This window comes from Brachyistius frenatus, unplaced genomic scaffold, assembly GCF_029030835.1.
Source record: "Brachyistius frenatus isolate BFR_SWC_R1_liver_20210118 unplaced genomic scaffold, ASM2903083v1 Contig_2, whole genome shotgun sequence".
Taxonomy (NCBI): Eukaryota; Metazoa; Chordata; class Actinopteri; family Embiotocidae; genus Brachyistius; species Brachyistius frenatus.
This window is the reverse complement of record NW_027210601.1, coordinates 256,351-326,672: the sequence shown is the minus strand read 5'-3', so window position 1 is coordinate 326,672 and position 70,322 is coordinate 256,351. Positions and strand designations below refer to the sequence as shown.

Sequence of the window (70,322 nt, the reverse complement as noted above, 5' to 3'; positions counted from 1 at the left end):
GGTCTCTCCAGAGATGCTCAATTGGGTTTAGGTCAGGGCTCTGGCTGGGCCAGTCAAGAATGGTCACAGAGTTGTTCTGAAGCCACTCCTTTGTTATTTTAGCTGTGTGCTTAGGGTCATTGTCTTGTTGGAAGGTGAACCTTCAGCCCAGTCTGAGGTCCAGAGCACTCTGGAAGAGGTTTTCTTCCAGGATATCTCTGTACTTGGCCGCATTCATCTTTCCTTCAATTACAACTAGTCGTCCTGTCCCTGCAGCTGAAAAACACCCCCATAGCATGATGCTGCCACCACCACGTTTCACTGTTGGGATTGTATTGGGCAGGTGATGAGCAGTGCCTGGTTTTCTCCACACATACCGCTTAGAATTAACGCCAAAAAGTTCAATCTTGGTCTCATCAGACCAGAGAATCTTATTTCTCATAGTCTGGGAGTCCTTCATGTGTTTTTTGGCAAACTCTATGCGGGCTTTCATATGTCTTGCACTGAGGAGAGGCTTCCGTCGGGCCACTCTGCCATAAAGCCCCGACTGGTGGAGGGCTGCAGTGATAGTTGACTTTGTGGAACTTTCTCCCATCTCCCTACTGCATCTCTGGAGCTCAGCCACAGTGATCTTTGGGTTCTTCTTTACCTCTCTCACCAAGGCTCTTCTCCCACGATTGCTCAGTTTGGCTGGACGGCCAGGTCTAGGAAGAGTTCTGGTCGTCCCAAACTTCTTTCATTTAAGGATTATGGAGGCCACTGTGCTCTTAGGAACCTTGAGTGCTGCAGAAATTATTTTGTAACCTCGGCCAGATCTGTGCCTTGCCACAATTCTGTCTCTGAGCTCCTTGGACAGTTCCTTCGACCTCATGATTCTCATTTGCTCTGACATGCACTGTGAGCTGAAAGGTCTTATATAGACAGGTGTGTGCCTTTCCTAATCAAGTCCAATCAGTTTAATTAAACACAGCTGGACTCCAATGAAGGAGTAGAACCATCTCAAGGAGGATCAGAAGAAATGGACAGCATGTGAGTTAAATATGAGTGTCACAGCAAAGGGTCTGAATACTTATGACCATGTGATATTTCAGTTTTTCTTTTTTAATAAATTTGCACAAATTTCTACATTTCTGTTTTTTTCTGTCAAGATGGGGTGCTGAGTGTACATTAATGAGAAATAAAATGAACTTTTTTGATTTTAGCAAATGGCTGCAATGAAACAAAGAGTGAAAAATTTAAAGGGGTCTGAATACTTTCCGTACCCACTGTACATTTGTATGCAATATGCAATATGTTTTATAAAATAAAGCTGCCTGTAACACTTTTTAAACAGTTTTAAACAGGAAAATGTTCCAGAAAAACTTCAGTTAAACCGGAGAAAAGACATTTTACTAAAGAATTTTGCATAATTCAATGCATAATTTTCAAAATAGTCAAACCGAACACACCTGTCCGTCCACTAGAGGACACCGTGTCAGTGTCACGTTCTGCCTCACGTAGGCGGGAAACGTTGCGTGCTTTAGGTTTTAGGCACCAAAAACAAAGTGGCAGATCGCGGTTTGGGTTAAAATGAGGCATTTTACTTACTTTGATGAAAGGAAATGTGTACAATTTGTGTTTTTTTTACATTCCTATCTCTAAAAAAATCTTTAAAAAATAGTTTTTAATCAAATTTATTATATCTTTATTCCTACAACTTAATTGCTGGCTCTGCTAGTCATTTTCTGTTCATCAACCAAAAGTTTTAGCTCTCTTATGAATAAATGAACATAAAACTACCCGATTCATAAAAGAGTTCAAAATAACTTTAATTCAACGATTAAAATTTTCTTCACAATAACCAAACCTGCAGGATTCTGCCTCCTTTAACGTTCACTTTTGATACTTCAAAGTACGTCAACTTAGTAATATAACTTTATATGAATAACAAACGTATTTATAATTTGTAGCATTGCTTCTTTTACTCAAGTAAGTAATCTGAGTACTTCTCCCCTCGCTGAAACTGTCCATTTATGTCTGACTCCCTTAGAATAACTTTTCCAGCTGCTGTTCCTGGAAAACTCTGCTTTTCTTCCAGACCACCAAATTGTCAGTAATCCCCTTTAAGTTGCCCAAAAGCCTGAGTTGAGTGAAAATTAAAAACACTGTCCTGAAGGAAACGCCCACAGACGCCACAAGGCCATCGGTGTCCTGTGAGTTATGGAGCGCCTCTGAGGGAGCGCAGTAAATTACACTGCTGCTTGCTTTGGCCGTCTCTCCTCCGCACGAGACGTAACAGCACGCATCCGTCATCCTTCTCCGTCCCCGACCGTGAAACCCCACGCCTCTAAAATAAGTTTTTCACCCACCGTTCAATGGAGCCATTTATCACGGAGCTCGCTTGAACTGCACGTGAACTGGAACCCCAGCAGCTGTTAAAGACAAAAACTAACATAGAGTGGGTTATTGTGAGTTTTAAGAAAACAACGACGAAGGAACGGGAACACATTGGGGACGGCGGGATGTCTCAGAAAGCAGGGAGCTTTGGGTTTAGACTTCCATGTCGACAAACGCGGGGGGCGCTTGGGGGGGGCAGCAACAAGAGACTCTCTTTCAGAGAAACAATAACAGAGCAAGTGTTTTTATTAACTTTCAGCTCAGGGTAAATTGTTTGAGTCCCCGTTTTATTCACTGTTTCTTGATAAAACAGTGAAACAGCATTATTCTATATCCCGAGAGGTCCAAAACCGACAATAATTTCCAGCTACAAGCCCACTGACTGCTACCGCAAACATACATCTGTAAAAACTGCTCACAAATATGCTGTTTCATTTTTTTCAAGGTTAAATAATTTCCCAAAACAGCTGCGCACGGTAATTTTAAGAAAACATGCCTCAAGTAGTCATAAATGGTTCATTTATAGTGGACTATTTTTAGGTGCGGGTTAACACACATTTCTGGGTGTGTAAAAAGGTTTGACTCAGAATCACAGACTGTATGTAAAAATGGATATAGCTTCTGGTTGTAAAAAATGAGGCCGATGCAGAAGTGCCTTAAACTGCAATACCACCGAGTGCCACTAGAGGTCGGCTCCAAAAAACCTCTGGCTCCATAGACTCCCATTCAACGTCTCTCATGAAATACAAAGTCAATACATTTTTTCCACTCATTATTTTGCTGTCGTTCGCTAAAGTCCCTCCTTATTATCTTTCCGGCTGTCTATTTGAAAATAATTCCATCATTAATTACATATTTGGGGGGCGAGGCCTTAAATAAGTGACGGAATAAACAAACATATTATATTTCAATACAACTTTCCAAACTCTCACATGAAGCATAAAAGGAAGCTAAAGTTTCTCAGTGAACGGTTTTATTTGGTGCTCGCTCACTTGCATGGTCTGCTGACCTGTATGACTGCAGTGCTGCTCAGTGTGGTAAACAAGACTCATTTCAGCTTCCTCGTCTATCTGGCAGTCGTCTTTGGGTTTCTGTAGGAATGTCATTGTTGTAGCTGCATTTCTATATTTAAAAAAAAGAGCCAGTCAAAATGTGGGACATCGTCTCAATATGTGGGACACGGGACAAAGGATTAAAAATGCTGTAAAGCGGGACGCCTGGTCACCCAACTACTAACAATTGTGTGAGGGAGGTTACGCAAGTCCACAGTTTATAGCTGGAGTCCATAGCTATCTGCAGACATGGACGTGAAAACAATGAATTGGCCTTGAATGTGGCACAAGTGGGAAAAAGTTGTCAAAATGGCTCATTATTTGTAGCTATAAAAGTGATATCTCGCTAGCATTTGCTAACATTTACCACCGTGAGCTACTAGTTTTTCCAGACCAAGCGACGCTGTAGAAGCAAAACCACTGCTTGCATTTATTTAAGCAAGAATGCCTTTTACAACTTTTGAATTCAAGTATAAATGGTATTTCTTTTTGCAAAGGGTTTATTTATTACTGTATTCTTTTCACTTAAAAAAAATTTTACTTTTAACATTTTTTTTTGTATGTGATTGTACGTTTCTTTCCCCAGCTCATTATTCTTGTTTGATCATCTCGTCTGCCAGATGTGTACGATTACACTGGACCGAGTTTTAGTTTTTTAACAAGCTTCCACGGCTTCCCTCATTTCCTCTTTTAGTTTTATTAATGCCTGATGTCTTAATTTGGCATGCAAGGTATTGCCTACTTGTGAAAATGAGTCCATATTTAGGAATCTAGAGATCCTAAAAAAACAGAACACAGCAGAATTTTGACGTTATTACAAAGAGTGTCCGCTTGAATCCCGTTTGTTTTGTCTTCCTCCAGGAGCTTTTCTACGAGGACAGACATTACCACGAGCACTGCTTTCGCTGTTTCCGCTGCGACCGCTCTCTGGCCGACGAGCCCTTCACCAGCCAGGAAGACGCACTGGTGTGCAGCGACTGCTACTGCAACGAGTTTTCCTCCAAGTGTGTTGCCTGCGACAAAACGGTCATGCCAGGTAGTGACAGCACAGACTCCTGATTTTCCACACCAACGCGTTGACAGTCCTTCTTGCTTAACAGATCCTTGACGAATCGCTCAAACAGTCTGGGCGGTTCAGGGTTGATAACAGAGAGTTCACAACCTATCTTTTCAGGCTAATGACTTTTTGTTATCCAGGGTGTGACAGCTTAGATGTGACAGAATGATTGTTTCCTTGCTCTGCTGAAAATATCTCCCAGCGGAGTTTTCGGTTCTGGAGTACAGCGGCGGTGTCGGATGACAGAAAATTACGCTGGCTTGTGGGTAGTGTGGGATATTTTAACTCGCCAGTTCTTCTCTGAACTGAGCAGTGATTTTCTTCACTTTCTGATCAGCCTGGAATGCCTTTCAAAGCTGCTGCCCTCTTACCCCGTTTCTTAAAAGTGCAGCCAAGTTCAAGTTCAAAACCCCGTCATGGCTCCGGGCTGCATTTCATGTCCCAAAAGTCGTAAAACAAGGCCAGTGATTAAAGGATCTGACGTTCAATTTCACAGGCATGACTGGCTCCCGGCTTTCAGGAACCTCTGCAAGTGAAGCGTGTTTCTCTTACATACGTAAGAATGAACTAAGCGGCACTCATGGGCCAGTGTTTGGACGCCGTGCAGCCGTATGCACCGCTGCTTCGTTTCGACTTGTCGCGTTGTTCAGATGCAAGATAAACTGTTGTTGTACAGTGTACAAACAGGTTTATCCGTCACACTGAATCACCACTTCTCGGTGTTCGTGTGAACACGATCAGATAACCCCCCCCCCCGGCTCGTAATTACGACACGAGACGGGCAGAGATCACAGGAAAACCCGGAGTGACACAGCAGCTTGAAAACGGCATGAAAAATATCGACAAACAATCGCGAAAGCAATCTCAGTTTCTGCCTTCCTCCTCCATTGTTTCTATCTGGCAGGATCGAGGATGTTGGAGTACGACGGCACCACGTGGCACGAGGACTGTTTCATGTGTCACGGCTGCGAGAAGCCGATCGGTGCCGAGGCCTTCATCCCAGACAAAAACAACTACTACTGCGTGCCGTGCTACGAGGGCAGGTTTGCTCCTCAGTGCAGCCACTGCAAAAAGGTGATACAGCCCCAACAAGCTGTAACTAACACTTGGTTTTTAAATTATGTTTAGATTAATCTTTTACTCTATTTAAGAATCAGAATATATCGAAAATCGTACATCATGTTTCCAAGAGTCCAAGGTGATGTTCAAAACCCCCAAATACTCAATTTACAATCAAATTAAATACACAAAAGCTGAATTGTTTACGCACTAAATTCGTGAGAAGGGAAAAGTGGTGTTTCACATCAGTTTTTGCCCTTCCTTTCTTTTTTCTCGTATTATTGCAAACAAAAATCTCATAAAGAAAAAAAAAAAAATAGGATCAACTGCTGCATATTTTTTTTTCTTTTTAAACGTAAAGGTCACTGTGAGCTCTAATCTTGTTTGGATTCATAATATATTGTCCTGTTCTGTTTTATTCAGACTGATTTTGAATTATACTTCGCAATACAGAGTCAGAAAGTTCAAGTCAAGTGTGCCACCTACAGAAAAACCAAACAAAGTCTGCAGAAAATGTCATCAGACACACCGAAGCAGCAACTTTTCTTTGGTGGCACAAATGGTGTCAGCATCAGAAAAATACTAAAACAGGATCCTAACCCGTCACATGTTGTACTGATCCAGTTTGTGTCCCGCAGGCTCTGACTAAAGGAGGGGTGACCTACAAGGACGAGATTTGGCACAAAGAGTGTTTTCTGTGCTCGGGCTGCAAAGCGCCTCTAGCTGGCCAACCCTTCACCTCGGAGGGCGAGACTCCGTACTGCGTCAAGTGTTTCAGCAGCCTGTACGCTAAAAAGTGTGCCGGCTGCAACACGGCCATCACGGGTTAGTAAAACATAACTTTATAAGCCATAAGCGTCTGAAACAATGTAAATGCAACATTCCTGGTTTAATTTAATTGTGGTTGTTCCTGTAGTTGCCGCCTGTCTGTCTGCTGTCAATAAAAGCCAAACCAATAATCTTTAACAAACAGGTTTAGGCAACTTGGTGACTCAGGTCTTAAAATCTTGAGCCTGTCTATGGTTTCTTCCTACTGTCCAAACAAACTATTTCACAATAAAAGCCCTGTCATGCGGTGCTGTTGATTTAGGTGATAATTCACTGTAGATTCATCACTGTAACTACATGCAAAAACAGGCAACCTGAAAAAAAAAAAAGCTTTAAAATAACTTCAGAAATATTAGAATCACATAAAAAACTTTTTACATATAATGACTGTAAGTGAACATACAGGAACAAGAAAATACAGCAACGCATATGCAACAAGGTTCACTATCAAACTTTGTTTCTTCATTGACAAAGATTCCTGTGAAATGAGTATTTGAATAAAAAAGCTTCTGACCACAACTATGAACTCGAATACCCGAAGGTACACAGAACTGGCCGTGTTTTCTCTGTTACTGCCAACTGCTGATGTTATCTTTACTTCAATTATTTCTGCACTGTTACGTAATGTTATGAAACTCTAATTTCCACCCCGATGAAAAATAAATTCCTTCATTAGTTGTTCCTGCGCTGTATGTTTGTGTCGCAGGGTTTGGAGATGGGAAGTACATTTCTTTTGAGGACCGGCAGTGGCACCAGCCGTGCTTCAAGTGTTCGCGCTGCTCCGTGTCGCTGGTGGGCTCCGGCTTCTTCCCCGACCGCGACCAGATTCTCTGTACAGACTGCAACAACGACGACTGACACGCGTCTAACGGTATCTTCTTCAACACCGCAGCAAAAATATGAAACACTCCTGACGCCAGCAGAAAAACTTCTAATCCTCAGCTTTGCACATGAACACTGCAAATATTCACTCACAGCGTAAAGCTGACACAAAGCTCAGTATTTACAACTCAAAACTCGTCTCAGCCTTTAGAACATGGAAATGTTTGTGTAAACTCTGCAGAAATGTCTTGTGATGTATGACTTTGTTTTTTATGTATTGCACATCAATGAGTTACTAAAAAATATACAAAGGATAGGTAAACATTTGAATTAAGCTGGTTTGAAGCAAGAAAAAAACAAAAAATGTAATGTTATGACTATGATTTTTTTTCAAATCATTTATCAACCACATGCAGCCTTGATTTTATTCCCACTAAATTTCTCAAAGAGGTTATTGGCACTGTGGGGCCCAGTATTTGATTGATTATAAATAGCTCCTTAGCAAATGGCAGCTACCCATCGATTTTTAAACATGCTATGGTCCAACCTCTTTTAAAGAAACCCAAGCTTGATCCTTCTGTTTTCTCCAATTTCAGGCCAATTTCTAAACTTCCATTTTTATCAAAGGTTTTCGAAAAAGTGGTTTCAACACAACTCTTAGCTTTTATGAATCATAACAACATCTTTGAGAAATTTCAGTCTGGTTTTAGAGCACTACATAGCACAGAAACTGCCCTCCTCAAGGTAACTAATGACCTCCTTTTAGCAGCAAACAGGGGGGAGAGTGCAGGTTTAATTCTTTTAGACCTAAGTGCAGCTTTTGACACCGTAGATCACACCATTTTTAATCGATCGCCTCAAAACCTGACTTGGCATCAAGGACGCTGCACTTAGCTGGTTTTATTCTTACCTTTTAGAAAGAACCTACTCGGTCACCAGAGGTAATTACTCATCTTCCACGACACACATTACCTGTGGTGTACCACAAGGTTCAATTTTAGGTCCAATTTTATTTTCTGTCTACATGCTTCCACTCGGCCAAATCCTCCAACGACACGATGCATCTTTTCATTGCTATGCAGACGACACACAGATATACCTTCCGCTGAGACCTGGTGACCCAAAGAGCCTGGATGCTGTCTTAGATTGTCTCTCTGACATTAACTGTTGGATGGCTCAAAACTTTCTTCAGCTCAACAACTCAAAATCAGAAGTCATATTGTTCAATTCCCCAAACAATAACACCAGTCTCATTAAGAGTCAACTTGGTCCCCTGTCTGCTTATTTAAAACCTGTTGCCAGAAACTTGGGAGTAATGTTTGACTCTCAGTTAAGCTTTGAAACACAGATAAAAAAAAATGGTCCAGTCCTGCTTCCTTCAATTAAGAACCATCTCCAGAATCAAACCCATACTGTCACACTCTGACCTGGGAAAAGTAATTCATGCACTCATTTTCTCTCGACTCGATTACTGCAACTCCCTCCTTTCTGGCGTAAACCAAAAATCTATCTCCCGCCTTCAACTAGTCCAGAATGCAGCAGCTCGGCTTCTTACTGGTTTTAACAGATGACATCACATTACTCCAGTTCTGGCCTCTCTCCACTGGCTCCCGGTTAGTTTTAGAATTGATTTTCAGATTTTGTTGATCACTTTTAAGGCCCGCCTGGGTCTGGCCCCGAGCTATATTATTGAAATGTTAGCCCCATATGAGCCAACTCGCAGCCTTACATCCTCCGGTGAAGCCCTTCTGGCCGTTCCAAAGTCGAGGCTTAAATCAAAGGGTGACCGTGCTTTTGCCATCAGAGCCCCTCGACTTTAGAACGACCTACCTGAGGAGATAAGGCTTGCAGAATCATTGACTTCTTTTAAATCACTTCTTAAAACACATTTTTATAGAATTGCTTTTAAGTGATGTCATCCTTTTATGTCCTTTTATGCAGTTCTTTTGTTCCCCTGTTTTTGTTTGTTTATTTTATTCATTTATTTATTTGTTTGTTTTCTATTCCATTTGCTCGTTTTGGTTATTTGATTGGTTTTGTTGTATTCATTACCTTTATGGTATGGTCTTTTTTGCCTCCTGTTTTCTTAAATGTTTACCGGTATTGACGTTATGTATGACTATGCTTTGCTTCTCTGTAGAGCACTCCGTTTTTAAAGGTGCTATATAAATAAAGTTATTATTATTATTATTATTATTATTATTATTATTAAACATGGTATTATTTCTTCTCTTACTATTTACTGTATGTAACATCTTTTTTTTTTTTAAATCAACTGTTTTACAAACTTATTTAGTTCTCTTTTTTTTAGCTTATACAAGTTTTAATCGTAATTAAAAATGTCATTAAACAAAGGATGGCTCATAAATGGTGTATTTGTATAAATTCTAATATTTTAGCTTGTTTACAAAGAAAATCAAAATAACACAAGTAATTGCAAGTGGACTAACAGTTTTTCATATTATCTTTTTGTCAAAATAATTTTAGGGATTTTAGGGCTCTAACAAGACTAAATAAATATAGCCATACTCGTGGCTTTGGTGTGGTGCACTTTGGTATAGCTTGGTTACCTTTGAGCAGAGCTATGCTCTGTTTTCAGTCTTTGTGCGAACTAAGATGACCTGAGCTAAGCTTTATATTTACCATGCAGACATGAGAGCGCTGTTGATATTTTCATCTAATGAAAGAAAGAATACAAATAAATGTATTTCCCAAAATGTTAAACTACTACTTTTATTTCTTCTTGTACAGCGGGGCGTTCAAAATCATATTTTGCTGTTAGTTATGTGATACCTACAAATGTAACTTACTTTTTGTACTTATTAGTGGGAAAAGGGCAGATTTGAATGCATTGTTAACAGTGATTTTGAGTTGTAACCCTGAAGGTGTAGTTACTCAATTGCGACACAAGGGGGAGTATCTGCTTCCACTCCTTACAAAACAGGTTAGTAACGATTGTTATCTTTTCGAAATGCATTTCTAAGTACTTTAAAAGTCTTCTTAAGTTTTCTGACAAAGTTTTCGGTAACTTCGGTAAACGGTATTTTGTTCGTGTCAAATTGGCCAGTAATGTTGCTTATATTTTTGTTTTGTATATTTTGTAAGTGTGATCAGTAAAAATGAAGGAAGAAGTAGGCTAAATGACTGTGGTAAAGCTAATGTTGAAATATATTTTTGAAGCTGGTAATCAGCGTTAACTGATGAGTTGTGAACATTGTTAATTGTATTATTCAAGCGAGTTAGCATATGAGCCCTTCAGCTGAAACATTAGTTGTGTGATTTTGTTATTAGAGTTGTGGTAAATGCAAAAAGAGAAAAATCAGATAATATTCTGTTTAATAAAGACAGAGAACAGCATCTAACGTAATTTTTTAAAAACTTTTTGGTTTATTTAAAGCCGACATGACAACCCGTTTCTTAAAAAAGCACCAAAAATCAGGGGAAAAATTTTTCCTTGCTCCGTTTCCCAAAGAAGGTTTTCTGTGGGTCGTCCCATGAAGACTTTCCCGTACTATTACTTTCATAATCTGCGTAAATATTTACAGTTCAGAACCTCTGTACCGATCCGCTCTGATTGTGTTTATGTGACGGCTGTGCCAGGCTAGTGTCCCATGTCAGGAGCGGGAAACCAAAGACCAGCTCACAAAAATGATTTTGAACTTTAGGTTATTTTTTTTTATTTTTTTTTGCCCCAATGCAACCGAAACACCTTCAACGTGGTCTTTAAAGTGTCCAGGAAATACTTTAATTTGGCAGAAATAAAGACTCATCGTTATGCGGCAAAAAAAACAAAAACATCTTTGACATGGAAAACGGTATTTTGACAAATTCAAAGTCCACTTCAACTCAAAAAGCTTGCAAGATATAAATATATATTATATTAACAACAAGAGAAGGATGTGAATAAACAAAATTTATTGATTAGAACATAAATATTGGTGTAGTCAGCCCTGACAGGTACCACTTTGAAATTATGACCACACTTCCTGCTCCAGAGCTGCATGTGGTATGAACTCATAAACTGGGAAATTTAGCTGTCATGCAGTGATAAACATTCCTGTAACTTCCAGCGTCTGATCATCATTTGTTGACTTGTTGCAACAGGCCTGTTTTAAAAAAAAAAAAAAAAAAAAAAAAAAAAATCTTATCACAAGATTGGCTCCAGATGAAAAATAAAAGGGCCATGTGCTGTGTTTGAGCTTTTCCCATGACTCTTCCTGAAATATGTTTGACCTTGTTTTCGGGGATGTAGGCGAACGAGTCTTGTTTGGTCCCAAGAGGAGGACGAAGGAGGAGGAAGGACGGGGTTGGAGCTCCTTAGCGAATATTCAAGATTTCACATCATCCTGCTCAACCTCTGTGGGGACCCGGGCTCAGCTGGACTCTGTAAGTGGCGACTGTTAAAGCAATTAGACCACATTACGCTGACAGATGGCCCACGGAAAAATAAAGGGGGCTACGCCTCGCACAAGATCATACAGCTTCTAAACTATTTTTACCGCAGACTTCCTCGCATCATCTAAAGTCCTTGGAAGACTGTGGAGGTAGTAGAGATTCAAATTGAAGCATTTTACAAGCTCAATATACTCCGTTTTGATCTGTCGTAAGCAATCTGACGAGCAAAACACCGAAAGTGACATACCTGAATCAAACTGGCCGAGACTCCAGAACCTCAATAGCTATCTGCATAAATTAAGTCTTTCCAGAAAGGAGACATCCGTCAGTTTCTTGTAATATTATCAGAAACATTGGAGGTGATGTAGAAACGGAGCAGCAGATCTTTAAGGTGAGCCAAAATTATAAAAGAAAAAGGTATAATAATAGTAAAATACCTGTCTTCATGTCAACAACACGGTGAGCCTGAATATCAATAGAAAAATATTAAGTGTCAGTTTTATTCCTCGTAGTACATCGTTTAAATATTTAAATATAATCACAACTGCGGGGTTTTAATCGCGCTACGACTGGCCTTCATCAGGAAGCTGCGATGGAAAGATGGAAAACAACAGAGTAGATCAGAAAAGCTCTACTTCCAGTGAAGGTCATCAGGGCTGAAGTTAAGCTGCGTGCACTTCACTTTCTGCCAATGGAGTCATTATTTAACCGTTTGACATTTGTGTTAACAAACATGCTGGTTTTTAACACACACAAAAAAAAAAATTTATTAAGCTGTAGTGATCCGCTTTTAAACAACGTGCATATATATTGATCGTTTTTGGGTACAAAAAAAAAAAAAAAAAAAAATTGCCTGATGCTAATTTGATGTCTACTCTGGACTCAAAAGCTATAAGAAACGCCCGTCACACCGCCAGCCCCGTTTGGTAATAGTATCTCCCATTAAAACGCTGCACAGCTGAGTCATTTAAGTTCAGCTTCAGGAATCCTGTTTGGTCTCCAGCAGCTGAATTAAAGCTTTGCCTTGGCCAATTCCTTCCAGATAAGTTCCTGAAGTGACTGGAAATGAAGCTTAAGGTTTGTATGTTAAGTGGTTCGAAACACACATTGTACACTCGCGCCTCATTACTCACACACCCCACGGTCGCAACATGTGGAATGTATTCTGTCGTTTTCCAGCCAGATCGCGTTACGTCGGAGGAGGAGGAGGATGTTGAGAGATTTTGGATGCGACTTTGTGGCTGAGTCACGGCGCCGACGTGTAAACCTGGTGCCAAACCGCAGCGTGCGCAGATGGCTCGAAGTAGAAAGTGATACCGGCAGGGGGCAAAAAAATGTGCCGTATGTCTCCAAACCTGCGCTTTACGCATGATGCGCTGTCATCAATCGTGACTCACCAAGTCAGGTAGAGAAGCGAGCAATTCCAGTGGAATCATCCCGCAACGCACCTCCGAGTTATTAAAGTAATCGAAAGGGTGAAACGCGCAGCATAAACAGTTTACGGCCTTATTGGGGTTTTTTTTTTCGCGACCTCTGACCTCCAACTTCTCTGAAAGCTTCGTGTTCACGACTTCTGATGTGTTGGCTAACATTTACAGAAACGGTGGAGGCCATGAAAGTTCATTTTTAGGGCCCGAGCACCGATGATTCTTCTCTGGCGTCGACTCTGATGCGTAATTAGCAGGTCTTTATTTGTGTAAACCCTCTCTCGTGTCTCTTGTCATCTCCTTGACGTGTAAAACATTTCCCACACACATCACAACCGAATGGTTTCTCTCTTGTGTTTCTTCAGATTCCCTTGCAGTGTGAAACATTTCCCACACATATTACAGCCAAAATGATTTTTCTCCTTTATGGACTCTCATGTGCTCCTGCAGTTTGTACTCCCGGGCAAATAATTTAACACACTCGGAGCAGCTAAACGATTTCTTGCCAGTGTTACATCTTCTTGGTTGTAGATGACGATGTGAAACGAAGTTCTTGGCCCATTCTGATCAGCTTCTGTTTTCTGTGCTCAGCTGAGCAGCCGGGTAGAGGCTCCACCTCTTTGCTCTGGTGAGAATTTGCCAAAATGTAAATAATATAGACGAAAGCCCTATAAAGCCCTATTGTTCTTCAAGGAATTATTCTTCCCTATTATTATTATTATTATTATTATTATTATTTTTCTCGTTATTTGTGTTTGATCGCTGTTTTGGCAGCTTTACCATACTCAAAAACTCATGAAACTTGGAACAAGAGTCAGTCGTCTCTTGGCATCATGACCTCAATTTAACGCCATTTTTTATTTAGTTGCAATTTTTGGCGATTCGCACGTGTTGTACTTTAACAAACGCCTCCCGCAGATTTTGACGTACCGGCCCAAAATTTTGTCTGTGCAATCATAACACCTGGGAGATGAAAAGTTATCAAAATAATTTGTTTTCATCAATCGGTGTGCCCGTGGCGTGGCGGCCATTTTGAGAGTCTCGCCATGAAATTACAAGTGACTGTAACTTTTATGTAAATTTTCCGATCTTCCTCAAACGTTACATCTTTGATAAAAGTCCCGCCCCGAAGACACCTGTATGTTAATATTCGCTCACAGTCATGGCGCCCCCTGCTGGCAACAGGAAGCTGGTAAAAAATTAAAACTGCAAGGGGGGATATGCGTAGCAACACCAGGTACCGTTTTCACAACTTCCCATGATGTAACCTTGAGCTCACCCGTTTCATTTGAAGACAGCAAATGACAACGAGAGGTGTAATGTTCAATATCTTTATACTAACATTAACTAATAAGCACTAGACATAAAGTTCAGCTGAGGCTAATGGGATCCTCAGTTTTCCAGCCATTCGGGGTCATAAACCGATGACACATAACAACATATAGATATTACGACCTTGTCATCATGTTAAATGTAAATTTAAGACTCACCAAAGGTTTTAGGGTTCATCATTGAGGCACCATAAAAAGGTTGCAAAGAAAATAATGGTAGAAAGTTATTCTAGTTGCCTATTTAAGTCACAAAGTGATCTAAAATGAATTTGTTTACCAGTTTTTATGACCGTTTGTCTTTTAGTCTTTGAGATATTTAAAATAAAAAACAAATATCAACCTTTTGGTCCTGCTAGAGGAAAAAAAAATCAGGTGATCACCCAGTTTATAGTCTTATTGTATCACCTGATTGTATGAATTCTTCAACAAACTCTCCCTGCGATCCATCCAGCAGATGTTGAGATATTTCAGTCTGGACCAAAGTGGTCAGTCATCCAGAGAGAGAGAGAGAAAGAGACAGAGCAGTAAAAAACAGTCCGTGTGTCATTCATGCCAAAATGAAATGTGACTGTGGGATGGAGCGGCGGTGGAGCGGCATGAAACCGAGGAATGTACAGTGAACCCTCGTTTATCGCGGGGGTTACGTTCCAAATAGAGACCGTGATAGGTGAAATCCGTGAAGTAGTAACCTTTTTTTTTTTTACAATTATTATACAATGAAATACTCCATAATACATTGAAACCAAAGAACAAAACCTTTTTACAGGTCCAAGCATTTGTTTAACAAATAAAAGTACTGTATAAATGTTTTTTTTTACAAATAACTACTGTACTGTAAAATAATAATTTTAATCATCAATACGAACTGAAGGCTTCAAATTGCTGAGATCGGCACCGCCCCACTGCGACCCGAGTCATTGGATTAGAACGGGAGGAAATGAAAAATGATTATGAAAACAAATACAAAGTACAGTCGGACAAATAGTGACTCGTGTATTTCACTGCTCTTCTGACTGAGCTGCTGCATCCTGACTCCGCTCTGCAGCGGTTCTTTCTTCTAAAGCCGGCGGTGCAGGTGTGGTTTTTCGAGAGAAGAACATAGTTATCGGTAGTTGTTGTCGCTCTTTTTTCTTCTGGGCAAAAAGATTCTTATAAACCGACATGCCACCATCGATTATTTTTAATTTGGCAAGCTGTTTTACGTACGTGTACATATTAAACCGCAACGTTATTGACAAACAGGTAGAGAAGAAGCGGAGAGACTGTTTAGCCAATCAGAATGCAGAACACAATGCACGATGCAAATCCGTGAAGCAGCGAGACCGTGAAAGGTGAACCGCGTTATAGCGAGGGTTCACTGTATTCCACGAATGGACTCTTCCCAGTCAGTCTCTACATCATATGTGTTTGTCAGCAGCCCTGCATCCTCAGGACGGCCGTCTCCATCCCCCGCAGGAAGACGTGTTTTAGGCCACTCGTGACTAATGACTCCCTTCAACTTTTGAGTTACGCAGGGGGAGCTTGAAATGTTTTTTTATCCAAAGATCCAACTAGAGAAAGACAGAATTGAAGCTCAGCGAAAGAGCCTTCGAGGATTAGTTGAGGCACTTTTTCACTTTCTGGCTGAGTGCAAGATGAGACGGTCAAAAGCTTAACTTAGAAGCTCGATAACTCAGAACCAGGGGAGCTTACGATTTGGTAAACAAAATATAACGCAACACACGGCTTTCATATACAGACCACGTAGATTTTAGTCTTAATGCTAAGCTAAGCTAACTGCCATCTGGTTTTTAGTTGCAAGCCTCCTCGGCCAAGGAGGTTATGTTTTCAGTGCCGTTTTATTGTTTGTCTGTTAGGTTAGGTTAGGTTAGATTAGGTAGTTACTTTATTAATTCCAGAGGGGAATTTTTTTTTATCTGTTTCTCAGCAAGACTACAGAAAAACTGTCTGCCTAATTTTTACAAACCATTTTTCACTTTCATTTACATTGCAAGATCACTTATTTGGTCTTTTACTAGTAACATACATATAAAAATTAAAAAAAAAAAAAATCCAGTACATGGTAGTAAAGTTCAATAGTGATAAATCATAATAAATTCTGGGAACACAATAACTCCATATCACAATCCACATTCACAGGTACCAATAATCCTCTGGGATACACATGTACTTGCTTAAACTGAATCAAGAAAGCAGTCATTACAGAGCATTCAGGGACAGCGGTTTCATCGGGGACGACCACATCTGGTATGATTGAAACATTAAAGATATCCAGACTATCTGAGATCTCGTGGTTGCAGATTTGCATATAATAGGAGTGGAGTATTGTCGTTGGCGGAGGTCCACATTCTCCGAGTGGCCTCTGTTGCCCTCAACATTTCCCTTTATCCTTAAATTCCATTGACATCCATTTTTTTTGTCTTTTTCATCTTAAAGAATGACTAAATTGCACACTGTAGTGATTTGAAACCATTATCTATATACTCTGATAATGTACTGGTATTAAATGTTTTTTTGTTTTTTTTAAAAAGGGATTGTTGTGTGGCATTTGCACAAACTATATCCTGAGATCTAAATTCAGATATAGTGTCAGTCATTTATAGTTTAGCCAACCATGTCTTCTGGCGCCACCTAGTGTAAAACTGGGATGCTCCCGTGCATCTGTTGACCAATGTAGTACAGGACAAGCCTCTTTCCCAGGTATTACATCATATACTCAGACATTCAAGTTTAAGACTGAGAAAATCCAGACAACATTGCGTCTGTCCACCATTAGATTATGCTGTTGTTTACATAAGTGTTTTCATAAAAGAAAGCTTGAGAATGACAGAAGAGAATGTGCTGCTTCGGTAAACATTGATATTTGTATTCTTATAACAAGAACCTTTAACTTTTTAATAGCTTTTTCTTCTCTAGTTTAACTTTTTATGGACCATATTTGTAGGAACTCCAACAAATGGTCACTGGAACAACAAAAATTTAGGGGGGGGGGTGACTAGGATGGTCAAGAATGGAATGATTTTACAGAAATCCTTTCGGACATAAAACATGCCCTTCAGTAAGAGCAACAAACCAAGGAGGTTTAAATAAATAACCAAACCATTTTAAATGTCACCAGTATTTTATTCTTTTTTTGAAAAACAAACAATGTCATAAAAGAATTTGGGGTATTCAGGGGTTATACGACTATGTAAGGACTATTTAACAAAAACAAAAAAAAGAAAAAGAATTTTTACAATGGGAAACATGAGAATTAGCTACGTAATAAATACAGTCTTTTTTTTCTTTTCTTTTTTTAATACAATACAAGTTGGTGTGTTACAAGAGCAGGGCCTCATTGGGGCCACAAGTAACATGCAACACCGTATTTCTACTTAACCTGGCAGGTCAGAATCTTAAACATGACCAAACAAAAGTGGCGAGGGGAATGTTTCGAGCAATACACACAGTACAGGCTGAAATATGACAACCAAAAAAAAAAAAAAAAAAAAAAAAAGGCATAAAAAGTTCACAAAGTCCAGAAATCTTGTGTTTCACTGCACGTATCCTCTCCTCGTGTGTGTCCAGGTCTTCCAGGCGTCCTTGTTAAGTTGAATAATCCTGCAAAAGGACGGAAGACAAAAGAATTAGAAAAATCATTTAAGTGAACACAGTTAAAGCTGCAATAATTAGTGGATTGAGAGTACTCGTTGTCATATTTAAGTAAGAATGACAAACATTTGCCGTTCCCAGATTCTCAAATGTGACGATTTAATGCCTTTCTTTGTCATACATGATGCTAAACTGAATTTTTCAGGTTTTAAACTAAAGCAAAACATCTGAAACTAAATTATAGCAATTTATTTATTTTTTAAATATAAACTTCTTGGGAAAATGATGTGCAGATTAGTTGTAATATTTGTTACGTGCAGCCCAAATGATGGTGAAAGAATTGAACTTACAGCCCTTGGTTTCTTGTTAACCTTCATGTCAAACCTGAAACAAAAACAAAGTAAGGCTGAGTTAGATATTACCACATTACGAGCTCGGTTCTGATGGGAATTATGCTGAAAAGCGATGCCACTACAGTGCCATGAAGTAGCCTTCATAAAAAAAGAAAAAAAAAAAAACAAGCCCATAACAAGAACACCAAATGGCCGTGTGTTTGTTCTTGTTTGTACACAAACCTCTAACCAACGCATCTTCTGACAAGCAGCCAGCAATGTTTTTATTCATTGCTGGAACTGGGGAAGCACACTTGAAATGAAATCTGGTGTAGAAACGTTATGAAAACACCCCCGTTAACAAGCAAGAGACTCTAAATGAAGTTCAGAGTGCTGGATGCTGATGTGCATTCAAAAATCAAAGAATGAAATGTAGAAAACATGCAGTAAGACTGAATAATAATAATAATAATAATAATAATTAAAAAAAAAAAAAGCAGGCTTCAACTCAAATTCTAAGTCAACAGAAGCAGACAAGAGTGCAGGGGGGGAAAAAAAATATGTGGAGAAAGTTGAGGATGGGGGTTTACAGCAGGCAGGATGTAAACACCACAGGAAGTAAAATTCAGACTTACTCAAAGTCATAATCAAACATGGCAGAAGGACTGGGGGAGCAGCGTCAGGGGAAGGAAGAGAGCAGCAGCTGTTAGTTCACCAACCTGAGCCTAAAGCCCTACGAGTACACAACACTGCCGTCCAGACTTTAGAGAGCGAGAGCACCGCTTCATCGCAGTGTGTTAGCGGGAGCAGCTGCTGCGTTAATATGTAGTTAGAGAGACACTGAAGCCTGAGTTAAGAAAAAACAAGTTGTCATGTGGAGGGCGATACACATTAAGGATGGGAGATCCTGTTTGTACTGTGTTTGTATAAACAGCATTTCCAGTCATTTAACTAGTTTGTTCACTCAAACTACCTTTTTTTTTTTTTTTTTACCTGTACTTTAGACATCTTTATGCTTCTAGATATCCTTTGAGTGGAAGAGCTGAGACTGTATATAACGAGGCCGCAGCATGCAACAAAAGGCTGAAAATCACATGGAGACATTTCTTCATTTTAGCCCGTCACGAGTGAAAAATATCGGGCGTCACTGGACCAGCGGCGAGCTACCATGCAAGGACCAGGACTAACCATCAGGAACTACTGGAGATCAGTGTCTTGCTCAAGGAAGCTTTAGACATGTGAAAGAGCCTGGGATCAAACTGCCAACTTTACACACCCCAACCACCCGATCATTCAGTTGTTGTTGTTGTTGTTTTTTTGTTTTTTTCTTAAATTAACAGTCAGACGGAAGGTGAACATTAGTCCTCAAAACAAAGCTCAGACACACCAGGAGGCATCTTCATTTACAACAATTCATGGTACCAGAATCTAGCCTGCAACAAACACAGCTTTTAATTCAGCCTGTAAACATGCTGTCGCACCCCCCCCCAATAACCTGGTTTCTCATGTGCATGTAAACATACTGAACAGCTGTGAAGATTCACCACTTTAATTAAGAAATCCCGAAACTGTATCAGATTAAAAAGTTAATTAACCCACCAAGTCTTGTATCTGGATTTTGTACCTGTGTCTGTTTTTGTTCTTCCTCTTCTTGTGGCTCCCGTGATGGCTGCCCGAGGAGGAGGACGAGGCCGCCTTCTGAGGCTTTAGGTCCTGCAGCGCCGAGTCCACGTCCTCCGTGTCCTCCTGGCTGGGTTCGTTTTCTTGGTTCTGGAGATCCGGAGAAGTGTCGCTTTCTGTGCCGCTGCCCGCCTCGCCTGGAGAAATCCAAACGACGGCACAAACTCGAGAGTCGGAAAATGACCACAGGAGGAGGAGGAGAAAAACATTTCCGACGCCGCTTTGTTTGGAAAAGTTACAAAAAAAACAACAACTCACGCTTTTCATTCATGTGATCTGGTATACCACCGAGTGCACATACCGCCTGCCAATCAAAAGATAGCAGTCACATTGGAGTTTCTGGAGAAAGTAACAATCAAAATATAGAAAGAAAGAGGGCGACTTACCGCGACCGATGTGACTGACGACTTGCTGAATAAACGCTCTGCTTCCTTGAATTTCCTATTCCTTCTATCCGTCTTACTGTTGGAGTTCCTGAAAGGATTAGAAAACAAATATAAACAATATTTTAGTCAGGAAACAAACTAAATTACAGGAGATCATTCCTGCTCGCTGCAATAAGACTGTACAATAACTCACCTCTGGCAAAATCCATCACATAACAATAACACTGTTGACTGTGTTTCTTGGTTGTTTGTATATAATATATATAGACATATGCTGTACTGTATATACTGTGCATTTTATATTTTTTACTGCCATTTTATTGCTTTTCTATTATTCTATTATTATCTTATTGCTTCTGTATGCTGCTGTAGCGAAAAAATTTCCCCTCTGGGATTAATAAAGTAAGTAACTACCTAACCTAACCTAAATGACCAAACTGTGATTGTTTCAAAATTCCATTATATTTTTTTAAATACTTTTTTTTTTTTTTTTAATTTGCTTTTAGCAAATCAAACGTTTTGAATCTGAACATAAAGATTCAATCCCTGTAAATCTTCCGAAACTACCACACCTTTCGGAGCGATAAACGTTCCCCCTCAACATGTAAACCTTACTTCTGGTTGGTGAGGTATCGGTCCCATCCTCTGATGATGTTACCATACATCTGGGTGTCTTCTAGGTAGCTGCCCTCGAATGCGTATATTTGTCTTTCCAAGTTCACCAGCGTCTCCTGTGACAACGAAGAAACCAAATCAAGCCCATTAAATGTTGGACATGTGAATCTTGTTTGTTGTGTTTTATGCAACGGCCTTATCCCGCCAGAAAAATCTTCACCTACATCTTGTTCAAAGATAAACTCCCTACATGAAACAACATTATTTGGTTATAGATATAACATTTATACAAATTTATATTTTAAAAGCTTCCCTTTGTAACGCTGTCCAATATGTCTTGAGCCAAACAAACTGCACTGTGTGCAGATTTAAACCAGTTAAAAAGTTTGTGATGAGAGTCAAAACAGAGATGACGTCATGCCGGTTTCAACGTAGCCCCGTGACGCCAAAATATCGCGAGAACTTCAAGCAAACCGGGTGGCGGCTAATACGTAGCGATGCTAACTAGCGAGCATTTTTCGGCTGCAGTCGTGCAGGCGGGTATTAAAATATGTCATATTTTAAAAATAAAAAAAATGTTTTAAGAGGAAAAATACGAGCAAAAAAAACAAAAACAAAAAAACCCCCTGAGCTTTACAGCTCAAAGTAGCAAGTCGACAAGAAAGCCAAGTTAGCAGGAGCTAGCCGCCAACCGCTGTTTATTAGCGTCAACACGGCGGGCCTCAGCTCGCAGCGTGTCCGCTTCAACTTCACCGTTAACTTCTACTTCTACTTCATAAAACCACCGCGTTAGGCTTTTTTTTTTTTTTTTTTTTCCCACCGCGGACTTACGGCGAGTTCTTGTTTCCTCTTCACCAGCTCGGCGAGCTCCCGGCGGGTATCCGGGATTTGCGGCGGAGTCGCCTTCGCGTGCATCGCCATGATGGATCGAGGTTTTGGAACAAAACAAACGCGGGTGCGTTTTTTTTTTTTTTTTTTTTTTTTTTTTTTTGGGTGTCACGGAGCGCGCGAGCCGCTTCCCGGTAAATTTCGCCACCAGATGGCGGTAGAGCCTCGCGCTTATGACGTCGCCTTGTTTTCACAACGCCATAGCAACGGCCATAGCAACCTGCGGTGTGTGTGTGTGTGTGTGTGTGTGGGGGGGGGGGGGTTTCAACATGGCCTCTTCAGATTTAACGTCCGCAGCTATTTTCTGCTGAAACGAGCGAGGGGGGGGGAGAGGCAAGATGTACCGGGGAATTCATAAAAGTGAGTTTTAAGTGGACGCTTTATGTACATTTTTTTTTTTTTAAGATCAAATTGAGACTATGTGTGACAAAACGCTTGGTGTGTTTTTTTTAAATTTTATTTTAATTTGATATCTTCTATGTACCAGAAAGTAATCCGGGTTACACCACTTCACCTTCAATACCGACGAAATACCAAAAGGTGCTGCCAACACCTCAGGAAAAAAAGAAGGGGTTTTCATCCCAGGAAAAGAGGTTTACTTCACTAGTCCGTCTGGTAGGGAATTTAACTCAACAATATCACTGTAAATTTAAAAAAAAAAATTAAAAAAAATGATAGTGTAACATAATAAAACTGCATGTTGTTTTTTTTTGTTTCAGAATGAAAATCCTGGACCGGGCAGCTATGCCTGTATGTTCAGCGCCGAGGTCAACAGTCCCTCCTTCTCAAAGAAAGGCACCGCGGGCTTCGTTGCACACGAGGTCAGGAGGCCGTTTGCACTGATTTCTGCAGACAAGCTTTATCGATATAACACGCCTTTTTCACACCAAACGTGAAAGAAATGCACAACTTTAACTTGTATCTTCTGTAGTTTTTTTTTGGTTTTTTTTTCCACATCCAAAATTAGTTACCCACACTGCCAGGTTTATAACTTTTTTTTAATGGTTTATATACTTTTACTGTACTAATTGTAGAGACAACAGTAAAAAATACTGGAATCTGCAAATAAAGCCATCAACACATGTATGTTTTTAATTGTAGGTTATAGTAAAGGTCTATTTTTTTTGTGTTAAAAGAAACAGAAACTTGTCAAATACTGTAGTTTCTGCATTTAAGTTTAAAAAAAAAAGTTTTTAAATTCTTAGTAGCTTTTGAGCATTATTATCATCACAAACACTTATACTTAGTTTATACTCTTCTGATTACCTTTGACTTACCATATTTACCCTCTGCTAAATTAACACGTCTTTATCGTGTCGTCCTGTCCGCCAGGTCACCAGGAAGCCACATGGAGACAGCCCAGGGCCAGATAAATACAACATGCAGAGCTCCTTCGTAAACAAGTATGACTTCAACACCGGAGTCTCCAGGGTGTTCAGGATGCCGGTGGCTCTACATCTGGATGGTCCTAAGGATAAAACTCCAGCTCCAAATCAATACGATGTATGTGTGTCGATTGGGTGAGCTTAATTTGAGCGTGTATCCGTCGTGCTGTGCGTACTATGTCCTTTCCTCCATCCGCACAGGTCGTTTGTAAAGACAGTGCGAGAATCTCCTCAGTGGTCGGCACGTCGTCTTTCCTCTCAAAAACTACGCGCAGAGTGTTTGGCCCCCCAAAAACTGGGCCGCCACCTGGTAAAATGACCTTTCGCTGTTTGAAGTTTGTCATATTTACTCTCCAAAAGTTGCACTTATAGTTTTAACATTCGCTTCATGAACTTCTTAAAGGCCATTATGAGTTGAGCGACAGATCAATCCAGAAAGGCTCCAAGGCACTATTGTCACCCTTCAAATCAAAAACTCGGAGGATTGCGGCTCTGGTGGACAACCATGTCCCGGGCCCCGCAGCCTACAGTCCCCATCAGATACCCGTGCCGGCGAAAAGGACCCTCCTGCCGTGAGTGAACACTCAATATTTATCTCTTTGGGAATATGTTTTACCCGGTTGTTTCTTCACGGTAGTCTAAACGTGTGCTTCATGTCGGGTGTGTTTGAAGGAGGGGATATTATCCGCCGATATCAAGACCGGTTGCGATCGTTCCTAAGGACCCTCCCTTGCCAGGTCCTGGGCAGTATGACGTAGGGAGCTACGCCCAGCCGTCTAAGTATCCAAAGCCCACTGCTGCATTTGCATCCAGAACTGATAGAACACCGCGAAAATCAAGTGGTGATATAATACCAGGACCAGGTAAGGACCGAGGGGGAAGAAAAAAAAAATGGATTACATAAATCTTAAATAACTTACAGACGGTGGAAGAAAGGAAGCAATACTGAATTGATGTGCTGAAATTTTCTCGCATTTGGTGGTCACATGCTAATTTATGCAGCTTTGACTAACACAATTAGGATTAGATTAGATTTACTGTGGGAGTTGATGAAGTTTTGTGTGAGAAATGTAGGAAATTACAGACCTAAGTGTCTATAAATGACAATATTTAATCATAAAGTATCTGTAATCTGACAATAAGTTAGACCCACTTCTTGTCTTCAACTGTCCACATGTTGACTGTCCTTTTATTTTTCAGCTGAATTAGCTTTTTTTTGGTGTTGTTATAGCGTTTCAGAAACATGTATACAAGTATATCAAGTTTAGTTCTCTACAGTCAGAGAAGAGCCTGAAAAAAACATTAAGATTTACCTTTTATTTATTTAATAGTTATGACACTTTTTTGAATAATTTAAACTAGTTTTTCTTTTCTTTCAGCTGGTCCTATTTCAACTTCAAGTTCAACTTCATTTAAAGCCTGTATTTGAAATAAGGAGTCGTGCGCTCGCAGCACAGCGGGAGTATCTCAGGTCGCTCATTTCACCGAGTGTGCAGCTGCGAGCGGAAAATTTATATTAAATCTGAATTTTATTAGAGTATTCTAGTTGCTCATGATATTGCAAGTACAAGAGCATTACGTTTGTCTCTCTCCTTCCAGATTTCTACCACCCTCAAGATTTGTCAAAGCAGTCCTTCTTCTACTGCAACTCCAAAGTCTGGATTCCTGCATGAAGCTTCCTACTCAGACTGCACTGCAGAAATGCACATCCTCACTCAAAGCAGCTTTAACTACCTACATTTTTGAGATCAGCATTTTCAGTAAGTGAGTAGGGTGAAAATTAAACACTTGCAACTATTTATTTTGTATTTTATTAGTTTATGTTCGCCAATAAGATTTAAAAGTGTTCTGATATTTAAGAAAATAAATCAGAATCAGTATTTATCCACCGCGGCAAAAACACTTGAAAGGCCGTGTGTTTTATCCTCACCCTGATTTCCTGATGCTGTAATGTGGAGATGATACAACAGTCGGGGTCGGTGCAGCTCCCGGCAGCTGCTGGTCCAGTCAGTGGTTCTCCACAGTAACAGCTGAAGGCTTGAGGTGACACCACTCTGCCAAATGCTGGAGGGCGGGCGCACGGGTGGAGTGGGACTCTGTATGTGAGCAATGTGACCGGGCGGGCGTGAGGCAGGGCTGGTGTTCAACCCGAAAAGACAAATGGACATATCAGTCAGTGCCTTCATCACACGTTATATTGGGTGATGAAGGTCATATGTGAATGTACAGGAATAATCGTCTGAATCTTTAGCTCTCTTCGATGAAACCGTTTTTACATTGAGTTTCAGCTCATTGTTTAGCTGCCCGACCCACAACTTTGCTGTTTTGGTTGCCTCTCACAGCTCTCGTGTTGTCGTTTTTCATCAGCAGTAGGGGAGCTGTGTATGCCAAGAAACATAAAGATTTTCACAATAATTATATTATATATACTTTTGTCAGGTGGCCAGAAACACAGGATGGTTTTCCAGTCGTTCAGCTAAGCGAACCGCCTGCTTGCTGTACCTTCACAGTTTCCATATAGATATGTGAGTGATGCCAGTTGTCTCATCTCACTCTCCATACTTCCTGAAATGTCAAGCTTTTGCTCCAAGCCAGGTTTTAAGCCTGGAAAGCGGTTCCTAACATTGACGTGGCAGCTTTGAGTTCACCAGATGCAGCTGTTGATGTGGAAATTAATTTCACGGAGATAAATCTGCTTTGTGGCAATGATCTAACAACGCGGTGCCAAAGACTTGTTATTTATACCTCCTGTTTATTCCATCCGCGGAGACATGAGATGCGATTAAACCTCGGTGGAAATCAGATGGAGATTTTTCTCCAGCTCTGCAGTTGATAACCGCACCAACTGCAGACATGCCTGACTCTCCCACTGCAGCAGCTGTAGTTATATTCAGACTCTGACTTCACCAGTGCGCTCTCCAAATATGTGTACTCGCCCTGTAAAACCAAACCATTGTGTGCGCTGTGGTTTTACAATGAAAAGAGCATTTTATAACTCTGCTTTCTGCAGACAGAAATGCGCTCTCCCCTCTGGTGAAACGCACTGGGAGGATCCAGATGAATGTCTTAAGTGTAACTGCAGGCATTTTTGCATTAGAGAGGTTTTTAACTGTGGCGCTTTTGTGGTTGTGTGCAGGAGGGGCAATTAACGACATGCCTCTGTGGGTTTATGGGAGTTCCCTCTGAACCTCCCCACGTCTCGGGGAGTTTGCAGGCAGGTATGGACATGCACTACGTTAAAGAAAGTCTCAGTGAGGAGGATCTTTGCTGGAGGAACAGTTCAACACTATTTAGTCACTAAAAACCCTGCCTTATTCATTCAGGTTAGATTTGGCTCCAAATGATACCATGTCCATAGCCAGACCTGCTGAAGCGATGCCGCCTGCATCAGAGTGAACAGCTCTGGACTTGCGCTTGCTGCTTGGCAGGACGTCAGTGGATTGAAGGCACAATTTGTTCTGCTGTAATTTCATGAGTGTTGCGTTTAAAGACAGATGTATTTATGGAATCATTGAGAATCAGAACATGACATAGTATTTAAAAAACATTCAGGGATGCTACATTATTTTCAGCGGCTTTAGGTTTGACAGACTGAAATACCAACTAACAGCAATGAAAATAGTAATTATTTCAAATATCTGCACTGACTATTGTATTAGTTCTTGGAAAAGTACCGCACATTTAAAAAAAAAAAAAAAATCCAGACTATGACGCGCCAAAACCGGATTTTTGTTGTTGTTGTTTGTTTTAATTTCATTTGAATCGCAGCAAGTGCCTGAAGGTCAGTGTCGCAGCTCACGGTAGTACCGAGGGTAGTTCCTCTCAGGGAGTCCCCGGAACCGTTTGGTCGCAAAGTGCCTTTTGTAAAACCAAACCCGAGTTAAGTGCTGTTACAGCTCTGTCACCGGTCCTGTTATTAACTCACAGGTGGAGAAGAGGAGCTGCAGTGGTCTGTTTGTGTGTCTGAATGCCACCACAAAGCGCAACAAAGAGTCCCTTCACGGACGTGCTCTGAAAAATAAGGTCATATGTTTACTTTGAGATGATATACACCCCCTCCTCCTCCTTCCTTCCGTAACACACGAGCAGCATCTTCTAGAAAAACAGCACAAGTTTGCGGTGCGACCGGTGTCCTAAAGCGCCGCTCGACCGGACGCCTGTTTTTTTTTTTTTTTTTTTTTTTCTTCAGGATGAATAGAAAAAGATATGAAGCAACCTTCTATCGTTCTGCCTTTCCCCCCGCTGCTGCACTGCATTTCTCAATCCCATTACACCATCAACAAATCACTCGTAGACTCAACAGCCGAGCCGTCCGCTCCCTCACAGACGCCAACAGTTCACAGTCTTTAGTTTTACTGGAGCTGCTTCTCTTCCACTTTCAAACATCGCATGGCAGCCAGGGGATTGATGAGCAGCGTCTCGGCCTCCCACTGGCCATCTTTAATCTCCGTGGTTCGCGTTTAAAGGGAACACGTGAAATCAAAGGCAGCTGTTATCTGATTATCAGTAAGTAGGTAGAAACTCTGCTTAAGTCTTTTGAAGGATCGCTTTGGAGAAATCTGAGCTGCCGCTTTGGTTTCTGGTTTTCACACGATTCATTTGAATTTTTTCAGAAATGTTCGAGAAATACAAAAGCTGCACTAACGACGGTGAATAAATCTGTATGTAACATCAACTGCAGCCCAAGTCCTGCAATCCTGAGTGTCTTCACCCACCGAAGTAGGTCATGCATATTTGATGTCTCTCTGGTAATGCTCACATACATTTGGCCTTTGAGAGCATTTCCGTATAGCTTTGACATCATGTTAAAGTATCTGTCTGAGAGCCTCAAATGTGCATTAAGGAAATCTTTATTATGTTGTGTTGTTGTTTTTTTTTTTTATACATATATTCTTACTCAGTTCCTTCCAGCTGTCATATCCTGCAGTTTCAAGAGAAATATGATGATGACCTCATCAATGATTTATCAGAATTTTTAATCCAAATGGCCAAAAAAAGACCGCATGGCTGTGACTCTGATCAGACTATTTATAAAAGGGCTCTCTTAAAAAATGAATGACACTCCTCCTCAGCCTGGCAGAAGCCACGATTTTCCTCCTCAAATGTCCACGAGAGAGAGAGGATGATATGAAAATTGAGCATCGCTCTCCAAATGATCCAATTATTACATATAGTTGTTCCTAGGATTGAATGAGCCCAATAAAACTGTGATTTACACCGTATTATATTTCATGCTGTCTTAGTGTTTGTATCCTTGAAGTTTTTATATTTGCGTCCTACATAACTGACCTCCTCTGTCTCCTGCAGTGCCAGGAAGGTCACATGACTTGTTAATCAGCCTGTCATCTTTGCAGCATAGAAGCAATATCATTTCCTTTCACTTTTTATACAAGGAAAAGATGATTCAAATATCCAGTGTTCAACATGTGGTGCTTTACATTTCTATAATTTCACTTGTCCATTTATTGATTTATGTTTTCCTTCCGTACTTTTAAGTGTAAATACTGCATGTTCGTATATTCACCATTAGATGTAAAGTAAACTCCTAATTAACGTGTGTTTGATTGCTGTAATTACAGTGACGGCCCGTCTAATAAACTGTTGTGACAGCTCACCTCACTTCAGGCGGCTCTCAGCTGCTGGAAGTCATCTGATGGGTCAAACCATTCAGTAGTCCAGCAGTTAGAAAGACACTAATGCCCTGTTTTAACGGCTAAAACCGATAAGAGAGCCAGTGTGGTGAATAAACTGTTGTTTGACATTTTAAATACGTCTTTGACAGAGTATTTAGTCTGGCGTTAAGTAGGTATACAAGTTTCTTCCACTGCACAGCAGTTGGTATAATCCGGTTGTCCGGCATGCAGTTTTGGCTGCGATCAACGACGTCAACTTCGCAAGAGGGAGAGTAAAACCGGAAATGAAGCTGAATTGCCTTCAGAATAAAATACGTTTTTTCCTCTCCAAAGTAAAATGGAGCAAAGACTTCTTAAACGCTTACATTTAAACATTTATGTAACTGTTAAAAACATTTTATTTTTTTTATCAGCACTTCTATATAGATACATCATTTAAACAGCCAATAAAAGTGCAAATTCTGCTTTGCTTTGTAAAAACAAATATGGGAAAATAGTTGTATTTTAAGTTTAAGTAATGAAACATAACTACTTGTAATTTTGTGGTATTTATGCTGTCCCGTCTGTTGTGCATCTTTATTTTTATTATTCATTACAGATTCTGGTTGATTGACCTGATAACTTTAAACTTTTTTCAAACCTCCATGTACATGTTAACAGAAGCACAGCAGATTGAATATAACATCAAAATTTGTGAGAGTACAGTGCCTGGAAATTAAATAAAAATATGCAGCACACGTTGTCTGACAAAAACTGCAAAGAAAAACAACTTGTCGCAACTAAAGTTCCTGTTTAATATTAGATTATGGTTTAGGTTGATTATTTGATTATTAGAGCAACAACACTAGGTCAAAACTTAGTATGTGCCTGGACCGTGTATGAATCGCGAGAGGGCTTTTAATTTGAAACGACGACTGTAATTTTAAATGGATGCGGGAAGTCGTGGCATTTGGCCGACCAATGTGTGCCAGCCCTTTTGTCTTATGAACTCCATTAGACACAGTGAAGGTTGAATTATTGATGGAGGGCATAAGTTCAGCGAGCACGAGGAAGTTTACACACTGACAGAAACGGCACCAGTATGTTGTTGGGTTTTACTGACGCCAACATGGCTCCTCGCTGCTAGCAGTGCCGCTAACATTAAGTGGCATGCTTTTCCTATTTGGGAAGGATTTTGCTCTCAAAGCTCTGCTGCGTCATCGTCGGATTCTGTTTGTAGCCACGCCAGCATTTAGGTTTACGTAATTTTACTTAGCCAACAAAGAAAAGCAAGGCAGGTGAGATGTAGTGCACTCTGGGTAATGTAGTTTATTTATTTATTTATTTATTTTGGGGGGGGGGCATCATTATGAAAATCCCTGATTATCTGATATGGAGAAAGGAAGAAAATAAATCCGGCAGCTTGTGAGAAGTGCCAATGCCAAGAAGAAAAAGTCATCAAAGAGTAGCATGCTTGCACTGCATACCATAATTTGTAACAGTAGGTTAGTTAGTGGGGCTTTTAACTACATGGCACTGACTTCCTTTGAAGACTGCTTAAAGGAAAAGGCTAGAAAATAATATAGACTATAGACTAGTTTTATCTTGAAAATCCTGACCGGAAATAGTTTTCTTGTTCTATGTAATTTTACCTCGGGTCGTACTGAAAGCTTTTTTATTCTCACACTGTAGATTTTCCAGTAAAGACCTACAGACCCACTGGTTTGAACCGAGCCTCTGCTTTTAAAAGACACTGACATTTTATTTTTCATTTAACATTTTATAAATCCCCCCCCCCCCCCCCCCCCCCCCCCGCTGTTTGCAGCCGGATCCGGTTTTATTTTCACCAAAATAAAAATAAAAATTGGCCACTTTTTTTTTTTTTCCATTCGGGTTGGATTTACAAAGGGCGTGTTTGAGCGATCTGTACCGGGAGTTTCGTCTCCTGTACTTGTACGACTCTGAGGAATGACAGCGACTGGAAAGGGACTGCGATCCGCCTGAATGGAAACAATGGATTATAAGGACCTTGGACATAATTTCGAGGAGAAGCTGACTCTAACAGACAAATGTGAGTATCTTACAGTCATCGTGAATATAAATAGGTCATGAAATGCTGTAGAATGAGACTGACAGTAGAGTTATTTGTTTATTTTCACGATACTATTCATTTTTGCTGTGATGATAATTCCAATATATTGTTTACATAGTGAAATGCTTGGATTTAAAATAAAAAAAATTAAAAAAAATAGACTCAACAGCTGCAGCGCCGCAACCTCCCACTGAAATCCTTAAAGATGGGATGCTTGTGCGTCCACGGCCAGCAGACCAGCAGAGATCCTGGAAATGCTGCACTGAGCTGTGGTCTCCATTACCAAACGCGTCAGTGGGCGCACGGGGTGAAAAATGGCCCACATATACAATCAGGCAGCAGCCGTGACACTGGAGAGCTGGTGTAGATGGATGCAGGCGACCCCCCCTCCACCCCCTCAAAGAAAAACAAAACAAGGTTCAGTGCGTTGCTCAAGAGCACCTCGGATGCTGGCTGCTGCAGAGTTTTCTCCCACTGCCCAGCCTTTTTTTTTTTTTTAATTTTTAATTTTTTTTTTTTAATGATTCAGTAGCCAGCAAACATTCAATGAAATCCTTCCAAGAAAAACAGCAGACATTGTGTGTTCAGTTCTCTTTTGTGCTGCAAATATTTCATTTACTCAACAAATGTCAATTATCGATGAACCTGAAATATCCAGGTGTTGCTGCTCTCATCTGTTTAGGTTTGCTGGTGTTTGTCTCGGAAGTCTAAATTAGGCTGATGTTTACCGACTCTTATACAAGGCGGTCAACAGTGAGTGGGTTTGGCGGTGATTCATACGTTTTCTGTCCACAACGGAGGTCTGAGGAGCTGATCGTGGGATGGATTCACGTTTGTTTGGTTTGTTTTGTGGCGTTGTTTGATAAATGCTCACACAGCCATGAAAGCAGAATGAATTCATCCACGTTCAGGTATGAAATGCTGCACGTCTCCATCGCACACATCCAGCTGACCGGTGGTTCACTGTTCGAAGGTGACTTTCTGTTCATTGGCAGCCCCCCCTCCACCCCCCCACCCTTTGTTCCCACTTGATGTGTGGATGGAGGGAGGAATGTTTGCTGCAGCTTTTTTATCACTGCAAAGTCTTTGAGCCCCACCGCTGCATGTGTGGGTGTCTGCATGTACAGTGTCGCAAGGAGAAGGAGAAAAGCAGCTCCCTTAATAAACATGCATGAGCACGAAGTGGAAATACGACGAATGAAAACGATTCTTGACACCTTTTTTTTTTTTTTTTGTCTTAAAAGAGACTTTTTATGTGTTGGAAGCACCGCCCGTCACCTTTTTAAATGCGTCTCTATCGGTGCTCGAAATGCAATTTACGCGAAACTTCTGACATCACAAGTGCGTATTTTTTTTTTTTTTTTTTTGAAGTGCTCAACGAGCTCGTATTGTTTCGGAGCGAAGTCGCCCATCAGTCCGGGTTTATCGAAGATGAAAAACAAAGCGTGTTTTGGCTCCAGGCCGCAGCACGCAGCCGGGTTGACCGACATGTGACGTGATCAGGAATGCGAGACGCCGAAAGAGGCCGCGCCGTTGGATAAACAGAAGCATTCTTTCTCTCTGACTCCTGCGTGTCTCATTCTTCAACAAGAGGAAAAAAACAGAAAGAAAGAAAGAAAGAAAAGAAACCTGGGGTCCGTTTGTTTATGTCAGCCCGGTGAGACGACAGGGCTGTGAGTCGGGGATCATAATCCCGTATCAGAGGGATTTATTCAGGTCTGAGGTTGAGCCCCTTTAATGCATGTGGACCATCCAAATCCCGACCACCCTCGTTACCCCTCCTGACCTCATCTCTCCTGCCATCCCACATCTAAAACCAGTCAACCGGTCGACAGTGCGCTGCTCGATCAGAGGCGTTTTTTGTTGTTGTTGTTGACCCTGTTGGTGTTTCAAAGTCAATGCCAAAGAGAAGAAGCTGGAGTACTCGGAGGAAAGGAAACACAGCTACAGCAGTTTCCTTTTTACTTCCTCAGAGAGTTGCTGGAGTCACACCAGGCCTCTCCAAGACATGACACGTTCAAAGACTCTCTGTTTGCGGCTCACAATAGGAGTGGCACCGGCTTCCTTCGCGGAGACAAATCACCTTTTGTGTCATGTCTTTCTAAAGAGGTTCAGACTGTATATGTTGCAACCCCTTCCCACCCAGATTAAAGCGCCTCTCTCCGGATGTCTGCAGTGCCGTCGTACAAACTTCTCCAGTCTCGCTGCGCTCCAGTCACCAATTCGGTTCGGACTTAAATGCTACTCTGTGGAAGTAATCATGAGACGTGGACTCCCGTTGGCCCCGTCAGCTTCCCCAGTCATGCTGACGTTATGTTCTTGGAACATTTTCAAGATCACAGCCAGCATGGAAATGTAGATTTTGGCCTAGAAGCAACTCTCCACTGGCCTCTATCATTACCCACCCTCCACCATTCAATTCAGAGCAGGCCTTGATTTGGGGTTTTTCATGTTGTAAATAAAGTTAAGTCGCACGAAGAGCTGCAACTAGCAATTAGTTTTGATTTGATAGGTAGGCAGAAAATAATGAAAAGATCCAATTGTTTTTTATTTTCTCAGCAAAAGTCCGAAAACCACAAAGATGTTGAGTTTCCAGCTAAGTAAAGGCAGCAAGCTGGAACCAAAGAGTTTGACAGGAAAAAAAATGAACCGTCAGCTAAACTAAAGAAACATTTGAACAAACTGTATCTGTAGCAAGAGTTGTACATCGTAAATAAAGAGTTTTGAGGTTGATGTTATTACGAGGCCAAGGAACATGACAAACTGCATTATCTTTTAACGCGTAGATATAAAAAGCCGCGTTCACAGCAAGTAAACGGCGGCCCTTGATGCTACTCCGTCAAGAGTTTAGACTCCGCTTCTGTAATAATTTCCTGGAGCCTAAAATCGGGTCTTCAAATTGATCGTTCTGTTTGGGCAAAAGTCCAAAGAAATTTAAAAGCCGCAAATCGTCACGTTTGACAGGCTGGAACCAGAATATTCTGTCAGTTTTCCGTAATAGTTGACGAATAGCTGAACCTTGACAGTGAACAAGCCCGTAAAAGGACGGGAGCGGCTAGAATAAGGCGCGTTGCTGTTGTGGACCCTCGAAGAAGAAAGGAAGGAGGAGAAGGGACCAGAGCGCTCTGGCCTTCCCTCCACGTCAGCGTTCCCAGTGACCACATGCTCTAAATCGCAGCCAGCTCACAGAGGAAATGATCTGTTCTGCTGCTGAGGAGGAAGAAGGAGAAGGATGCAGCTTCCTGAGAGCTCACGCACAGATTAGTCATGTTTCCCCTTCGTCCCCTGCTTTCAAATAAAAAAAAAAAAAGCAGGACTCATGAATGGGTCATTGATATTAATAATCCTGTTTGCCAGCATAATCCTTTCAGGGAACGGTGTGAGGCCGAGTTTACTCATAAAAGGAGCTGTCGTGTCATATTTTACAGATCAGAGTTAGCGAGAAAGAAACGCCTACACTTCTTCTGACTGTTTTGGACATAATGATGGGGGGAGTAGCAAGAGAAATTAGAAGCAGACATACTGCATGTTCACTTAAATCAAGATGTACTTCAATTCTCCTTTCTAGCCCCTTTTTTTTTTTTTCACCAGTGTTTATTCAAGAAAAGCGAAATACATCGCTGCCTGATTGTGAAGCCTCCATATTCAGAGTTAAATCACGGTTATGTTTTATCGACAAACATTTGAGGAGTAATTTTCCGCGTCATTTTATCATTTGAACAGGCAATTAGTGTTATAAATAACTAAAATGTTTAAGACTCTTTCCTAAATACCCAAAACTGAGAGACTTACTGTCATATTTCAGAAACTGGTGATAAAACTGGTGATTTTTTTAAATATTTTTCTTTATAAATGACAGCACCTGTGAGATAATTCAACTTAATCTCAGCGCTACTTCTTATGACGCTTAGGTTTTGACACCAATACTACTGCAATACTTTTTTTTTTAATACCTTACTTTGAGGGATATAGTAATACAACGTCTGTAATCACGTTTAATGTCGTCTGAGAACGAGCTGAATGAACTTCACCTGAAAAAAATGAGTGGCAAAATTCTGATTTAACTCATGAAACTACGCTACATCTCCGGAGCGCTGAAAAATAAAATACTGAGGCAGTCTTGAGGTTTGATAAGTTACCCTAGTTTATATGAGTTTAGCCTTTCAGCCCGGCGCTGCTCTGCCTGCACGTGAACGTAGTTTGAATTCTCTGAAGATTCTCTTTGATGTACCAGACTGAGGCTACAGTATTGATTGTGTCCTCGGGGCATTTCCAGAGGCACATCTCTTCTTTTAATTTTGCTGCTCACACATTTTTTTTTTTTTTTTTTTACTTCTTGCCTATTAAAGTTGAATTTATCAATATTAATGCAGCCGGATTTATCTTTAATGTCAAATTGTAGCTTTTTGCTCTGCGTGCAGCGAAGGAGACCTCATGAGCTCTATTCCCTCTTGCGGGAGGGGGGGGGGGGGGAGGCGGTGCATGAACCTGTCTTGTTTGATTTGAGATGAAATTCCCTAAAATGACACGATATGTGTTCAGTTCGGTGTCGCAGCTTCTTATTCTTGCAGCTGTATCCGGTCCTGTGCTTGTCCCCCTTTTACCCGAGCTGCCTGGCAACATGTGTCCTGGATGTTTTTGTTGACGTGAAACTTGAACCTCTGGGAAAATCACTAACAGATGCAGCTCCCCCCCCCCCCCACCCCCGCCATCACCGCCCCGCCACCTCCCCTTCCTCCTCCAGCTTTGAAGTTCATGTGGGTGCACGTGTGGAGATAACAGCCCCGTTGTAGCTACATTCGATGTCCATGCCCATTTAAACAAACGCACACACGTCAGTCACCACACCACATCTCTGCCACTGCACCCTCTGGCTCTAATATTAAGAGTGCAGATGATGTGACGGTTGTGATGATCTACAACTGTAGCCTCATCTCAACCAAACTGATGACAATAAAAATAAAATAAAAAAAAAAAACACAGACATGTCCAGAAGCAGCCATCTGGACTTAAAACAAGTTCCAAGTACAAGTACAGAGAAATTCTTGTGTAGGCAGCCATCATCATGTGGTTTGTCAGATGCTTTCCTTCGGTTTTCCTTTCTTTCCTGCGTGTCCGCTCTGCAGAAGGCTTGCTTCTGACCTGCAGACGAGCAGCCTTAAACCAGTTAAGCTGCAGCTTCTTCCTGCTGCACCAGTCGATTGATTACCTCTGCAGTCTCCTACAGTGACGCCACGCTGCACTGCTTCCCACTCCGAGCCTCAACGGCCCAGCGAGCAGATTACTGTTCCATTTAAGAGAATAAAAGGACAAAGGAAGACCTGCAGAAGGCTACAGCAAAATGCCAGACGGGTTTTCCTCTGTGTCCGATGCTCAGAGCAGCAGTAAATCACGTTGAGGCTTTATGACCTCTGGGCGGGGGCATCATCAATGTCCTCCGCCATGTTGGTTTTTTTTTTCTTCAAAATAATTGGACATCTGATGTCTTTGAAGCAACACACCTACAGTGTTAATGCTGCAGCACCATCTCTGTTGATTTTTATTGACAAGAGGTATTGAGTCCTCGTCTTTATGTCATTTAATCAATGAAGGGAAACTCAATGCATTTTTTTTTTAATTTTTTTATTTTCTCATATATTAGAAGGGTGAAGGTTTTGATGCCGAATGCAAAAAGTGGATTTCAAATTAAGAATATGCATCAAAACAGAAAGACTAACAACTTTAATAATAATAATGATGATAATAATAATAATACTAATAATATGCGTAATTCGTGTGTGCATCCGGTTCAACTGTTTGTCACCATTTTGAGGCTTGAGTTTCATTCATTTCTCCCATTTTTCTTCCGACTGTAGCGTTCTGCAACCTTAAAATGTGTATTAGTTTGATGTGTGTTGAAGCAGTTCTGTAGTACAGTGTTAACTAACTCAGGCTGCAACTGAGAATTATTTTCATTCTTTATTAATCAAAGAATTGTTTGAATCAGGAAACAGTGAAAAGTAACTTTTACCAGACCCCAGGTTGCTGGATTTGTCCAACTAACAGCCCAAAAACCCAAATATATTCAGCTTATTATCACAGAATACTAAGAAATCAAGAAAATATACACATTTCAGACTCGCGATGATTCTCGGGGCCTTTTTGCTCCAAAAAACTTCTAACATGATATGAAAATGTTGCCAATTTAATCAGTTCAGCTCCACTTTTCACCAAAAACCCATCGGATTTCATTACGTAGTGAGAAATGACGCTTTTGTACAGATTATAGAAGCATGCTGCTTTCAAAGCGTCCTTCGTTGACCTACAGAGACTCGTCCGAATTCGACGACGGCCCGTCACGGCTCCGAAATCAAATCAGGCCTCAGCTGAGATTAAATTTAGTCCGTCATCAGACCTCTGCCCGCTGCCAGGTCAACGTTAGTCAGCCAGACAGTTATGCCCTACTTTATGAGTCCAAACAAGAGTGTGGTTGTGGGGCAACTGGGATCTATATACACGTGTGTTGATCTGATATTTCCACCAGAACTTTCCATCACAAAAAGACTCTCAACTTTTTGAACAAATAATGTAACAAAGCTCTTAGCGACAACAACACATTAGCTGAAAGTGCAGAAAAAGAAAAGAAAGACGATGTACTATTCTGAATATGGTTTCCTTGCGGTGTTTTTTTTGTCCCAGCTGTGATGCAATGAGTCTTGAGGAGGCTGTTGGTCAGTTTGTGACAGAAATAAACAGGACGCAGCGGTTTGCTTTTCGTTTCTGCCGTTTGCGTCTGTTTTGTGAAGCTGTTTGTGTCTGAAGCCTGTTTTTCTTTCTGTGGTATTGCACTGGGCTGAGAGTATTGTTTGAAATTCTTCTGTGCCGGTGCCAAGACGGTGAATGAAATTCATTACCTTGAGAAACATAAACAAACGAACTCCCTTTTCTGTTAACAAAAGACACGTTTGCGAATCTTAAATGTAAATAAACACAACATCGGCACCCCTTTAAGTTGTTATGCTGAAAATGTCGGCATATTTATCCTTCTAGCAGACACGTACGTTCAATTGTAGTTGCTGGTCTGACTAATTTACGCGTGATACTCTCCTTCTTCTGATTTTGGTCTCCACCCACTGATGACCGTAGATGCTAATCCTGCGCTATGTTCACGCGCCAATACAAACAAACAAACAAACACCTCAACATATGTTAACACGATAAGAAGTAGAGACCAGACTTAAGGAAAATTGTATTTCAGTTTATTCGTCTCTTGTCCCATTCTCTAACATGCAGATTCATGATCTATCTAAGTACCCCCCCTTTTTTTTTCTTTTTTTTTTTGAAAGTTTAAAAAAAAAAAAAAAAAAACTTAAGTTTTTTTCTGTGTGAAAAACCATCAGGTGAGTTTTTATGAGTCAGCGTGCGTCACATGATGAACGTAGTTGTGGTGACTCAATTTGGCCGAAATTACTGCACCGCCCAGCGCTGTTCCTGTGGGTTCGGTAGTTCTTCATCTGTCTATTTTACAGTCTTTGTCAAGGACAGGAGGGAGGTCCGATGCCATTTTAGTGCTTCCTGTCTTCCACTCAACCTTGTAAGAAACACAACGTCGTTCTTGTTTACATCACGTGCCGTGCTCACCGTTGCTATGTCGTGGTCGATGATGTAACGATGAGATCATCGTGAGAAGAAGTGAAACTCCCTGACTACGGCCTCAGACGCAACAAAATCCTCGCCTGAGATGTTTTCCTCTCCTCTTTCCTCAGAAATCCTCTTTCTCTCCGTAACCTCTGACCTCATTTACAGCGTGAACCTCCGAGCGGGTGAATAAGAAGCCGAAAAAAGCGAAGAATGGACGATTCATGTATGATTCATGCTGGGCTCTGCTTTTGAGTCTTTGTGACTGGGTAACCCACTTCTTTGCGGTTTATAAGCATCTGGACGTCCCTCCGGTTTGCAGAGGAGTAACATCCTGTCGGCTGCTGCTTTCAGCTCTCACGTCCACACGCTCAAGCCGAAAGAGAAACGATCCTTTGCGCTTCGTTTGGCGTCACAGATCAGCATCCTGTGTGCATCGAGAGGTCCCTCGGACATAGTGGGAGATTTCACTTTTGATGGAAAAAGCTGACAGCACCAATCAGTCATCAGCTACAAAATCAGAAACCTCATTTCATCTTCTTCCGTGTGAAACTAAAGACTTGCGTTTTCACAAATGTCGACGAAAAACGTACGTTTTGAGAGTCGCTGCTCCGTATTTGAAACGCAGCGTTAAAACAGAGGTTCCTCCTCTTTCGTCGCCGTATTTCTCCGCGTTCCTGCTGTTGACATTTTTTTTTGTTTCTTGAAATCACGCACGCGCTCGCGTTCAGCCTCGCTGACCTTTCTGCTTTACCTGCCGTCGTCGTCGGTTGTCGTGAGACGGGGTTCGGGGGGAGCGAGTTTGAAAGTCTGGTACGACTGTTTACTCGACTCGGTTGTTTTTGGTCCCGGGAATGTGTTTCCTCTGCTCGTCCCTCGGGCGTGGACGCTTGTTGCCCGAGAGCGTTTCCGCTTTTTTTTTTCTGCTCGTGAAGGAAGAAGATGTGGAGGCGTTCGTCAGGGAGAACGCGCGCTCGCTTTTTGGGTGAGAAATATTGCAAATTCCTAAAGTCTCTGTGTGGAGGTACGAACGAGGACATGTTATCCTTGTTGCCGTGACTACACACTGAGTATTTAATCTCTTCCCTTTGTTTTGCCTTTGTGTACAATTTTATCCAGGTCCCTGCTCCTCCTTGGCACATGCAGACTGTGGAGACGCATACAAAAGACACGCATTTGTTGAATAAATACATGAGAGGGAAAATGTGGATGCCGTAGATTCCTGACGTCCGTTTGACCCAGATCCAACATGTCACACACACACACACACACACACACACACACACACACACACACACACACACACACACACACACACACACACACACACACACACACACACACACACACACACACAGGCACGCATGTGTGTACATAACTCCCGACAATAGAGTCCGACCTGCTTCACGCAACATTAACTTCTGTTGCCGTTCACCTTTAAAAAAAAAAAAAAAAACGCCCATGAGGAGGAGGTTTCACTTTTAAAAGAAAACTTCTCAGCAAATATTTGACAAATCTACAATTTTATCACAGTAAAGAACTATTTTTGTCAATCATCTATAGTGGCTTTTCAATCCCGACATTAATAGTGAAGTTGGCAACTTACTTAATATAGAAAGCACAATATAGAGTGCATTTATGGCATTTATCATATAGGATGGTTTGTAGAGATGTGAAAGATTTCATGTTTACCGTCGTCGACGAGTTTAAATGGTGTTTTTTTTTTTTTTTTCTGACGTGAGGCGTCTTTATTCGTTTCATTTTATTCATGATTTAAGCAGCAAGTTGAATGTATTGGTTTCAGGGAAAGCGGTCATAGGGTTGCGGTCGTGTGGTCAATCTGATAATTACCAAGGCTGGATTTACCAACCGGACAAAATGGGCAGCTGAACAGAAGCTCCAAAAAAAAAAAACCCACACAGCTCTTCTTTTTTTTTTTTTTGGCAATGTAATTACATTGTTGGCAAATTTCATCTGAACTTTCACAGACTTAAATTGAGCTCCCAGTTTGGCAGGTTACCAGCCCTCATTTCTGTCTTCCCTGTTTTATTCTATTATTGGTAGAAACACTTCTCGTGCCAGATGGATTTGGATTTTACCCACCAACGTGACCCAAACACAAAATAAAGTTTCCTGCCGTGCCCGTTCAGTAAACCTGGTGTGCCGCGTGCTGCAGTTTGTGGCGACTGTGCCGTCCCAAGGTGTCTCGACAGAAGCCAGCCCCTTTTATGGCCGACATTCTCAGTATGGTGCTTATCGCTATTTATAAACCCCGGAGTCTGTCACAGTGGCACAGAAACCTGAGAGGCCTGTGGAGGGACGAGGAGCTCCGGGGGAGGAGAGGAGGGAGGGAGGGAAGGAAGGAGGGAGTGACGGGCAGACATCATGCTGAATCTGTGTTTCAGATTTTTATTATTTTTTTACAGGAACCCCAGTGAAAACATGTCTAAAGAGGAAAGCTTTGCCTCTGAATTCCACACGTAATAGTTTTCGGTATAACATGCAGTTATTGTCAATGGGACCTTCGGAGCCTCAGTGATGTCAGAAATAATGCAACAAGCCTGACGGAGGTTAATATACCTTTTCCCATCATGCTTTGGGGGATGTACTCAGGAAGTATAATGTTGCCCGGGCTTCAGTAAGCTACGCTGCAACCTGTTTTTGGCCTGTTTGTTTGCATTTTCAGTGCTTTGCAACATTAAAAGTGTGCCGAATTAGTTTTTAGAAGTACTGAAGTTTTGGGGCTGAGACCAACATTAGGGAGTGAATTTTTTTTTTAATATATATATTGATATGGCGATATGTCGGCAAAATATTCATTACATATGGATACTGTAGTTACAGGATACATTAGCACACATATATAGCAAAAATCCCCCACACATTTGGCACATGACAAAGATGTGAATGGAGACAGGATATTTTTACTGTTTATTGTGCACACATTCAATTTAATACTTGTAAGTAACTATAAAAAAAAAAAAAAACACAAATAGAAAATTTGTATGTCCCCCAAATGCCTTTTTTCTGTATTTTCTGTTAAAAAAATAAATATACGCTGGTATCAAGTTATCGGTTATAGGTCAATATCAGCCGGCTGATATATAAATCTTCTGGCTGATATGTTGATCGGGCTCTATGAATGACTTGGGAGTCGTTCCTGTTCTCTTTTGTCCACCATTTAAAGTCAAAACCTGCAGCTTTAGCTTCCCGCAAATGGTCCATAAACTAAACTCTAACATTGTGCAGTCGATTTTCTTTAACACAACTCCCATCGTCGCTCCTCTCTCGGTGCTTTAAAGAAAACACACAGCAGCCACACCCGTGCTGCAGTTACAGTAATGACTACTCTGAATCATTTGAAGGATCTCGTCCTCCAGCTGGTCTTTGTTCAGTTGGTTTTTTTTTAATGTGCAGCTCCTCACAGCGGCACTCTGTCATAATCCACAGGGATTTTAGACGCAGTATAATAAACTTTATTTAAGATTAGATTTCCTAAAACAGTTAGAAGCAAAAAAAACAAACAAAAAAAAACAGCCTCACAGTTGTCCCGCAACCCTAAAATGGTCACATCAAGCCGAGGAGAGAAGGAACAGTAAGACCCAAAGAAGAAAGGAAAACAGAGGGAGGAGGAGCTTTTTCCAACAATAATGTTTTCCAGCAGAGTGATACACACCTCGGTTATATTACAGGACCGAAACACATGAGAGTGAAGTAATCTGCTGTATTTTTAGTGTTGCTCTGTCTGCTTCTATTGGACGGATGCACTGAAATCGACAGACCTTAATGGTCTCCAAACAATAAATCCTATTAACCTTGGTAATCCCTGGTCTTAGTTTTAATTGGTTAAGCACTTTGTTTTTTTTAATTAAATACCTGCTGTGTTGACTCTTGCTGTGTTGCTATGTGCTCAATGTTAATTAGCACCAGCTAACCTGAGCTGATGAACCCGGTCAGTGTTTTACTGCTCAAACAGCGTGCTGACGTTAGCATGTAGCTCTTACCCCTGCTGTAGAGCATTTTCCCATGATTACTTGAACAAAAGGCCAAGTTATTTTCCAAGTAATTCTTTGAAGAGTTTTGGTCATCTGGTTCGGTCTCGAGTGTTTTCACTCAAAAATATATAAATAAATAAATAAAGTCTTGAGTGTTTTCACTCAAGGCTGCTTGTGTTACTTTAAGACGTATCTTTTGGATGAGAAGTGAAAGGTGAGAGAAATGTGTGCGAGTCCAGTTGCCTTTGACTAACACTTTATTATTGTGTTGTTGGAAACATTATTTTGGCCGTTACACAGAAATCAACAGCACACCTCAGCGCTGTTGTAGTTTTTATAGACGCACGTGTAAGTACTTTTTTTTTTTTTAAGAAAGACTCCACAGATTGTTTCCTGCTCTCATATGTTACAGTAAATATTCAACTTGAATGTATTTTTCCTCTATATGTTAAATTAAAGTGTGACTACCTGCTAATTCGCTTCAAGCAGCACCTCTTGTTGTTCTTTTTAAATATGTTTGACTTGACTTCATGTCTTTAAGCCGTAATAGAGTTTCGATCCTCAACAGTATTTTAAGTTCTGATTGTAATTGTTCCTTCTTCGGGCTTTCTGTGTCTTCTACGGCCATATCAGGCTGGTGAACTCTTTATATTCAAGAAAGTCAGCTGCACTCTGTGAGCATGTAATCTTCTCAAGTAAGGAGGAGCATTGCAATCCTCTTTTTGCCAAATCCAAATCCTTTTTTTTTCAGTATCAGGTAGTAGCGCTGCCGTCCTGTTTGAACATGATTGCGCATCCTTTTTTCCCTGCTTTCTTATCCCAACACACACAGGGCTTTAATTCATATCCTATTAATCCTCCATTTGTATTCTGTAGTGTGGCCGGAGCATTAAGCCCCGTGTTGAAGTACAGTGGGGGCTGTTGGAGAGGAGCCCGGTGTTAATCTACGATTTATGTGGTTCGGTGAGCGTTCGGACGGGCCCGAGGAGAGCGTCGCGCTCCATCTGCCCATTGTTGGCTGACTCGAGTGGAGAGCTGGCCTCCAGCCGGCAGCCTTTCACCTTCCTACCTCACTATCTCCGAGCCCCCCGTCTCATTATTTCTCCCGCTCTGCGCCTGGCCGTCTTTTATCGCTCTTCCTTTTTGTCTTTTCAAATCCTACGCTCCCCTTTTCTCCTCTGTCGCTACAAAAAAAAAAAAAGAAAGAAAGAAAAAACAGCCTTCTGCGCCATTTCATTGTCCTGAAGCTCTCCTTGTCCTTATAAATCTCTCCTCTAACCCTTCATACGTCCTTGCAGAAGAGCACAGATTGCCCCTTCTTCCTGCTCCGGTCCTGAGACCATGCGTCACTGCAGCTCTGTGCAGTTTGTCACCGACTTCTCCAGCCGGAATAACCAGACAGAGAAGGAAGGACGAGCTGCAGCCGAGCAGAGGAACCCAGTTTGAAAAACAGGCAGAGCAAGGACTGAAACAGGATGTATTCTGTGGCTTGTTGTCACTCTCCGTAGGGGTCGGAGGTCAGGAAGTGAAAAACATGGGCCGGATCTGTGTGTAGAAATGAATGGTGCTCATGTCGGGAGGTTTTTCCATACAGGCCTCTTCATGTTACAAAGCACACGGTGTTGTATGTAGGGCTGCAGCTACAGATTTATTGTCATTGTGTCAAGTTATTGATTTTACAGAGGCATGTAGTGATTTCTGTGTTGTATGATGGGCTCGGTGTCCGCCTGCGGAGACTGTTATCAGACATGGAGTTAAAAGAGACTTTGGTGTTTACAGGTCAGTGAGGGTTTTAAGCTGCGTTCGGGTCATATGAGATGGATGGCAGAGATGGAAAAGAGGGTATCCATTCACAACTTGTCAGTGTTTTATCCAACACTGCTGCAAGGCTGAGTTCAGAACGACAGCAGCGTGGTGTTAAAAAAAAACCGTAGCCGTCTCTGTTGCCAGCGCAGGGTCGTTAAGCACAACGTTTGACCGATGGACCTTTTTCTCACAGCGGACATTTTGGCTCGCGTTAGCAGGAACAGCAGGTGAGACTGTTGAGAGACACGAAAGCCTTGTTCAGACTTGGCTGATGTGAGGCATCGGTTTTTCTATAGGTCGAAGTCAGAAACTGTTATTTTCAGTCAGTCAATATGAAATAAACAGAGTATAAGGACAAGATGGAGTTGCATTATGGCATCCAGGTTTAACCTCATCCATCCTGAAGGTCTCTAGTGGGACCGGGCCGTATCGGAGATTCAAACGCGCAGTGCCTTCAGTTTTCAAAGATTCCCGAGTATCACGTAATCAATAAACAGGCTGCATGGGTTCGACTATGACTTAAAAGGATGCATATTTTTATTTGCGGCATTTCTGTTGCATTACATTTGATAGCGATGCAGTTGAGATGGATAAAACAGGTTTAATAATATCATTCTTATTGCTCCATAGTTATTTACTGTCTAATTTACAATTTTGATTAGAAGTAAAAATGTAGTTTTGCTGGAGTTTTTCAGGTCTCTCTTCATAAGGACGAGGAGACTTGTTGTATTTCTAAATTCTCCCAAGCGTCTCCTATTCATAGAGCTCAGTGTTGTTTGTTTAGGCTTCAAAGTTGTTGAGTTGTTACTGACTGAGTTTGAAGATGTTTTTTTTTTATTTGGTGGAAAATTACAATAAATATTAAAAAGTGTCAAAGGTGTTAATGTTTGAGACACACAGGGGACTAAAAGTCAGATTAGTTCATCATTTTCTGGATTAATTTAAATTTATTTTTTTTCCATCTAACTTTATGAAGTAAAATATTTGACTTTAAATTAACCAGAAATAGAGAGAAATACTATAATCTAAATTTCTCGGGACATAATGAACAACAGTCCAAACTGTAAACATATTCAGTTTACGGCGACACAAAACACAGAAAATCAGCAAAGTATCACAGTTCAGACAATGAAACCGGTCAATGTTGGACTGCTTTACTGATTGGTAAGAAAATGTTTGTCAGTTTTCTGATTATTAAACAGTTCTTTGAGCAGTAATGAATTATTTCTGTAGACTCAGTAAAAGTGTGTATTCAGCAGTAAACTTGTTGAGTCACACTCAGCTCCAGAGGCTCAGATTGAATTTGAGAAACTTGTCGTGCCCCACAGTGACGTCAGGGGATTTGTACGTTATTTTAAGTGGCTCTATGGGAATAATTAAGCCAAGTGAGTAATCATTTTTTTCCCCCGTGGTAATAACTGTGCAAGTATTTCTTCATTTTAAGAAGGCAAGAACAATCTCAGATGTTTTCTTCTTCCTCTGCAGGAAGAATCCATCAGTATCTCAGCCTGTCTGTCTTATTTAAACATGTATAATATCTGTAAAAGCTGTGATTCTCACGCTGTCTCTCCTGCCGCTGGTGTGTTTAACAGTATTGACAGGAGGGTTTCTCTCCGCAGGACTGAAACCTTCCTGGACCAAAATGTAGGATCGACTGATGATGTGCGCGAATCGCGTGTGAACGAGATGTTAATTATTTCTAATGTGGCTGGAGTGTTGTGTTAATGAAGCCACCGGGGCTTTACAGGTTTACAGAGAGGGCGTGTCGTCAGCGGAGGTACAAAGAAAGTCAGCAGTTTTTATTGGAGGCGTCACCTCGGAGAAATTGCACTAATGGTGACTGACATGACAACAAGACGTCACGTGGGAGACAAAAAGCAGCAGTGACCGGCACAAAGAGACAATTTACATGTACTGTCAGGATGATTTTCATGTTTTTATACACAAGAAACTGTGTGATATGATGTGTTTTTTCATCAGTACAGTCATTATGTTGTTTTCTCTTTCTGTCCTGCAGCTCTGCCCCTGCAGACGGACTCTCCGTCCATCCAGAATGGGGACAAGTCTTTGGGGAAAGACCTCCTGACTCCAGACGACTCGGCCTTCTCAGATCTGTCTCCCAAATCTGACTCCAAAACAGAGACGCTCACCAGGACAGATGCCTCCTCCAAGACAGACGTCCGGCCCTCCACCCCCGGCACAAGCAGCAGCCCGCAACCCAAGAAAGGTATTTTGGGAACTTTGTGGGGCTTTTTCTTTGGTCGTCGAGTTGCTGAGAGGCCGGACAGAGTTTAGTTTGAGATGTTTTAAATGTCACCATGACCATTAACAATTTTAGAGGAATTTTCAAGGAATTTCTAATCTGTTATTGGTGACTTGACGTTAAAGATAAGACAGGAAATGAGGTCGGAGAGAGATGGCGAATGACATGCAGCGAACTGGTGACTTTATAGGTCGTGTTTGAACGAAACGCTTTATTTTGAAAAGCTTTGAGCTATTTATTTCGTTTTGAAAGCACAAAAAGTCACACTTGACGCAGTTTAAACTATTTTATACCACATCAACAAAGACGGCTATAAGGGGGTGAATGTTAAGAGGTTAAACCTCATCATGTGTCATTTACTGCATTCTTAGATTCAGAGTCTGGACATCTTTCACCTATTTCGTCACGAGATAAGATTTTATTTTTTATTAAAGATGAAATTATATTTGAAGTAATGTCAATTTAAGAACAACAATCGTAGTGCAGAAGGTTTGCAAAGGAGACAGTACTCCTACGTGTGTGTTACTGAAATGAAGAAGACTACCGAGTCCTCTTTGTGTTGGATGCAGAGGTTTATCTAGTGGTGAGGTTACAGATGACAACCATCTGAGCTCCCCCTCGCCTTTCCGTCCTCTTCCAAGCGGGCAGGAGAATCTTCAGTGACCATGATGCTTGCAAAAAAACACAAAAGTCCCTCCACTGTTTAGTTTGTCCCTTCTGGGCTACTCTAGAAACATGGCAGTGCTCCATGTTAGAGGGCCCCAAACAGATATGAAAGACTCCTTCTCAGGAAATGAAAACAAAATGATTCTTAGTTTCAGGTGATCATACACTAAATGAAAACATAACATGTGAATTTTATGTTTTATTTCCGCCACCAGATCCCCTTAAATCCTACAAACTGAACCTCTGCAGGAGCAGTGTGTAGGATTTTCCGAGTATCTTTGCTTGTTTGTTTTCTGCAGTTATTGTGGCCTCTCCTGCGGTTAAGCACACGTTGCTGCCGTCTGGAGCACACAAAGGGGAATTCCACTGATTCAACAAATCAAAGGCAGTTTGCAGTTCTTGGGGGAGCATTACTACTGAAGTGAAAAATAAAATTGTGTAAAGCCTTTCGTGTCTCCAGAGAGAGCTGCACGACGGCCGACAGATATAACTTCAAAAACCTGATTGTGTGGAGTCACAGAGAAGTGACATTAACAGACCTCTGCGGGCCGATCACGATCTCCACCTCATTAGCTGCTACTGGTATAATGCACCCGGATCTCTTGACTGGTCAAGTTGCATTGTGAGTAATTTAGCACAAGACCAAGTGGCTGGTTCTGCTGTGAGTCCAACAATATTATCACAGTGCAATGCTACTCAACAATCTGTAATATCATCAGAACATGGTAGGAGAAAATATGAGCATCACAAGCTGACCAATCACAGCTCTTGCATTTGTCACGTGATATTTCTGGAGCTCTGGTTGTACAGTGTAATGTGTCGGCTTTGTAGATTCACTTTAACCCCTTTACTTAGTGCACTTTTTATTTCATGCATCTATTTATTGATCTATTGGTTAATTTTTCTTTGGTAATCCTTTTTTTTGTGTGTTTTTTTTTGGCCCTGTTGTTGGCTCACAGTTGACATTTTATTGGCTATTTTTCTGCCGTTTATTCCAGATTTCTGTGTGTGAGCTGCTGGACACTAAATTTCCCTGTTGAGAAGATTATAGTATTTATCTATCCCTCTGTACCTCTCTATCTATCTAATACATGACTGCAGGTATTATTCTAATCTTTTCAGGGACATTATAGTTAGAGGTCACATTTGGTCCATTTATTTAACAGAGGAGCTGTTATGAGGTGAATGCTGGTTCGAGATAGGAGAGATGCACTCTCTCTGCCTTACCAATTTTCTCCTCAGTGTGCTCATTTGTTTTCTGATCATAACCTGCTACCTGTCATTCATTCACTGCAGTGTAAGGTGGAGTATTTTTGTCCTGGATTCATACGTGATCTTCTCCTACTTTCTGTCCTAGTGGAAAGTTTCGCTTTATAGCGAGTCATTCCACCAGACAGATGGTTGTGGCTGAATGCACACTGGTCATTTGCTGTGTGGATGTACAGCACAGTATGGAGGAAGGCTGATGGAGGGGTGTTGGTGGACGGGCGGTGGTGGCGGTGCATCGAGCGACGTCTCGGTGGTGCGGGACCTGCAGGCCGATGAGATTCATTTTTCCTCTGCTCTCCGTAGCGTCTGCATATCAGGCGTGTAGGAAAGCTCTCCGCAAGGTGGGTGAGGAAAAGAGGGAGGGCGCAGGAAATTCAGGTTGCCATGGAGACGGGGGCTGAAGTGCAGCGGGGCCCCCCTGCGATTGGTTGAGAAAGCGCAGCATACATATTATATAGCGCAAAGAAGAACCACAGAAAAGGAGACGGGCTCGGCGAGGAGCACCCCAGGGGTCCTGGTTGTCAGCGGCGTGTACGGCTCATCAGTCATCTCCTTTCACAGCCAGAGAGAGCGACACGAATGCTCGTGTTACACAACCGCGTCTCTCAAAGTGCACCAGGACTCACTCTGATTACTGCTGCAGATGAGGACGGCTGAACAGCTCATGCACATCTCGTACACCAGAGTTTTAACACTGACCTTGAAAACGAAGCACTGTGTGAATCCAGCTGAGTTGGGCTCCTTCGTACATGTTAATCATTTCCCACATATTAAGTCATATAAATATTCACGTCATAAATCTGCAGCATAAAGCGTCATTATGATCTCTAGATGTTCAATAATTTACAGAACAGACAATTATTTTTTTGTAACTGTTCACAGGACTGTGGATTAATCGTCATAACCTCAAATTAAACTCATTTATTTCAGCGTCCGAACCACCTCCTCGGGCTCCTTTCAGCACAAAGGAGCCGCAGTCCGCATAAAAGCTCCGTCTAGAAGTCTGAGCGTGAAGTGAGGAATCTAAGGCTGCGTCTCAAATCATGTATTTACAGTCACTATTTTGAGTGCACAAGCATAATATATATATCTATATATAATAGCCATCAGTATGTTTATTGTGTGAGAGAAACAGAGGCCAGAAAACATGTTATTCTTTACGTAAAAATAACCAAGCAGAGCCGGCAGAGATGTTTGTGAGTGATGCATTCAAGTGCTGCGGTTATTTTCTGTAAGTGCAGAATGGTAGTGTGCAATATGAGACAACACTATCCTGTTGAAATTCATGGAAGTATACTAAATGTACATGTACTGACGGAAGTACGTAAAATCATAGTTTGAGCCTGATCTGCTCGGTTTTACAGTCCAATTTAAAGTGGAATTAATGAGTATTTTTTTTTTTTTATCTGCAGTGGAAAAAACAAAAAACAAACCAGCAGCTGAAGGGTCAGATACTTCCCTCAGGAGCTGGTGGAGACTAAAAACAGAGCAAAAAGAAGAGGGGATATTGGAAATGATTTTACTGGATGTGTAAATAAGCAACTGTTTATCAACATCTACCAATGAAAGCAAGTTTAAGTTTGAAGATTAAGGTTTGTCTTTTCTCCTCCGTACAGATTCCGTGAGCTCAGAGCAACGGCAGAAACTTGCCAAGGAGCGACGGGAGGAGCGAGCTCGTTACATCGGTAAGAAATGACAACAACAACAAAAAAAAAGACGCACATCAGATGTTTCGGGCACAACTTTCTTTTAACTCCGAAAACTTCTGGCTTTTGATGCATGCAGCAGGACTTTGTTGTGACCAACTTAATGCGTGCTCATCTTTTATCTTATTCTATTCTATTTATACCGGTATCCTCCCTCTTTGTATCTCTGTCACTCTCTGCTCTGAAGCGACTGACGGTTATTGATGTGTCTCATTGTTTCTTCTTGTACGGCTCTCAGAACAGCAAACTCAGCTGCAAGGTAAGGGGCTTCACTAAAACCTCCGCATTCGCAGCAGTCATGCCATGTGGGAATAATCAGCCTCCTGACGGAGGTTACCATTTCCTGCCCGTCTTCTTCCCTCCATGAATCGATTGTGTTGGTCATTTGGTTTCTTTGTCGTCATTCGGTGGAAACTTTTGAACTCCGCGAACCCTTCTGCAGCCTTTTTCTTTTCTTTGTTTTAATTGAATGTTTCATCTCGTGCCATGTTTACGTTTATTTTGGCTTTTTTGCATTCCCGCCCAGCGTGCATGTTCCACACCTGCAATCACGGTTTTACTTTGCGGCTGCAGAATTCAAAACTTCTCTTTGTTGTGCCGAACCCGAAACACACATGAAAGACGCGCGACTTCTCTCGGTGGACGAAGGCCCGAGTGGGAGCAGCTCTCAGTGCGCGTTTCCTTGCGGATGCATCACACGGAGCCCGAAGGCACCTGGCGTGAAAAATTAGCCGTCATTACCGTGAACTGAGACCAGGCCTCGCAGACAGATTAGATTTAATTACTACTTTCATTAGCATCAGTAATGTGGTCATGCTGCAGCAGTTAAAGGGGAATTCTGCTGCTTTTTAAAAAAAAAAAATTTTTTATCTGTACTGTTCGATGGTTTTACAGCTTCAGACTCTCTGAGATAAGTTCAGTTTGCAGCAGTCTGCTTCTGTGTGAAATTATATGGCACAATGTTGAGTTTTTGTTTATGTGCAGCATTCAATTTGCTGCGCGCAGTCAGCAGGTAACGACATATGGTGCAGGCCTTGTTGTTAAGTAAACGCTCCAGATATTTTCTGCAAAGGAATTTCTATGCAAAAACGAGAACGTGAAAAGCGCGCTAACATCAGCATTAACGCGCCGTGTTTTTCAATTCTGCTGAACATAATTGGATTCTTTTTTCAGGAATTGGATTTATGGAGGAGTGAAGACGGCTCTCTCATTGTCAGTGAAGCTCACACTTGCGTGCCTCTTTGGCTCATTAGCGAAGATGAGCTGCCGAATACTGAACTTAACACAAAACGCGTCTTCGCCTCACAACACCGCTACATCCTCGCAGAGCTTAATCCGCTAAGAAGTATTTCTAATGCCGTCTAACTCGCAGCAGTGTGAGGTAATACTAGGACACGTTCTTTGAATGTATCCGGCCTGTAACCCACACATAACTTCATCCATTCTGACCTCATCATTGTTCAAACTCTTCACCGTGCTCAATGCATGTTGTGGACGCTGATTCATACACAAGTGTTGAGAAGACTGTAGATCTGTAAAGGACAAGAGCAACGCAGCTGCTGTCCGACGTGGAGACGCTTTAATTCGAAAGGATTGATTGCAGTTTGATGGTTACCCCGAGAAATGAGGCGCAGCAGCGTATGTGCAAAGAAAAAACTGGCGTCTGCTGGAGGATGCTGTAAAACGCAGCAGGGAACTCCTGCTTATTTACTGTTATCAGGATTACAGTGTAATGAACACAGTGTCTTCCATCTGTTTCTCCTATTCTGTGTGGGAGCTGGTGTTAGAGGCCCATCAGGAGCTTTAGGTGATTATATACCGTCACATTGGAAGAACTGACTTTAGAAAAAACAGCGTTAGGAGACATTTTGTGCAGGAATTATGTCTTATGTCCCAAAGTCACTAAAAATGTACTATGTTATAGATAAATTGGCTTTTATGTGTTTTCCATTGGTTCCTTTTGATAGGTTTTTAGTCATTCTTGAGGCCCGACTCCAGCAATGTTAGTGATATTCATGGTCCCTTGAGGATGAATCCTGGGATAGTAGTGAAGACCATTTAAAAAAAAAAAAAAATTCCAGTAAAATATCTGTACAAACCTTTAATGGACCCCGCAGGATGAATCCTGCCGAATTTCTCTTTGATGACCATGAAAATTCAGTCATAATTCTTTAACATCTATCATCGGGTCAGAATTACAACTTTTAATGAAGCTAAGCGTAACTTCAAATCAGGAAGATTATTTTTATGTTTCATTCTTGCTCAATTCACTCTCTCGCTTCTAATCAACTGACTATAAGTGTTTAAAGTAAACCAATCAAATTTCCCCATGATCTCAATCTAATTCCACTGCTGTCAAACTTTAAATCTGTTCTCCTCTCTTCCGCATCAGCTGGTAGGTCGATGACTTACTTTATTTTGGGTTTTGGCCAGCAGTGTCCCCGGGGGAGTTTCCTGTACCGCACACTGCCTCACCCCCTTTAAACATGATGACATCACAGCGGGGGTCTAATCTCCAAAGACTCTCACATCCCTCACGTTTCCGTCTTGTTCTTGCATGGCAATAACACTGTTGGGATTTTAAATCGAGTCTCTCCTGACTGAACCAGACACACAGTCTTACCAAGTACCTGCAGAACTAATAGCATTAGCCTTAGGTGTGTCTAAGCGTGTCTGTGTGCCAAAGTACAGCCCCGCAGAGCTGCTATCATAGCTGTAGACTCTTCTAATCATTATTTACATTATTTAAAAAATAGGTGCATTATAAAAGGGCTTTGCTTAAAGCTGTGAAACAACAGCAGCGAACACGTGACACTGAAAGCAAATGTTTCAGACGAACCTGTGGGCTCATCATTTCTTATCGCTCTCTTGTGTTTCTGTGGCGACCCTGCAGCAGTGAAGAAGGCCCAGTGGCTGGAGAAGGAGGAGAAGGCCCGACGCCTGAGGGAGAGCCAGCTGGAGGATCGCAGGAGGAAGCTGGAGGAGCAGAGGCTGAAGGCCGAGAAACGCCGAGCGCTGCTGGAGGAGAAGCAGAGACAGAAACTGGAAAAGAACAAAGTGAGAGAGAGAGAGAGATTATCTGCTCGGGGTCTGGTAGTTCAGCTCTGAGGTTGTGTTTTTTTTAATGATTAGTGCTTTGTTATTGTGATTCACCTCTCGTCCAAGGCCAAACATTCACAGAGAGGCAGGTTTTTTTTTTTTTTTTTTGTATCACCACTCACAGCAGTGTCTCAGTGTTGATTGAAGTCAGAGCAACATTCCTGTCATCAGAAGTCCTTGAGCTACGAGCAGTTTCCATCATACGGTGATGTTTCTCTGCTACCGCAGGCTGTTCAGTATGAGTGTTATGGAAACGTTGTGGAAAGCGGGCTCGTCTGCTTTCTTGCCGAGAGGTACATGTCGTCAACGCTTCTCATATCTGCCGGTTCATTTTGCAGCGAGAGACGGGAGGTGTTTGGCTTAGCATCAAGAGTGGAAGCAACAGCTAATCTGGCTGTTTCTAAACTTGAAAAATACGCCAATCATCACCTCTGAAGCTCAAGAATTAACATCTTATATCTTGTTTGTTTGACCTGCAGTCAAACAGGAATTTAAAAGTGACAGTTTGTAGTTTTTCCTTTGGTTTCAGCTGTGACTGTTTACTGGCCATCATCAGCCCGAAGTAGTCACAAGTCTTGTTGTTGTCATAGTGAGGTTGCCCGGCAACTGGCGGGGATTCTGCACAAAATGCCGGGCGGACGAATTACGTGTTGTCATCAAGAATTTGCCACAGTGTGTAAATACCGAGCTGCGCAGAGCCAGGCTAGCCGTTTCCACCTGTTTCCAGTCTTTATGCTAAGCTAAGCTAACAAGCCGCTCATTACCACACGGACACGATTACCTGTCTCTCTGCAATAACACGTATTTACCTCAAATGTTGACCCTTTTAAACCGTCAAGCCAAACCGTGATGGCTGCAAACGCTGACTCACTGTCAACCGTGTGGTCCTGCAGGAGAGATACGAGGCCGCTATCAAGAGGTCGACCAAGAAGACGTGGGCCGAGATCCGCCAGCAGAGGTGGTCCTGGGCCGGCGGACTCAACCAGACCTCCCGCAGAGAAAGTGAGTTTCAGTCGAAACCACACGGACACTCGCAGAGAGCCAAATACAATGAGATACACACAGATGTTTGACTTCCTCCCTGTAACTCCAGTGTTTGTGTTGCACAGACTGTGACTCACCGCTGATGCAATTCAAGGAAATAGCTCGTGAAGGGTTTGGTGTCGTAAAGACGGGGTACCGGGGGTGGGAGGGGGGGGGGGGCAGATGACCTGCACAGTAATCCATGATGTCACCACTTGTAACAGCTCAGTGTTTTTTGGGCAAAAATTTGGTCTTGAGTGGCAAACTCAGAGAGCCGAGCAGGCGGCCAGCTGTCTCGAGCTTGTTTCATTAGGTCAGAAGTGTGAAGTGTGTTTTTTCCAGAGAGACGCGAGCTAATTCCCGCCTTCAAACGGCACCCTGTCCCGGTTCTGGTGTCGAACATGTGACGGGGCCGCCTGTTTCGGACCCCGGGGACACTGAGGTCAAGACGAGGTTTCTCTCCTGCAGAGTGTGAAAGATCCTGAATGAGTGGGAAAAGCGTTTTTAACGCTAGCTTTTTGCTGCAGGAAAACAAAAAACAAAACAAAAAACAAGCGAAAAAGCTTGAAGTTGTTACTCGACATGTGATTTCTAACTACACCACACCCTTCCCATACTTTCCTCAAATATCCTCCCCTTTTCCTCCCCCCCCCCCACCTCCCACCCCACAAATGATAATGAGTTTGACCTCAGAGAATGGTGAGTCCCTGTTGACAGCTGCATGGTCCGGATCGAGGGAGTCGGCAGCCCTCAGCCCTCAACAGTTGTTGTCTGTTGCGTTCTCTCCGGTGCAGGCAGATGCTCGGCCTCCACGGTCAACTTGCCGAGACAGGTGGACCCTGTCATTAACAACAGGCTGTCCAAGTCCTCTGCCACGCTCTGGAACTCCCCCAACAGAAGTAAGGACGACCCGACGTCAATGTCCACCAGGCCTCCTCTTCCCTCCCCCTTTCCCTTCCTATTCATCCCCCCCTCCTCCTCCTCCTCTCACCCTAATCTGATTTTGTTTTTATTATTATGATTATAACTGTCGTCTCTGGTGGCCTGCCTGCCTGCCTGTGCTTGGTGACTGGTCATTTACCACCTACTCCCTCCTCTTCTCACGCTCTCGGTCTCGTGTGCATCGTGGTTTTTGTTTTAATTTCAGTTGGTGGTTTGTCATTGATTTGCATTTTTGATCAGCCTCCCTTTTTCACCTCGACATCACTGAGCCATGTTTTGTGGTGTATTTTTTTGGTTTTATAGGTTTATAAGTTCACATCTTGTCACCACACCTTCTTTTTGGTTGTCCCCCCCCCAACCCCCTCCCCTCCGCTGTACTGTTGGTGGTTTGCTGTTGGTGGTGGTGATGGTGGTGGTGGTGGTGGTGGTGGTGGTGATGGATATTACAGTGTGACTGTTGGAAGTGAATCAAATATACCAACTAAGTTTATATTGTATTTTTATGTGTTATTTCAAGCAAATACAAAGGCTGTTTCCTTTGATAATTCATTAAAAACGTATTTACTCAGTTTCTCATTACACCATAAACGTTATGCCTAGACACTAATTATTCTGCTTTTACAAGACACCCTAAGTTTCCCAAACATTTACAAAATCAACAGTGATTAAAACAAGAAACTATTCTCTTTTTAAAATAGCAAGTTGATCTGTTTTTATGTTAACAACTCTGTAAGTCTGGACTGTACATTAACTAATGTTCGCTGACGTTTGCGGACAATAGTTAACATCAGTGAACGTCAGTTAACATTCCCGAACACTAGTGAAAATAAGCTCATGTTATTAGCTCCTCTAATCTACTGGCTACATATCAGCATAGATTCATCATTTGAATCGTGAGATTTTAGATCCTCCAATAACAGAAATACTAGACTAAACAGCAGCGAATAACAGTTCAGTTATCTTACAACATTTTGGTGTTACAAATTAGTTATATCCTAATATAATATAATATAATCCTTACTATTAATGCATTTTTGGCATTTGTAAGACAAAACAAAAAACTTTTAGCATGTTTATTTTCATTAAATCGCCTCTGGTTCTGTCCTGATGAACATTCATGTGGACTAATATGACGGCCGCAGCAGCCAATGTATCCGTGTATATTTTAGTACTAGTAAATAAGCTTTTAACAATTTTGCTAAACGATTCTTGCAAAAACGGAATAAAGGCGTTTTGTGAAAAAACATCATGATAATAATATGCGACAAATATTTTTTCAAAATAAAACATTTTTCCGTTTATAACGAGAAAGTAAGCACATATCTTATTGCCAGGGCAACAGCAATACACTTCAATATTTAAATTAAATTGTTATATCGGACTCATTTCATATGTACGTATAAGAAACACCGTGTTCATCTCAGATTTGTCACGCCTCAAAACGGGTCATTGTTGATCGTGTCGCCAACAGTGCAATCGGCAGTTCGTCCCTCGGCTTCGTCGTCGCCGTGATCCAGATCCAGATTTTGTGCTTGATCATCACTAATGCAGATGCTCCGATACCGCAGGCACATAAAACGATGGTTATATCTCTGCAGAGCTCCTGTTTCTGGCCCTGGGAGATGCTCTGCACAGTGTACCAGTAATAATTTGCGGGGGTGGTGGGTGGGGTGTTCTGGTGACGCTTATAGATGCGGACATCAATCAAACCTCCAGGTGAACAGTCACTCTCAAGGGCAGCAGCTCAGCCTCCTCTTGCCGCATCGGAGAAAGAAGAAGAAGAAGAGGAGGAGGAGGAGGAGGAGGGGAACCACTGTTGCCTAGCAACAGGAGGTAGTCGGGTTATCGGTTCGTCATAAAACATGCTGTTGTGAAAGCGATCTGTCCGGGCGTGCAGCAGAGGTGGACCGCCGGCGCTGTTGTGTTCACGTGTACGTGTGGTACGTATGTCTGTAGGCGTCCTGCGTACTTCGGTGTTCATCAGCAGAGTGATCGTTACAGCGCGGCATCGAAAAGAAGCCGAAGTCGTCAGCACACATGGTCGAACTATCACGTGAAAAAAAAAAAATATATATATATATATATATCTTTGTTAGTTGAAGTTCTTGTTACGAGAGGAAGGAAATCCACAACAAACCCGAGCAGTTGTCGTGATTTATTCGATCTGAGATTCTGTGTTTCATCAGTGTGTTTTTGTCTTCCTATGCACTCGCGTGTTTACGGTTGTATTTTACCCGAGCAGAACAAAACAGCCAAGAAGTAAAGCCTCCATGATGTTAGTGAAGATGCTGCAACGATATCAAGTCTACCCGGCGGTGCTGTAAAAAGTTAAAGTTCTGCATTTAATATTATTTCATTATAACTTCTTTGTGCCCACGTGACTATTTTTTTACATCTTTAACTTAATGTGAGAAACTTGTGAGAACATATTGTTACAGTTTAATACAGTAAAAAGAAATGTAACTTGGTGTTTAAATGTAATTATTCAGTCGAATGAGTGACAGTTGAACAGTGTATCTACAGTATTTTATTACAATTACTGACATATTTCATGATTCTTCACTGTACATACTTCCAGAGGAAATACATTTATTTCTAGAGCACATTTAAAGCCAACGAAAGTGCTTTAACGAAGGAGAATTAGGAATATGTATTAAAAAAAACGGAAATTTTTTATTATGCAGCCGAGTGAAATGTATTTTATATTATTAGATTATTATTAGCTACTGATGCATTAACGTGTAAAAGCGTTGCAATTGTCGAGGTTCAGCTCATTTGAATTACTTTATATATCTTTTAGTAGTTTCATCTAGAAGTATTTAATCTTAATCTGCATGGAACAAGTAACTTTCAAATACAGTAAATATAATCGGGTAAAGAAATGCCGCATTTTATTCTGAAGGGTTGTGAAGTACGAGTTCATTCAAATTAAATGAAAGTTGTTCTTGAATACAGTCCTTGAGCGATAAAGTTGAAATTATTTGGAGGAAATTGCTTCAGATGCTTTGTTTCCTCTTTAAAATATTCTGCATCAGGCGTCTGAAAATTTTTTTTTTTTCCGTCTCCTTGTCCTCGTGTTGCCGTTCAAGGGTTCCTCAAGAGTTTGTTTCGATATTCTCACGCATGTACCTAACAAATATCTTCAGACATGTTTCTGATAGAATCAAACGTGGCACCAAATTAGTTTTCTTTGCTCGCCGAGAGACTGATTTATTGTTGTATGTGCTGTGTTTTTCCACCCGTCATCACAATGCATCGGTTTATATCCTGCTGTTGTTGGACGTCACATGTGCTGACGCTTCATCACATGACACTCGGTAACGGTGAAGATGCAGCAGAGCCGTGTTCAGGTCAGAGTAGTGCATCTTTGCTCGTAGGACAAACAGCACTAATGCTGAACTCACCAGAAACTGACAGGACTCTGCACTGCACTGTTTTTTTGTTGTTGTTGTTGTTTTTTTTTTTTGGGGGGGGGGGTTCGAGTAAACAGCCACACTGGCTGTTGTGTGATGTGTTTCTGGGTGGTAAGTAATGGACATTAACTGGCCCGTCCGTGTGTTTTGTTATCTCATGTCTGGTACACAACATGTCGGCTGAAGTTCAGACATTCATCCCGCGTGACTTCTCTGCAGCTCCACGTCTGATCGAGTCCGACTGGCAGACTGGAGTTTGAGTTTTACGAACATTTCTCCGGAGCATGTGAAGTACTCACTGGATGAATTAAACCTCAGTGGGGGCGGAGCCAGAGAACCACTCAGCTTAAAGGACAAGTCTGGTGAAACGTTTTGTCATTTGTAAAAAAAACAAAAAACAAAAAAAAACATCAGCTGTCGACTGTCCCTTCCTGAAAACTCTTTTCCTGGATTTTGGGAATAGTCGTACTGCAGCAGTGATAGAGAGATTTACAGTGAGAATAAACAATGGCCGCCAATCAGCATATACGTATGACATACATAGCTCATAAAAACTGGCCAAGCTGTGTGTAAGCCAGCGAGCTTTCCCGTTAACCTTTCAAAGTGATAAGTATTATAATTTGTCAGATATCTGAAAAAAAAAAAAAAAAAATCAGTTCCTCGGCTCCACCTGCTGATGTCCAAATCAGCCAGCGACAGTCTTGACTCTTCCACCGCTGCAGCGTTTCTAAAGAAATGTTTCTATAACTGAGTTTGCATTAATGTGCCGGTGGAAACATCTGAATAATCCCGGACTGGTTTGCATTTTTGATCAAAAGTCAGGAAAAAAAAAAAAAAGACACGCGCTGCTTCTTCTGAGCTAAATAAACACTTGGTGTTTATTTATTGGTGTTCATGTCACAAGCAGGTAACATCTCCTCAGACTTTCATCATCCTGCTTTGAATCAGTTCGTGTGCGTTCACGAAGTTTCCAGCAGCACATGAGTGTAAGTCCACTCTGCATCAGACGGAGAAGCTTCAATGCAGAGAGAGTGTGTGCGTGTGCGTGTGTGTGTGTGTGTGTGTGTGTGTGTGTGTGTGTGTGCGTGTGTTGTGTGTGCAGTGCGACAGTGTACATGTGCCAGGTTGGCTGGTGTGTCTAATCTAACAGTGACCCGACACTGACAGCGCCCTCTTGTGTCAGCCCGCAGTCTGCGTCTCAGCCCGTGGGAGAGCCGGATCGTGGAGCGGCTCATGACGCCGACGTTGTCCTTCCTGGCCCGCAGCCGCAGCGCCGCCACGCTCCTCGGCAGCGACTCCCGTGAGTGTGAGACACGTTTCTACTCCGCGCGAAGTTTGGTTCTTTCTTTCTTTCTTTATTTTTTAACTCACTCTTTCGAGGCATTTTGCGTTTCGTTTGGTGTGAAACATTCAGCACTAAATAACATCATTCATCAATCTTCTTGATTTTTTTTTTCTCTCGTCGTCTTTCTCCATTTGTTTATGTCCCGAGTCGCTGCGAGATTTTATGACATCACAATCACCTGATTTAACACGCTGACTATCTGAACCCGGCATTCGTAGCTCACGTGACACGATCTTAACATCCAACTGATGTTCATTTTTTTGTGTTTTCAGCCGCTGTAAATTTAAAATGCTCAGGAAAAATGTAACCAGATCTTGTGGTGACGTGATTTTTATGATGATTAATATTTCAATTATTATTTTTTCCAATTAATAGTTTGGTATAAACAAAAAACTCTGGAACAGATCCAGATTAGCATGATGACATCAATTTGTCGATCTCTCTCTCTTTCCCTTTATAAATCTGTGTATTTGCATTTTTATATAAAAAAACAACAACCGTGCAGTGATATAGATATGATTTAATTGTGGATAGAGCTGCAACTACGAATTATTTTTTATTATTATTGATTAATATGTTATTTTATTATTTGTAATGTTGAGAAATAGTAAAAAAAATGCACACCTGAGTTTTCCCAGATTCCAAGATGAAGTCTTCAGAGGATTTATTGTTTGTAAACAACAGTTTAAAACTCCCAAAAATAAATCGATTTGCAGTCAAATAAATCAAAGACAAAACGCAAGTTACGAATAAATTACGGCTATTTACGAATTGGAACAATTTTGTCTTTTCTTTAAAAGATCTAAATGTACTTAAATGATTGCTGCACTACAGAGGACAGCAAACAATAGGAATAAAACCACGATTGATTTGTGAATTAAATCAATCCGTCCCCCTCTGCTCAGCGGGATGCGACTCACCGTCCGGCAGCGTGTCGTGTTCGCGGCGTGGCCCCGCTGCGAGGCCTTTTATCACCCTGCATGGTGTGTGTGTGTGTGTGTGTGTGTGTGTGTGTGTGTGTGTGTGTGTGTGTGTGTGTGTGTGTGTGCGCGTGCGTGTGTGCGTGTGCGCGCCATGCCGTCGCTCTCTGCGTGTTTGTGTGTGTCGCTCAGACTCTCACCACTGCTCCCGTTCAGCCTCTGCCAGCCCGCTGAACGCCTCCTCCCACCACCACCCGCACCACAACGCCGCCGAGCGCTGGAGGGTCTCCTCCGCCAGCACGCCGGACATCACCCAGCGCCCGCGCCGACGGAACTCCACACCGGTAGGCGCACGCGATTGGACACATGATGACCTTTGACCTGCTGTGACCAAAGAGCGATCAGTCATAACATTTAAAAACCGCTGACGGGTTGTCCCTCCTATGGAAATGAATCGGGTTGACAGAATATTAGGAAATCTAGTCTCCAAAATAATAAATCGACAATGAAATTACACGTAATGCTTCAGCTGTCGGTGGTTTTATTGTTATGACTGATTGTTGTGTGCTGTGTCTGGATTTCCTTTGATATTGTGATTTGGATTAAACTGTTTTAAATTGTTTAAGTTGATCTTCATGTCCAAAAACGTCAAAAATATAGAGTGTATTTTTACTTTCTAAAGATCATCCAGAGATTATTTAACATCTTCACTGAGAATCAAACGAATGAAACCCTTCGCTTTAACCTCGAAAACCTAATAAATGCTGATGGGAGGCTACGTTGCACTTATTAATATTTCATACTAATAATGGGTCGTATGTGTGGTGGGAGGAGTCGTGCTCGTAATACCAATTTACAAAGCTGCATATACTAAAAGGACGTTGTCTCTGGCGAGTAATATTACATCCGAATATGGCTCGTGCTTTATTTGAGGAGAATCAGCTTTTTGCCTTCAAACAGAAGAGCCCCACAGGTTCGGCTTTGAAACAGGCCTCGGTGTTAAGAGCCAATCAAAGCGCTCGATACAAAGAAGACGGAGAGTTGACTGATTTTATAGGTTTTTTTTTTTAAGAAAAGATGATCAAACTAAGCAATATAATTTACAGGAACGAATGATATTGATGCACTACGGCCACTTATTATTATTACCTATTTGTAATGTGTGATATAATATATGTCACCGTATTTGTTGCAACTCTTGGGTTTAATGTAATTTCAGAAGAAATGAAAATCAATTCTAATCTTTTGATAATCATCACCAGACTCTTGGAGCCTTTTTGTATTCATCAACACAATGTTTGTGTTTTGTGTAATTTAACAGTTTTGGTTCACTCTCACTGTCATCAGTGTCAGTTTCCAGCTGCAGCAGGCGTTGAAAAAACTCGACACTGCTGGCAGACACAGTTAGCAACTAGCTGGTGGTCATAGTGGGGCAGGTAGCAGCTGAAGCTAAAGCTAAGCTATTTTAAGCCAAGGGGTGGTGGAGAACAAAAACGGAGCAAAAAGCAGAATCAATTTTGGGCTTGCATTCATCCGGGTGCCAGAAACAAACTCTCAAACTGGGTGATAATGTTGCTCTGTGCCCTGTAAATGCACATTTAAACATAAAGACTTGCAAATTAAACTGACACTTGCTTGAAAATGCTATTTGGAAATAGCGTCTGCAACTAACAAAATATTATCTGCTCTACGTGGTGTCAAGCCGACGTGTCAGCCTTCGCCCCGAGTTTGCATGTTCTCCCTGTGCTTGCGTGGGTTCTCTCCGGGTTCTCCGGCTTCCTCCCATCATCCAAAAAAAAACATGCACCTCAGGTCAGGTTACCTGGCGCCGCGCTAGTGGCAGCCTGCTGCAGCAGCTCCCCCCTGAGAGCCCCCCTGCTGTAGTGAAGAAATTTCCCCTCGGGGATTAATGAAGTGTATAAAATCAAAAAAAAAATCAAATCAAAAAACCTTGGTTATTTGTGTCACCTTGTTCTTCCAGGTGGATAAAAAGAAGAAAGAGAAGAAGGACAAGGAGAGGGAGAACGAAAAAGAGAAGATCGCTCTCACAAAAGACAGAGTGCAGAAGAAAAGAAAGACGACGTCACCGGTCACCACGATCCAGAGATCCAGAGCAGAGACCAGGTATCCTAACAGATTAACTGTAAAAAAAAAAAAAAAATTTTTTAAAAATGGCCCATTAGCTGGAAAAATGTTTTTTAGTTCTATATTGGGAACTTAATTAATGTGGGAGAGAGGCTGGGAGCTGGTGTGCTTCATTCCTGGAGCAGGTTAGTGTCTGGCAGATGGTCCAAGGTGTGATAATCCAACCGCTAAAAGAGGCGCCGCTGGACGCCGTTCAGTCAGCGGCCGACGGCCAGCGGCAGGTCTGTGTCTGTGAGGACAGCAGCTCTCCGACAGAATGGGGCTTTCCTGACTGATGCACAGGGGGGGGAAAGATGTCTCCCTGACTCACTCTTCTCAGGTTTCACCCTCCTTCAGCCAAAGAACCACAGCGAGCCGATGTGCCGTTTCACATTGAGGCACTCATATCTTCCACATGACCTAGTTGTGGGCTTTTTGCGGTGCACTGGGAACCTCATTACCTTTCCCTGCACTGCCAGGAAATATCATTTCACTCAGACTCTCTTTTCTGAGTCTGTCTCCCGCTCATATTTCACCTCCTCTCCGTCCCTCAGCACCCCGAAGCCCAAAAACAGACCTCCGTCACCCGCCGCCCCCAAGACCCGGCCCCTGTCCCCGCTGGTGCCGGCGGCGGCCTCCAAGACGCCAACGGGCAAGAAGACGCCCTCTCCGGCTGGCACCAAGACCCGACCCAAACGGGCCCAGACGCCCGCCCGAGTGCAGACCCCTACGGTCGCCGCGGTCGCCGTGGAAACGGGCCACGAACCCCAGCAGCCCGTCGCTCCGGAGGAGAAAAAGAGTGAGTGCGGTTACCGTGGTGACAGTGCTTCAAGGTGACCTCGAAGGTTTTGGCTGACATTTATGTGGCAGCGTAGTTTCGGTGTGAGGACACGAAATGATCCCTGCAGCGTGTTAGTGTGCTCTCGAATCTATGACGGCCTTTTTTATATCTCTTTTATCTGAAGGCATCAGGAGTCTGTCTCACCTGAGAGCTCTACCGGACTCTATTCTGTCAAGTCCTGAAATTAAAAAATCAGTTTGATCAGACAGTTTGATTGACACGAAACTACCGGTCGAATCATCAGTACGAAAGTTAAACAGATGGTGAGATGTTCGTGTTTGAAGAGGAGGAAAGTAGTGAATGTGATTGGCTGTTATTGACACGCCCACTTATGATGTGTGATAAAGTGTCCTTCCACTGAAAATAGGGCATGAAGTAACTTTTGTTTGTTTATTTAAATTTTAAAAAAAAAAAAAAAAAAAAATGGTGTCGTCTTTTTTCAAATATTTTCTTGCTCAACCAGACACCTGCTTCCTTACTGTTGCGTTTTTAAAAACCATGAACATCCCCTGTTTTCTCTTCCAGCCTCCGGCAGCGTCCCTGCCATCGTGGTGTCCTCTGAACCGGTTACACCTCCTTCTCTCAGCCCGGCGGTCGTATCAGCCGCCTCTCCAGCCGTGCCGAGCGTAGAGCCGACCGCCGCAGCTGTTTCTCCTGCAGCGGGATCCGTCAGTACGCCCGCTCCTTCTGCTACACCCACCGCCTCCTCCTCCTCCTCCTCCTCCTCCTCCGCCGCCACCACCACCACCCCGGCTGCACCGGCCAGCAGGCCGTCAGCAGGCACCAACAACGCAGAGGAAGCCGCTCGCGCCCTCACAGAGAAACGCAGACAAGCCCGAGAGCAGCGTGAGAAAGAGGAGCGGGAGCGTCTGGAGCAGGAGCACAGGAACAGGTCAGACTCAGGACCTACATGCGTCTTGATAACAATGTGATGATGTGTTTCTTTGACAGGAACAGAAACATGTTTGTGTTGTCCTGTTTTTTTTTTTTAAAGTGGATGTTGTGATTAAACCTGAACGAGTTCTTATTTGAAATCTGCAATTTTGCTTTAAATAAGGATATTTTTAACGCTTTAATCCTTTAAGTTGCTGCTGTTTGTGATGAGGGCTTATAGCAGTAAACATCCATTAGTGGAGGGTTGAAGCTGTGCAGCAGCGGAAAGAGGGGTATCTTGTTATTCATTTATTAGACTCCTTGCAGTGTAGGGATGGAGGTCAGACACAAGATTGAAGCAGTGCTTTAACCACTAGGCCAACCGACATCTCGGTATAAATAATAAATACCTGTAACAATTTGTTTTGCTTGGTTTGAGACCCAAAAATCTGTGAAATTGAAATCAGACAAACACATTGTCAGCATTTTTGATGCAAAAAGTGTGATAACTTTTACTAAATTCTATGGGAGGAGATTTAGCACCAAGTCGAGGAGAATGATTGTCCTGAAAATGGTTTTATTTTGTCTTTCGTATAGGTTTGCATTCTTACAGGGTTATACAACACAGTTACACCGATAAACCTGTCAAACGACAAATAGCACAGGGTGTAAAGGAGCACAGCTACAGTACAGTAGAATATCTTTAAACATAATACTTAACTGGTGATTACAGCTTCTGACACACTGGTTAGGGAAACATAAACAAAAGAAAAAGGTTGATACCAGCGAGGAGAGGACATCGCAGTGTTCATCCTCCCAGATCATTTCAGCATGACGTTGGTCTCGAGTTCAAAACCCCCCAAAAAACGGCTGACGTGCACGCAGTGTGTAACACAGAAACCTCTTTACAGCATCCTGCGGGAGGAGGCCGTGGCCCGGGACGCAGAAGAGAGGAAGCGCAGGGAGGAGGAGGCTCGGTTCATGGCCGAGCAGCAGCGTCTGAGAGACGAAGTCCAGCGAGCTCAGGAGGAGAAGGAGGCGCAGGAGAGAGCGAGAGTCGAGCAGGAGGAGAACGAGAGGCAGCAGAAACAGGTCAGTGACGGAGAACCAGCCGATGACACATTAAAAGCTCCTTCGGATCAGAAGTTGTTAAAACATCTGTAGTCGCTGTTTTACAAGTCTTGCGAGGCATCTTAGTTCCGACTCGTGCTCCGTTTAATTGAATCCAACTGGCATGTGAACAAGTCCAGTTTATAATGATTCATGTAAGAGTCATGTTTATTTGGAAAGCTGCGCGGAGCCTGACGAAGGCTGTTTTGACCGACTCATCTCTCAAAACAGGTGGAGAAGGCAAAGTGACCATGACCCATACAATAAACACATTGACACGCCGGTTTGAAATAGAGCGGAGTTATCCTTTAACCCTTTGAGCACGCTGCCAATAATCTAGTGGGAATCAAACCGTCCTAGACTCCAGTGAGACAGATCATCACTCCTCGTCAACTGTAAATACTCGCTGCACTGGAAACCCTTTAATTTTCCGTCTATTAACCACCATGAATCCCTATGATTCCCCCACATGCACTAAGCCCATTTACCATCTGGGCAGATTAATGCACAGGGAAACTGTACTTGTACGTGAGCCCGAACATCAGCCCCGGTTGGACTCGCTCACCCCCTGACTGTCTGGCATCTGGGCAGATTAAAGGCGCAGTACGAATGTGCGCTTCTGTCACACACGATGTGTGTCATGCGTGCGCCCTAATAGTCAGAGGCCCCTTGTCTGCCCGGGCAGAAGCCAGCTGGTGACCTCCATAATGGGGATGAGCAGAGGCTGAGGGAACCATTGTGATCGGGGGGATAGTGACGGTCCTGTGCTGCCTCTGTCTCGTCCACTCGGCTCTGGATAAGCAGCGTCAGTGTGCGCCCTGCCTGCAGCACTCCGCTATGCTCGACTCCCCTCTTCCCCTCAATCGGACCATTGTTCCAGCCTGACAGCGCACTCGCTCGAGGCCAGAGTGGCCTCATGTTGTTGTAAAGCTCATTTAGTTCAAGTGTCCTGCTCCAGACACTGAGTTTTTTTTTTTTTTTTTTTTTAAAGGGGTTTGATGCCTTTTGTTAAATAGGTGCAGTAGAGGAAGGCAGGAAACGTGACCGTGGACACTTTGAAAATGTGTGACTGTGTTTAAATGAGTGGAACTGCATGTTATATAGACAGCTGGGATTTATGCACACTTCATAATTTTGTTTTCATTGGTGACTTTAAAACAGCTGTTTGGTTGGTGCTGAGTTTAAATACTCAGTGAAGCATGTAATGGAGTTACTCATGATATGAAGCTCGGCCTGAAGGCTGCAGACTGCACTGAGCGTGTGCTGCCCCCTGGTGGTGTCTCATTTACTGTTAGTCTGCATTCACACACTGATGTCAGAATGAATTGAAATATATAAATGCTTTTTTTTTTAATGTACATTTATACATGCAGTTATATCAGATAGATGATAATTATAATAATGATAATAATAAACTATTTGTATAGCACCTTTCATACAAGAAATGCAGCTCCAAGTGCTTTACAGCTAGAAAATGACATTCAAGATTTCACATAAAAACAGATATAAAGGAACAATTAAAAATATAGAAAAGAAATAAATAGAAGAGCTTTTTAAATTTAAGAGTTATAGCAGGGCTGTTTGTAAATAAGTTTTTGTCTTTGAAGCTGTATGTTTGTTGGGTTGTTTCTCTGAGCTTCATATTCGTGTTTTCGTCCTTCAGAAGGAGGAGGCTGATGCCAAAGCTCGTGAGGAGGCCGAGCGTCAGCGCATCGAGAGGGAGAAACACTTCCAGAAAGAAGAGCAGGAGCGGCTGGAGAGAAAGAAGGTGAGAACAAAGGGACAGAAAAACAACCTTTGTGTAGAGTTCAGGGAGACACACTGGAGTTTAAAAACATCAGCAGCTAACGCGCTGATCTCCCTGTCTTATCTGCACAGCGCCTGGAGGAGATCATGAAGAGGACTCGGAAGAGTGACGCAGGAGATAAGGTTAGTGGGAGTCATTTTAAACAGGCCTGAAGAAACTAATGAGGTCTTTCTGGGATAACACGGGTCTTTTTGTTCTTTAAACCCCGCAGAAGGAAGTCAAAGCGTCTCCGCAGGTCAACGGCAAGGACACAGAGATCAATAAAGGTAACTGTCACGTCTCACCACGGTCTGCTTTTTACTCAAATTGTTACCTTCAAATCCAAAACAGAACCAGTGAAATGTTTGGACACTCCTCAGGGGGCTTTTCTTTATTTTTACAATTTGTTTTTTACAAAGTGAAGATGTCAAAACTCTGAAATAACTCTGAAATAATAATTTGGATTTTGTTGGATGCAAAAAACCTTAAACAAACCGAAATACAACCGGTTTCCAAAAAATCAGCAGCTAATATCCTACATCAGGCATGAATGGGACGACATTTCACTTTCAAAACTCCTCAGTTTCCAGAGTGTTGTAAAAAGAAGACGTGATGCAAAACAATGGTAAACATGCACCTGTCCCAACTTTTTTTTTTTTTTTTTAAACGTCTCAAATTAAAAGTGAGCATATATTTTTTTATAAAACAATACAATAATTTCTCACTATTCAAATTTGATGTTATGTTATATTGAAAAGTCTATTTTCAATTAAATATGGGTTTAGAGGACTCGCAAATCATTGTATTCTGTTTTTATTTTACATTTTACACAGCGTCCCAACTTGTCATGAAAAATGGGTGTAACTCGGGTGCTGATGTCGATCAAGAGATGTAACTTTTTATATTATATTAAATATTTGTTGCTTCCTGGTGCTCCGTGCGTATCACCGGGCTGTGCTTCGTTCATTCGCAGCAGGAGCAGTCTCAAAACTTTTCAGCTGCCCCTCGTATTGATACAGAAACACCCTGAATGAGTAGGTGTCCAAACTTTTGCCTGAAACCGAATACGGTCTGAAAACTGCACTCGTGTCTCTGATCTGTCTGCAGCTCCTGGAAACCTGCAGGTTCCCGGCGCCGCGGTCCTCAGCCCGACACAAGGCGTCTCCGGCCCCGTTGTCGTAAACGGCGTCCAGCCCGCCGCCCACCAGAACGGCGTCTCAGCCAACGGGCAGGCAGCGGACTTCGAGGAGATCATGCAGCTGAACAACGGCAGCAGCAACGCCGGGCAGCAGCAGAGCGGGCTGGTCAGCGAGCCAATCCTGGCCTTCGAGGGAGGAGAGCCCTTCCTGATGAAAACAGGCCCTATGAAGCCTCAGCATGTCGCAGGTACCGATTTATGAATGCTTCCTTGTTTTTCAACCGGTTATACTTTTTATTTTTTTATACTTGACCTTTTATTTGATGTGCAAATCAATAAACCTGGACAGATTGAATTTGAACAGGCTTTTTTTCACTGACGATATTGTGACACGTGTATGTAATAGAATAAATCATGGCTTTGTGCTGCTCTTACCGTGACAAATTAAAGATGGCATCCTGATTCATCTTACCGTATTCATCATGTCTCCCTGCAGAGGTCCTGTGAGTCGCCACACATCCATGGAGACGCGCCTTATGTCTCTGCTTGAGTTATGAGATTCATGCCACACCACAGCGGCTTATAAAAAAAATAAAGAAACTATGTGCCAAACAACCAGTGTTTAACTGCGCTGGCCTCACATCTACAGTCTCCGGCGCAGAGGACAGCGAGGAGGAGCAGAACTCATCTGAAATATACAAAAAAATGTTTTTAAATGCAAGTATTCTCTGTCTTCACCGTGTGTTATGGTGCAGCATTTGTCAAGTTTTATTGAAATGTCACATGCAGATTTTTATGGTGCACCTTAAAGATGACTGACTGTGTAACAAATTTTAGAAAATACAGTATAAGACCCTGGAAATACATAATATTTGACAATGGTTGTTATTATTACCGTCGCTATGATATTGTTATTGTTATCTTAAGTTGAACAATGTATGTGTGTGTGTGTGTGTGTGTGTGTGTGTGTGTGTGTGTGTGTGTGTGTGTGTGTGTGTGTGTGTGTGTGTTTGCTGTTTTGTCTTGAATTATTGAGTTATTTAACATGAGGAGCATTGTAAGGACTGGCCACAGACAGTGTATGTAAATGTATAATGAGCCTGGCTGCCTCGGCCTCCTGTTACAGGGGATCTGTGAAATAAAGCTTTATGAAAGGGCCTCAGGCTCTCTGCCAGTTTCTGTGCGTCCAGCAGCGGCAATACTATACACTGAAGTAGTGGTGGTACTTTTACTACAAATTTGAGGCACTGTAAACTTCTGCTACTCCACTACAGCTTTAGCTACGTTACAAATGAAGAGTTTTACAAACAAAACACTTGAAGACCTGATAACATATGAAGTTTTGTTGGACATGAAACTATCGGAATAATTTTCCATATAAAATGTTGAATATTGCACAAAGCGGCTTCTCAAAGGTGAGGATTTGGTCATTTAAATTGATTTATTTTTTTAATCATTTTGAGGTTTGAACTGTTGGTT

General features: G+C 42.0%; 4 protein-coding genes across 10 annotated transcripts in view; 3 read left to right on the top strand and 1 right to left on the bottom strand.

Annotated features, from left to right (window-relative positions):
* The window catches only part of fhl3b (four and a half LIM domains 3b), a 20,725-nt gene extending 10,812 nt beyond the window's left edge, over positions 1–9,913 (top strand). The window contains exons 3-7 of one of the 2 annotated variants that reach the window (XM_069691842.1): positions 4,269–4,443; positions 5,369–5,538; positions 6,162–6,348; positions 7,058–7,222; positions 8,256–9,913. In XM_069691842.1, coding sequence (XP_069547943.1) covers positions 4,269–4,443; positions 5,369–5,538; positions 6,162–6,348; positions 7,058–7,209 — 684 coding nt within the window. In that variant the 3' untranslated portion in view covers positions 7,210–7,222; positions 8,256–9,913. Of the gene's footprint in view, positions 1–4,268; positions 4,444–5,368; positions 5,539–6,161; positions 6,349–7,057; positions 8,208–8,255 lie in introns of those variants that run through there. The other variant, XM_069691836.1, reaches the window with a different exon arrangement.
* Positions 9,914–17,428: 7,515 nt separating this feature from the next.
* On the bottom strand, positions 17,429–21,885 carry meaf6 (MYST/Esa1-associated factor 6). Of its 2 annotated transcripts, XM_069691815.1 has the most exons (8): positions 21,762–21,885; positions 20,931–21,046; positions 20,316–20,403; positions 20,188–20,233; positions 19,874–20,066; positions 18,885–18,914; positions 18,268–18,301; positions 17,429–17,926 (listed from the first exon to the last, which is right to left on the bottom strand). In XM_069691815.1, exons 1-8 carry the CDS (start codon positions 21,849–21,851, stop codon positions 17,912–17,914), a joined length of 612 nt encoding a protein of 203 aa, XP_069547916.1. In that variant the 5' UTR covers positions 21,852–21,885; the 3' UTR covers positions 17,429–17,911. The 2 variants fall into 2 exon arrangements, with proteins under 2 accessions (XP_069547916.1, XP_069547925.1); XM_069691824.1 differs by lacking the exon at positions 18,885–18,914.
* Positions 21,886–22,114: 229 nt separating this feature from the next.
* On the top strand, positions 22,115–25,590 carry stpg1 (sperm-tail PG-rich repeat containing 1). The gene is made up of 8 exons (XM_069691801.1): positions 22,115–22,178; positions 22,306–22,433; positions 22,538–22,639; positions 23,151–23,321; positions 23,405–23,513; positions 23,607–23,775; positions 23,876–24,066; positions 24,803–25,590. Exons 1-8 carry the CDS (start codon positions 22,157–22,159, stop codon positions 24,874–24,876), a joined length of 966 nt encoding a protein of 321 aa, XP_069547902.1. The 5' UTR covers positions 22,115–22,156; the 3' UTR covers positions 24,877–25,590.
* A 5,039-nt stretch (positions 25,591–30,629) lies between these two features.
* On the top strand, positions 30,630–70,000 carry LOC138617076 (MAP7 domain-containing protein 1-like). Of its 5 annotated transcripts, none has more exons than XM_069691757.1 (18): positions 30,630–30,886; positions 46,343–46,552; positions 50,140–50,208; positions 50,468–50,488; positions 53,123–53,286; positions 54,222–54,330; positions 55,146–55,250; positions 59,890–60,006; positions 61,188–61,315; positions 62,953–63,095; positions 63,650–63,894; positions 64,462–64,828; positions 65,721–65,901; positions 67,583–67,687; positions 67,798–67,848; positions 67,938–67,992; positions 68,813–69,091; positions 69,340–70,000. In XM_069691757.1, the coding sequence occupies exons 1-18, from the start codon at positions 30,820–30,822 to the stop codon at positions 69,348–69,350; spliced, it is 2,427 nt and encodes an 808-aa protein (XP_069547858.1). In that variant the 5' UTR covers positions 30,630–30,819; the 3' UTR covers positions 69,351–70,000. The 5 variants fall into 5 exon arrangements, with proteins under 5 accessions (XP_069547858.1, XP_069547849.1, XP_069547867.1 ...); XM_069691748.1 differs by having other exon boundaries at positions 59,890–60,012; XM_069691766.1 differs by lacking the exon at positions 50,468–50,488 and having other exon boundaries at positions 59,890–60,012.
* Positions 70,001–70,322: the final 322 nt, after the last annotated feature.

Bases quoted from the DNA above. Each gene is read 5' to 3' on its own strand.
- meaf6 (XM_069691815.1), bottom strand. From the start codon at position 21,851: ATGGCGATGCACGCGAAGGCGACTCCGCCGCAAATCCCGGATACCCGC. The intron at 20,067-20,187 runs GTGAGTTGTTGT...GGATTTCTCCAG, and splicing joins AGATCACATGAATGAAAAGC to GCGAGGCGGGCAGCGGCACA. The intron at 18,915-19,873 runs GTACAAAATCCA...CTGCTCCCCCAG, and splicing joins AAGAACAAAAACAGACACAG to TCCTTCTGCCATGTTTGATT.
- stpg1 (XM_069691801.1), top strand. From the start codon at position 22,157: ATGTACCGGGGAATTCATAAAA. The intron at 23,514-23,606 runs GTAAAATGACCT...AACTTCTTAAAG, and splicing joins AAAAACTGGGCCGCCACCTG to GCCATTATGAGTTGAGCGAC. The intron at 24,067-24,802 runs GTAAGGACCGAG...CTCTCCTTCCAG, and splicing joins TGATATAATACCAGGACCAG to ATTTCTACCACCCTCAAGAT.
- LOC138617076 (XM_069691748.1), top strand. From the start codon at position 30,820: ATGGAAACAATGGATTATAAGGACCTTGGACATAATTTCGAGGAGAAG. The intron at 67,849-67,937 runs GTTAGTGGGAGT...TAAACCCCGCAG, and splicing joins AGAGTGACGCAGGAGATAAG to AAGGAAGTCAAAGCGTCTCC. The intron at 67,993-68,812 runs GTAACTGTCACG...ATCTGTCTGCAG, and splicing joins GGACACAGAGATCAATAAAG to CTCCTGGAAACCTGCAGGTT.